Source organism: Amblyomma maculatum, chromosome 10 (assembly GCF_055883805.1).
Source record: "Amblyomma maculatum isolate TAMU_Amacu chromosome 10, ASM5588380v1, whole genome shotgun sequence".
NCBI lineage: Eukaryota > Metazoa > Arthropoda > Arachnida > Ixodida > Ixodidae > Amblyomma > Amblyomma maculatum.
In genome coordinates, this window is record NC_139353.1 from 33,976,371 (window position 1) to 34,047,855 (window position 71,485).

Consider the following 71,485-nt stretch of genomic DNA (forward strand, 5'->3'; position numbering starts at 1 on the left):
GGGGAGCGGCATTGGCCACACAAGTTTGCTTGGCGAGTTGTATAAAATTCCACTTACAATGGCAGTGATCAGTTGGAGCGGCGAACACAGGGCTGCAGCTTGAAGCGTGTATCTCATATTTCACCTCATTCTGCTTTACGAGGGTTCTCCCTGTGTTACGAGCCTGTACGAGCTCACTGTGGTTTCTTTACAAAAATTATTACTAACCACTAAAATGTGCAGACTTTTTTTTTTTTTTACATTCAGCTGTGCGGCGGAGAGACTAACTATCTAAGCTAGATTTAAAAAGGGATCTGTAATGGTTCCATAGAACAAGGGTGTTTGTGAGGAAAGAAACTTCACTTTTGGGCACAGTACTATAGTTAAATCACAGCTGTCGTGGAATTCTTTACGACAGGGAGGATAATTGGGAACAACAAGGATAAAGCCAATTGCATGAGATGATGACAGAGAAAATCGAACATAATCTTGTAAAATAGCTTGCCGTATTACTTCCAATTATGATTTCGGTGTTGCCTAATTCAAAGTCGCAAAAATGCGTAGCCACCGTATGTCGCGCGGAACACTGTTTTGTAACCACACTGATAGTGAAACAAACCAAACGAGCGTTAAAAGGTCACACTGCGAAGTGCTATACCACTCATGCCCATCCATGAACACGACATATTCTTTGGTTGGATAAAATGCACACAAACAGTACATGAATGAATTGTTTCAACTCAAGAAGCTCGTGGTTTTCGGAACTTTTGCTTTGGTTTTGATGCACTGAATGTGCACTGCAACCAGACTGGATCGTTATACTGGAGCAGAGATATTTAACACAAGAGTGTCAAAGCAAATGCTGCAGGTAACATAAGCAGAACTAGGTCATTTTATGTCTATTTGATTCTAAGTAGCATTTTTTTTCACATACAATAGCAAGGAGAGGGATTGCGCTTATGTTAGATGAATACAAAAAAAATATCCATTCTTTTTTTTTTTTTTTTCTTTTTACACATCATATACAAAGAAAGTGGGGATGGTGTGCTTGGAAGTGAAAAGGTACAGAGGTAGTCAAAAGTTCCCAGGCCGCAGGTCTTGCTCCTGCTCGGGATATTCTTGCACATGAAATCCCATTAAAGCTGTCAGTTATTAAGGAGGTTAGAATAATGCCTCTTCTACAGTCTGCAGGTATTTTCAGATTTGGGGCCGTCGCAGCTGCCTGACTATACGCCCAAGGCAGGCCCTGTGGCCTGGAAACTTTTGACTACCCCTATACATTTGGAGCCCAGCTTTATTTCACTGGTTTAAGAGCAACTCTCGAAGATTTCTGAGCACTTCGACTTGGCTACAGTGCTACACATTTCTTGGACTTCCCTGTATTCGTTTCTACAAATGGTGCTAAAATTTAACGAGAAAGATAGCTATAAAATAGGAAAAAACCAGCAAAGTAAATCTGAAACATGATCCCTACCAAAGTATGATGCCGCAATAAACCAACGAATGATATCTCGGATGATGTGACTAATCGCGTATGTGCTTTGAATGGTTTGACTGCCAGGCGCCTCATTTCTGATTCGTCACGTCTGCGGTGAGATTGAGATGTCCAGTTTTGTGCTACGAAACTAGTGAAGTGATCAGTCTCTCCTTATACCGTTCTGCAAACTGCCCGCGTAGCTGTTACAATGCTGCAAACCATTGTTTCCACAGGGTTTAGGAGCAAATTATTAACTTGACACACGCGGACACACTTCCGTGGGCTCCACTCACACTAGTAAGACAAAGCTTCACACTAACTTGACCTGGCCAGAACCCCACATTATATTTTGGATACATCTTCACATATTGTTTTAGGTGCCTTTAATTAAGATAAGCATGCGATAAAAAGAACTAATTTTCTGGTTCCTTCAAGTTTGTCTTCAAGGGAGTCTACTGCATTTACCTTAAATTGCCAAGAACAAGCATACAATTCTTTTCTAAAAAAAAAAAAAAAAAAAAGAGAAAAACGGAGCAAATAATAATGCGCGTGTAGCTCTCGGCATCAATCAGCCAAGGCCATTCATGGAAATTGCCCCTACGAGGGCAATAAAATGGGGAAATTTATATTTCTCTTGAGCAGAAACAAAATTTTGTTAAGCCGAAAAATTTGGCACAAAAAGGGCCAGAAAAATTGGGACAGCAGCTAAAGTTTCGGATAGGGAATGCCTGCTTACACAACAGTGATGCCAGCCATGGCTCTGAATTCACCTGCAAAAACTTACACAAAGTAGATGCCTTTGCTCGTACTTTTAAGAGTTAGCACACTCATCCAACAAAAAAATGAAAGGCACCTAAAGGTACAAGAACGAGTTAAAAACACCAACGAACCTGTCTTATGAACAAATGTTCAGTATGTTCAGTACCATGAAGGAGCACGTGACGAATGTTTACGAGAGAGCAACAGAGCACTCATGACTTCATTTGGGAACAACACATCACAATTACTTGTGGGGGGGGGGGGGGGGGGGGGGGGGGGGGGGGATGAACTTATGGGTGAACTTATCAGACAGCAGTTTACAAATAGCCAAATAATAATGCGGATGCAACCGACAAAAGCACAGCATGACTAGACATCATGACTATCCCTAACTAGAGTCATTTAAAGGGCAGCGTTTAAGAAATCCAAGTTTAAGAAAATTGTCGCAAGATAAAGAATATAAAATGCTGGTTGCTGACAGATAATCTGCACGCAACAAAAACATCACAAACTTCTTGCTATGTGTAGCTTGCCCAACATCTAAATAAAGGAATATTGGAACTAGATGGTTAAGGAATGCCTCAATTCACGCTAACAACGATTTGCTTTCAACTTTAAAACATACACTCAAACATAAGGCAACATATGTCACGAGCAGTCAGTCACTTCCTCTTGGCAGACTAAACATCAAAAACACACAAAAAAAGCACAGCTCTCCGCCAGCTACACTGTAGCCACCGTAGATGCATCAAACATACCCTGCATCTCAAGTAAAAATGCTTACACACAACTTTTGCTGAACACCACGAAGAAGAAGAAGAAGACTGGATAATGAACACGAGGACACGAAGTGTTGTCAAAGCGTTCCCGTACGCTCACGACTTCCCCCGCCGCAAAGTTGGTGACTCATCCGACAGAAGTGGAATCACGTGCTCCGCGACAGCGGAAGGTGCAGCACGTATGGCCTCGTCATAGCTCGGGGGAGCCTCCTGTTCATCAAGTGCGATCAGATAATGAACACTCTATTGCCGAACCTCACAATTTTTAATTATTACGAGGCCTGTAACAACGACATTTGAGAGAAAGCCGACAGAAGGCAAGACAAGCCAAGAGCAAGTCCAAGATAGCATAAAAAAATAGACCGCAGCTCAATGAGCACTAAGCCCACCTTTTTTATTTTCATTCTGATGCCATGTATAATACAACAGCAGCAACTGGAAAAGAAGTTTACTCCGAAATCCTTTTCAGCCATTTCAGGGGGTATAAAGCCTTCTTTTTCTCTTTTTGGCATAACAGTAAGCCTAATCCAAACTGCTCGATTCCAGGACAGGTTGATTAGCAACACTAAAAAATGTTTACCAAAATTCTTTAATCAGTACACTATACGTATCCTGATGCTAGAAACCATGATCAGTGTGCGCGACAGCAAACACTCTTGAGATAAAGAATGATATTTTACTGAGGTGTGGTCGCCTGCTAAACTACATTGTTATAGGCGGGGTTTCACGCAGCACCGTTCATAACTTTTGAGGCCAGTTTCTTCACAGCAAAGTGATTTTCTTGTTAAGTTCATGGATTTTTCATGCTGTTCAAGTTAGGCTGAGCCCGAAAAGTAGGTCAACATCTGTACTTAAATATGCACCAGAAACTATTAGAAGTAGAACTCAAATCAATCAAAGTGATTCTTTCAGTAAAATATTACTGAAAATGGCAAACTCGTACTAGAAAACGTTGTGCTATTCATCGGCAATTACCGTAAAAACCCGAATATAATACAGACCCACATATAATATGAGGTGCAATTTGGGGGTAGTAAAATGGGAAAAAAAAATTTTCATTCGCATATACAATGCGAGCGAGGGAAATTTTTGGAAAGCCTTTATTTTCACAGTATTTTGCGCTCTTCATTTCATGGGCAGTCGTCGTCTGTCCAACTTTCTTCAGAAAGTTCTTTGTCGGACATATCCTCCCATAAGAAATCGTCTTCCGTCCCATCGAGTGCATTGGAGATGCTGCATTTTTTAAAACAGCGGGAAACAAGCTCCTCAGGAATGCTGGCCCAAACATCCACGATCCAGCTACAAATGATTGCTGGAAAGGCCCGCTTCAGTCACCCGGAAGCAGTTACTTCGGGGTCTCCCGATCTCATCTACTCCTGGTAACACCGCTGCACAGCATCGTTAAATGGTTTGTTAATACAAACGTCTAGCGGCTGTAACTGGGACGTCATCCCTCCCGGAATGACGACGAGTTCAGTGCGCGATTTGCGCAGTAGCCTCTTTACCGAGTCGGCCAAGTGGCAGTGGAAGGCATCTAATACAAGCAGTGATCTGAACCCCAGCAGTGCTCCGAGCCGCCGGCACCACACAGACTTGACCCAGTCAAGTACTAATGTCTCGTCCATCCAACCTTTGTCCTGACACTGGACGACATCTTTCGGGAGCTTCTCACCTTTAGGCAGAGTTTTCCGTTTGAATACAACATAGGGTGGAAGCTTGTGGACATCCGCAGTGCAGGCCAGCATTATGGTAACCCGTGTCTTCTCTTTTCATGTCGATCGGACACAAACCTGCTTGCAGCCTCTTTCGTTCATTGTGAGCGCCGACGGCATGTCGAGGTATACGGGAGTTTGGTCAGCATTCCCAATTTGACCCAGCTGGAAATCGTGACCCTTCCGCAGCGATATGACATGTCGCTGGAACGCCACAAGCTGTTCCTCGTAGCTTGCGGGGAGTTTCTGAGAGATTGAAGTTCGCTGACGCAACGAAAGCCCTGCTCGACGAATAAAACGATGAGCCCAATTTTTGCTTGTTTTAAGGTCACTCCGCGGAATGCCTTTATCTGCGGCAATCTCCCTCACTTTAGATTGGAGCAGCTCGATGCTTACTGCCAGGTGTGCAGCACGCTGTTCTTGGATAAAGGCGGCAAAATCCTGCTCAATTTCGGGAAACACTGCGTTCATTCGTCTCCGAAAACTTTTCTTCTTGCCGCTGCATGCAAATAGGGCTTCTTCCTGTTTCCTCCAGCCCCGAATGCTGCCCTCAATGACGCCGAACTGCTGCCCGGCCGAAAAATTCCCAACGGTCTCGGCAGCGAGGCAGCTGAATACTGTCTTCGCGCTCCTGACACATTCAATGCGTTCACTTCCACCGCAATTCAACGTGAACAAAATGGCGGAGCAACAACAAACAAAAAATCAAGGCTACTGATGCCACCACTAGGTGATGCAACCTCCAAAAAAAGTATTGATGATGATAGTGCTGAGAAATAACGAAACCGGAACTGTGAATTTGAACCGAAAATTGTTTGGATCCATATATAATATGTACAAGGTAGAAATTTGATGCTACAGAATTTGGAAAAAAAGCTCTTATTATATTCGGGTTTTTATGATAAATGGTACCAATTCAGTGGCACACGATGAACTTATTTCAGACGAGTCACACTACAATACCATATAACAGGCTGTTCATTGCATAGCCAAGAATTGTTCCTTAAATATAGGCAGCTCCTTTTTTTTTTTTCAAGTGCGTGAGGCAATAAGGAACAAAATACAAGATGTGCAGGGTTCTTCAGCACTTCTGAAAGCAGTTGGTATTTTCCAAAGACACCGAGGGCCCCTCGGTGTATTGCTTAGCCTTTTTATGCTAATCATTCAACCGGGCTCTTGGTTTGGCTTTTCTTTTGTGCCATATGCTTAAGCCGGGCCCTTTCCAATCCTGTTGCTTATAACTTTATTTTATTTTGTTAAATTCAATTACTCCCCTCTGTGTAGTGATGGGCATACGTGAGGTAGATGAACATTAATAGGCATTCAATTTTTTTTTTTTTGTAAACTAGGACATTACAGCGTAGCTCTTGAAGAAAAAGCCAGGCCTAGAGTGACTCACCTCATCTGGCGCTGTCTGATAAGGCGGTGGCGGAGACAGGTCCCCACAGGGGGGCTGCTGCTGTTGCGGAACGACAACGCGAATCGACGGCGGCCGCGGCTGAGGCACACTGGGCACGGTGCGGACAGCCGCAGATGAAGACAACTGCGGCTGCGCTGCTGCAACCAAATCAATACACACATATGCATCAGCAAAAATGTGCAATACCATGATAATACTCTTCCTAGAGACAAGGCACACAGTAAACCAAACACAAATGCAATAAAAAAAAAGTGTACTCGTGCCACCTGAGACGGCCTGTACATCCTGCCCTCTGTCCACGAATGCGTCAATTAAACCTAGCTCAGTCATGCACTTAATTTTTTTTTTGCTGCTTGCTCTCCCGCGATGGCTTAGGAGCAGAGGTGTGAGAGGAAGGGAGCTAGATGTGCCACCGCCTCCCGACCAGCATGCATACTGTGTTCCTTATTGCTGTCTTTGGTGAGCAAATGACAGCCTTTTTCCATTGGCCACGTATGCCTTCCAATGCTCAGAGGCCGAATTCAAGTGAAAAACCAGTGATAGTGGTTGCCACGAGGCATGAGAAACAATATACAAAAAGTTGTGAGACTGTGCTTAAGTCTTCTTAACAGCGGAAATGGCGAAAAGCTAATTTACAGGACTGCTTTTCACTAACCGCGTCATCACTGTCATACCTAATATCATCGTCATCGTCACTATCGTTACTAGCATCACTATCAACTAAATGCACTGCCACTGTCACCACTACCATCATCATTATCACTGTCACTGACTGCATCGCCGTCGTCATCGCTACTATTATCCTTATGCCAGACAAGAAGTATTACGATCCGTTTTTCATAAGTCTGGAATGGCCTAGTGGTTTGCTTATTCAGCTGGAGCTCGGAGGAATAGCAGTTCGATTCCCAAATTTTTTTTTCCTACGAATAGAAAGGCTCCTGCCTTGGGAACTTTCAAGCTAGCAGCTCATTTCTGAGGACTTGCTTGCAACACGCAGTGCCGTTTGCTCTACACAGTGCAACGATTACATACGCAATTTTTGACCCTCTGGTCGAAAATATTTTCTTTTCCGGTGACTGAGACTTTGCCCCCAGAACGCTAGGCCGCAAAATGTTTTTGAAAAGAGTAATTAATGACGCAGTTACAGCCACCGCAATCACTCGATTCTGTCGTGTTTCTCTCCTCCCATTCCCTCGCAAAGGTTTTTCACTCTCCTGCCCGGTCGTCTAGCCTCCGCAAAAGCCAAATTCCCCTTCCTTCTCCGCATTTGGCGGCGGGAAGTGGGACGTGGTACTCTGCGTGCGCGAAAAAAAAAAAAACGAAAAAAAAAAAAAAAAAAAAAACGGGTGCGGGAATGTGCGCTGCTGCATTCAGTCCGAACGTGGCGAGGGAAGAGCACGCAGTGAGCGGTGGACACAATTAGTAGTGTACGCCCATCCTTCACCCGTCAGTTAATGAGACGAACCAATGGATGTCGTTTTCTACTCCAACATCAGCCTTGCGGCTCGTAGAGAACGGGGAAGCTGGTTTCCCGACGGGGAGGATGAGAGAGCTTTGATTTATATTTTTCCTGCTTTGCGGAGCATGTATCGCTATACCATTTTGCACAGACTATCTCCAGTACCTGATTGAAGCACTGGGCTCCTTTGCTTAAAAGGTCCTTCCTTGTACAGTGGGCCTTTAAGTCGTACAAGCTGTTTGTGGCAGATAACAAGGATCTGTTCTTGCCGATTCCCAAAGCAGAGAAAGCAGGAATCGGTGCTTTTATCATTAGACATGATCAAAGTGTGGATGACACTACAGGTTGGCAGGACCAGCTTGGTCCCTGGCTCCGGTGTCAGAAAATGCCCAGTCATTTTTGGCACCACAGCTCACAAATGAGAAAATTTAGAGTGAGCATCTCCAATTCATCATTAATTGTCTTGAACCTTGCTAATCATTTGATGAGACCGATGGTCGCAGCATGTTTAATTCTGGCCAATTCTAAGAGTACCAATGTGCAGTGCGATGAGAGCGCGCATTAAAAAACATCAAGCGGTGTAAATTGATCCGGAGCCTTTTACTGCAGCGTTCCTAACAATCCATGCATTGCTTTGTGATGATAAACCTCATAGTTAATAACTAATTAGGCCAAATGGATAGTCTGCAGTCAGTGCCAAGTGTAGCTGACCTTGGGTGGCAATGGTGGTCGGGTGGAAGGTGACTCCGCGCCACAGAGGCACGATGCGCCGCTGCTGCAGCCGATTCACCTCGCGCACGGTCCGATGAGGGGGCGGCAACTTGGCCTTGCGCCTGGCAACAGTAAACAAGGGCCACAAATTACGAAAACACTCCACAAGCGAGGACGCTGAAAGTTCCGCATGAAAGCATTTCAGTGGTTATCAGTGGTTCCTAAAGAAAAACCTATAGAACTTCTGGTGCTTCTCATGCTCCTAAAAATCCTGCTTTTCCCTGAATATTTGCCTGTTTTTAACCTTCTGTTTCACTTTCTAATTTTGCTCGGACAGCGTGACCAGAACCAACTAAGCTGTGTACACAGATTACCGAGTTGTACACAGAGCTTAATATACTTTTGCCTTTGGACTCAAGTGCAGCTTTTGAGAAACTTTCAATGTTTAACTTGTAGCAGTGATTTCACAAGACTAGTAGATTTCCGCTAGATCAAAGAGTTGTCAAAATTCAAAAACCTGCCATCACTGCTCAGTAGAGAGAAAGATGAAAACAAGGAATGATAGCAGTACTATGGTGTCCACAAAGCTTAACAGCAAAGGGCCCTGGAATCTCGGAGATAAGATGTATTTCTGATGATGACGCCCAAGTGCCCAGACAAACAGAGGAGAAAGACTCGAAGGTTTAAAACAGCAAAAAAATGGCTAAGGAAACTGATATTTCAACCACACACCACAGTGAGCACTGCTTAAGAGCACCTAATGTGCAGGTGGCCACAAAAATTTCTACAGCACAGCACACAAACCATAAAAAAGGAGATTTCTTTCTGTGTGAGAAAGATAGAAGGCCAAGAGGGGGGTACGCAGGCGTGTAGCCGGGAAGTGCGAGCTGCAATGCATGTGCCTTTGGGTGCACAATGTTCCCAATGAACCTTCCCACTAAAGACTGCATGCCGGGACTGTCAGAAAAATCAGCTTTCTTAGTGGTTTCCATTATCTATGAGTGACTAAACACTGTGATAGGTACAGGGCAGGTGCTCTAAGGTAATTAATCCTGAGGAATCCCTAGCCGCTTTCAGAAAGTGTTGATGGACACTGGTGTTCTGAATTATACCAATTACCACATATGGTCATGAAAAAAAAAAAAGAATTTGCAGAACACAGCACCTTAGAAGAATAGTCAAATTCAACTATTGACAACTTTTTACAATGGAACAGTTAACTACAACAAATTTATCTTATGACAATCCCGAAATGAAATGAGGAGAAGGTAAGGTGAGAGCTAGGACAGTTATAAAGAAACCTATAATTACCAAGAAAACCAAAAATCTCTCTGAAGAAATAAAGGGTTTCGCAAAACCAAGAACCCCTGATTTAAAGAAAAGTCAGTTTAGCATTTTCTTGGTGCCTTAGTTTTTCTCAGCCTTTCCTGCAACATCAGATGTCTGATTTCTCAAGTGAGTCAAGGTCATCAAGGGAAGAGATGTTCACTACCTCTAAAATTCAAGAACATCTTGTTCGTCAATCACATCATGCTCTCCTGTCAGTTACATAGTGCAAGCGATTTCTTTATTAATCCTCTCTTTTTTTTTTTTTCTGTAGAACTGGGGACAAATGTTTCAACCTTGACAATGTTTAAGCCATGCAGAAAAGAAAAACGTTAAGAGGGATAAACTTGTCTGCAGGTTGAAAGGAGAGTCAGAGTTGATGCAGCACCAGTTTGTTTGACAGCATTAATACCGGCCGCAAAAATAAGGCCTGAGGAAATAAATACAACTTAAAGGAAAATTAAGTGATATGCCATTTGTCTAGCATCACTTCTGTTACGCTGCCGTGTGAAGCAAGTGTTTTGCATTAGAAAATGTTCCCTGCAAGTTGTCAAAACTAGGGGTGTGCGAATATTAAAATTTTTGAATACGAATCGAATATGAATTGAACATGAATCGAATACGAATCTAATACCACATATCTGATCAGTGAAACAATAGAAAATTAAAAATAACAAACTGTATTCATCTTGCTTATTTCAGAATTCACATGGTATTTGCTAACAAATGTAAACTACACAGAAGTGTATACTCTACTGAAAGAGCTGGTATAAATGTTAGACAGGACTCTGTAACTTCGTTTGCTGTACAAGAAAGGCCAGCATGAAACTGGGTGGAGCTAGCTGTCATATCAGTGGTGAATACAGTAAACTCGCGTTAATTCAGCCTGCAAGAGACCAGAAAAAGTGTCAGAATGGGCCCGAAAAATTGTCCAAACCATTTGCAGCACAGTAATTTCATCTAGCGAACACCTGCGCAATAATTCTCTGTGTTTGAGAGCCATACGATCAGGCATTGTAGTGAAGCATGCAGTGTGACAAAACTGTGGTGTATTCAAACATTTTCGGTGCATTCAGTAATTTTCAAATATTCAAAAATTCCAAATATCAGTTTTTCGAACATGAATCGAATAACAAACACATTCGATTCGTATTCGAAATTTTGGATATTCGTGCACCCTTAGTCAAAACGTTGCTGCAGTGTATCCTACCAAGGTAAAGTACTAAATGTGGTCACCAAACGAAGGATACGCCTGCACTAACAGTGCATCAGTCAGAGACGAGACTGCTCAGCCAGCAAGGAGAGACTCACTGATATCCGAAGTATGCGACGATGATGACGACCACGAGTAACGGCACGGGTGAAACCTTGAGGAAGGTAACTGTGCCCCGGTCCTCAAAGAGAAAACGATCTGAAAGCACAATACGGATGCACACCATGAAAACATCACCAATAACTGTTGTTTGCCAAATCGCCAAAGGGGTGCCTGGGAAAATGAGCATAATGTGACTTGGCACCTTAAAGCTTTCTTAACCTCATCGTTCGCTACTGGCAAGATATCTGATTGCTTTCACTAGGAATATCTTCTGTGCATGGTTTTCAATAGACGTGAACAGATCTGACATCAGTTCAAGTTGGGTACGCTGGAGTAATTCTTTGGTTTTGGTCAACTGCTTAACCCTTTAATTACCAATTTATTTTCCGAAAAACGTACCAAAATCGACAATTTTTTTAAGTGACCTTAATTTTCTCCATGTAGTTATGATTCTGAAAATATATTACTTCGATGGTTTGTGGTTAAAATTAATGCTTAAAGTTAAAAAAAAACTTTTCCACAGTGCATGCGCATCGTGAAATGACTCTTTTGAGCCTTCAATTAGGCGCCCAAGGCGCAAAATGCGTTTTTTATGGTCGATAAACTCCCTCTAGTGTTCAAAATCGCATCCAATGCAATTGACGACCGTAACTTGTCTTTCGAGATGGCAGCACCGCAATATCGGGACGGACGAGTGTAACTCGTCATTGGTGATTTTGGTACGATCTGCCATGAGGAGTACAGCTCGGGATTGGCGGTTAAAGGGTTAAAGCTTGTGGGATTCGGGCTTGCTGCGGCTGCCCTTCGCGCGGCCGCCGCCCGCTTCCCAGTTCTCCCCGTTCCCTTTCTCCCGCCTGAGGCGGCGGAGAGGGGCTTGGATGACTTGTCACTGTCGTTCGTACCACAGCTCCGCCCTGGCGTCCCAGTGGCTGTTCTCATTGGCGCCTTTTGGCGGGAACACGGCACCGCTTCGACGGCCGCGCTTGCGCGACTGTCCGAGCGGAGCTCAGAGAGAGACCCCTCCGAGACATCGCAAGGTGCGTACGCTACTGTTCTTGTCTGCCGGCCTTTGTCCACGCAGACCAGCGTGTACTCGAGCTCGTCTGCTCCGGGTCGTACCTGAGAGCGAAGCTCGAGCCTGTCGATCGTGATCCAACGATCCGCGACAGGCGTACCTTGCGGTGGTTGCCCACTCTCTCTCAAAGGAACCCTTTGGTCACTGCGAGAGAGAGAGATCACAGCACGCCCTTGCGTGCTTGCGGCGCACACTCCGTGTCATTTCGTGCGCGCAGGGGAGCCTTGCTCCTCGCGCGCTCCCCGGAACACGGTGACGGAGTATGTGTGTGTATGTGCGTTTTGTACATATGGGTATGCGTGCGCGCGCATGTGTGTGTGTGTGTGTGTGTGTGTGTGTGTGTGTGTGTGTGTGTGTGTGTGTGTGTGTGTGTGTGTGTGTGTGTGTGTGTGTGCCGCTGGAGGATGGCATTTCAATAAACGTCTCCTTTGTGAACTTGGAGGTTTGTGTCCTTGCAGCAAAGTGCTCTCCTCCCTGTGGAGGTTGAGTGCGCGCTGCAGTGTTTCAGTGGTGCGCGTGGTGACGGCTGATCGGGGCTTTGGCTCGCGCGACGCTCGAATCCGCGGTGGTTGGTGGCCTATGCCCAAGTAGAAACCACAACTGGCGCCCAACGTGAATTGTTCCTGGCTCCATGAGTCGTTGGACAGCACATCGGCCGAGCCGGTCGCCTTGACGATCAAGCTCATGCGCCATGCCTGCCGCCCCTGCACGGCACTCGGCAAAGGCACTGAAACATGCTACATGGTTATTCGGACCACCCTGCGGTGCGACCGTTGACCATATGCCTCCGCTGTTTCAGCTTTACGCCGTTGCGGAAGCAATGTGCGCGACGCCGCCGCTGCCGGCATCCCCGCACAACAGCACCCGTACCCCGATAGCAGTCATTTCTGTTCAGGGAACGGCGAGGCGTCGGCCGGGGCTCCCTCTGGAAACCGCGCCGACAGGGCGCTCAGTTGGCTGATGCGGCTCCGTGAAATTGCGAGCTGGCTGGCGCGCTGTTCTCTCCTGGTACAGCATTTCGACTTTTCGGTGCAGTATCTACAGGGGAGAACGAACGTGGTAGCTGACGCGCTATCCCGTGCTCCACTTGCCCGCGGCGGCGTCTTTACGCCGGCAGGCGAAGGGGGGCGAAACAGCGGATGAGCCGCAGATCGGCACGGAGGGGACGCCCGCAGACGGGCTCCCCATTCCGCTATCCGGGTAAGCAGCGCTTCGCAAAGCAGGCGAGGGTGAAAGCTCTTTGTGAGCACATCTGAGACGCCGATGCCAGCGGAAGTTTTGCTGTGAACCTGCGGGGGTACGAAACCAGGCTCTCCTTTGGGATGACTGGGATCGTTTTCAGCCATGAAGAGCTACGACGGTCCAGCAAAATGACCAGTTTTGTAGCGATGTCAGCGACGGTCTCTGGGAGACGAAGCGCCGTTACGCTGCTTGTATTGCAGCGGGCGCAGCGCCGTTACGCTACTTGTATTGAGCGGGCGCAGGGGGGGGGGGGCACGAGCCAGCGTGTGTCGCGGCGTGCCCCGGGGATTCATATCTGCTGGGCCACGACGGGCTCGCGCTGAAATACATAGTCACGGATGATGAGTCCATGAACCATTTGAAGTGGCTATTCCCCAATGTCTGAGTGGCGCTCTGTTGCGTTTCTCTCACGACAAACCATTGGCTGGTCATCTGAGTGGCTCCAAGGTTTCCAGAAACTGTGTCAATCGGTGACTGCAGCCCGGCATGAAGCGCGACATTTCCGCTGTTGCCATTCCTGCCATGTCTGTCAAATGGGGAAGTCGAGGGGTGGGAAGCCACCGGGCATGACGAAACCAACTGACAGCGTGCGTCCGTGGCAGATGGCCACCTGTGATTTCATGGGGCATTTCCCCAGTAACAAGCAGGGGCTCATTGCTGGAGAATCCCCCTATGGGGAAAGCCAGTCGTGCCTACATCGCAGATCTGAAGGCCCATTCGTAACGGTCTGACGAGCTTGCGCTGGTGCCCATTGTCACCACAGGCAAGTGCCAAGGCACAACCGATGCGGTGGAACGCAGCCGTGCCCCGCACCGGTACAACGTGAGGCGACGTTCACCTGTGTGACTGATGCCGGATGACGGGCCTTTTCCGCAACCGAAGGCATACCGCCTCACCGAGCGAGCTTGCTCGTCGAACCCTACCCGGAAGCAAGGTTGGTCTCTCCCTTTTCTAGCTCGCTCAGTTCCAGCCTTTGTATTTTATTTTGTTTTTGGGTCTCTTCACATTTTTCGCTTTCTTCTGTTTTTGATATTGCTTCCTATCTTGTAAATATTTTACAGTGAGTGCCTTCTTTTGTACAGCGCGTAATCTCTCCTCTTTCTTCTTGAAACTGCGAGGGTTGCTCATTAGGCCGCCCCGACGCGCGGCTTTTTCGGTGTGTGTGGAAATGAAGTTGGGGCCGTTTGGGGACGGGGAGCATGGACGATGCCCCTTTCACCCAAGGCCGCCGCGGTTGCGAAGGTGCTCGGGACAGGTTCGCCGCTGAAGGTCGGCATCACCCTTTGTTTGGTGTGTGAGTGGCTGTGCGTGTGCGTGCCTGGGCGTGGAGGCGACGACGTCGCGCCATGTGTGTTTGCCGGCGTGTGCGAAGCGCGATGGAAAGGAAGCCCCGCGCGGTCTTCCCATGTGCGCCTTGGATCGCCACGGAGTCACGGACTTTCCACACCCGGGGCCCCTTCGGCGTGTTCGCTGTCCCTGCACCTAACCTGTGCCACCACCGACCGAGATCGTTTGCAGCCAAGGATGAACGTTGGCCACCCAGAAGTCAACGAGCGGTGAGTCACCGCAGGCTCCCTGAGCTGCACCGACGAACTTTGAACTTCTGTACATAGTTGTGTTTGTACATAGTTGTTCTGTACATGATTGTGTTCTGTACATAGTCGCTGTTACTTAGCCTCCGGAACTTTGTACATTATTCTTCATGTCATCTTGTTCATTTTTTTTGTGCGCCTTGCTAATGTTTGTCTTTCTTGAGTGTCTGTCTTTTCGAGATCTTTCTTGCTGGAACTGAAGTGTAGTTGACTTGTTGCGTGAGGATAGCATTCTTTTCTTCATGCTGGGGACCTGCCGCGTGCTTTCGCTGATGGGTAGGAGGGCAATTAAGGAGAGGAGGATGTGGGATTCGGGCTTGCTGCGGCTGCCCTTTGCGCGGCCGCCGCCCGCTTCCCAGTTCTCCCCGTTCCCTTTCTCCCGCCTGAGGCGGCGGAGAGGGGCTTGGACGACTTGTCACTGTCGTTCGTACCACAGCTCCGCCCTGGCGTCCCAGTGGCTGTTCTCATTGGCGCCTTTTGGCGGGAACACGGCACCGCTTCGACAGCCGTGCTTGCGCGACTGTCCGAGCGGAGCTCAGAGAGAGACCCCTCCGAGACATCGCAAGGTGCGTACGCTACTGTTCTTGTCTGCCGGCCTTTGTCCACGCAGACCAGCGTGTACTCGAGCTCGTCTGCTCCGGGTCGTACCTGAGAGCGAAGCTCGAGCCTGTCGATCGTGATCCAACGATCCGCGACAGGCGTACCTTGCGGTGGTTGCCCACTCTCTCTCAAAGGAACCCTTTGGTCACTGCGAGAGAGAGAGATCACAGCACGCCCTTGCGTGCTTGCGGCGCACACTCCGTGTCACTTCGTGCGCGCAGGGGAGCCTTGCTCCTCGCGCGCTCTCCGGAACACGGTGACGGAGTATGTGTGTGTATGTGCGTTTTGTACATATGGGTATGTGTGCGCGCGTGTGCGTGTGTGTGCGTGTGCGCGTGTGTGTGTGTGTGTGTGCCGCTGGAGGATGGCGTTTCAATAAACGTCTCCTTTGTGAACTTGCAGGTTTGTGTCCTTGCAGCAAAGTGCTCTCCTCCCTGTGGAGGTTGAGTGCGCGCTGCAGTGTTTCAGTGTGCGCGTGGTGACGGCTGATCGGGGCTTCGGCTCGCGCGACGCTCGAACCCGCGGTGGTTGGTGGCCTATGCCCACGTAGAAACCACAAGCTCAGGAAAGCCCAGCATTATATGAATGGGTCAGAGAAACATACAAAATTAAGCAGGTGTACAAATATGTCTGTGCTCCTGTATAATTCTTGTGCCTGTGTGCTTGTCTTATTGTCCGCCGATTTGAAATAATTTGGCAAAGAGAATCTGGTTTCAAACAACAGAAAGAAGTCGAGGCAATACGACAGGATACAATTACTGATAATCAGCCAATAGTGAATGCACTGCAGTTCTGAAAGTAGATGTGACTGACAATGCTTTGCATACCCTTTTTCGATAACATAGCCAACAGAAAAAAATGTTGCTGTGATGGTAAAGCATATATACTGGTCATTCCATTATGAGTTCAGTCATCCCTAAACACTGTGTACCACTAGGCAGTAAAAAAAAAAAAAAGACACAGTGTGGTGGACATCAGGGTCTGCCTGCTGCAGTGCAAAATGTTTTGCTAAAGAACAGCACTCAGACGGCCATAAAGGGAAACGGACACTCCTTAATGGGGCATGAAAAAGAATTGCAGCTTCAGATGCCACGGATGATGTAGTTGTTACAACATCCAGCACTGCATGAAAGAAAGTATTGCAGCAAGTCACAAGCTTACAAAACAAGGAATAAAGAAAATTACAGCCACTAACCTTCAGGACACGACAAGTGAACAATGCTAGCTGGCTCGCGAAACGATCAACGCAATGATGACGCCAAACATAACAGCTACGAAACTATCAATGATCACAAGTCACACTAAACTGCGGATGACTCAAAATCTGTGGCTGAAGGGAGATTCACTCTGTATGGAAGTCTAAATTAGGACCTCTGTTCCGAATCTGGTTACACAAGCAGGCCTTTGCTAGAAGGGAGAGGCCAGAGTAGAGTGGCTGAGGGCTTGGGCCAGCAGGTATTTTTCTGAACTAGGGCCTTCCTGTACCAGCTTGTCCTTGCACTTACCTTGGATGCACTGCCAGCGGGAGAAGAGGAGCTCGGCCTTGTATCCGGGGAGACGGCAGTCGCAGATGCCCCATGGAGTGCAGATGAACGCGTGAGATGAGCATGGACGGTCGGCATCACACTGCGGTTTAGCCGTGGTGCCTGAAACAGATATATACACACAGTCTAATAAAAAACAAAAATGCTACTAAAAAAGAAGCTTTCAAAAGATAGAAGAGACCAAAATATGAAACACAGGTGTCGCCATCTCTGGCCGATCTTGCAAGCATACTGCACGCATTAACAGAGTTGTAAGGACGCAGGTACCAGAAGCTGGGTTGCTTCACGATTCACTACAAACTACGACGAAGGAATCTTTTTCAGTATAGTCACTATAAGTTCAATATAGTGGTTGAAGTATGTTTGAATGCAATTTCTCAGCAATAAATGCACTTTCTGCTGCTGGCCACAGTTGAACTGTACAATCGATTTTTAGCTCCCAATGTGTGTGTATGTTCAGGCTTGGGCTGCCATAATGGACACTACAGGTTATTTTACACCGAATGGAACTCAATATGTAACCATTTGCATATCTTCATTTGAAAAGTTGCGCAGAGAAAGTTGAATTAATCCCATTAACAGAAGCCAAGCAGAATTATTTCGGCACAAAAATCACATTCAATGGCACTGCCTAGTATGAAAGCAAACTGCAAAAAGAAATTGTCATACAATTATAGTAGGTGCCATGACAGTAAGTCTTCTCACTGCATTCATCAATGGCATATTGCGATATTTTTTCTTTAATCAAGGATAAAGTCAACAACACATCAATGACAGCTGAGAAAAACTAGCAGTGAAGGGAGTAATGGAGTTTCGTTAAGGTTTGATCACCTTCAAGTTTGCAACATGTTTTCATTGTTTCACAATTGCAAGCAAATATAAGTACATAATTAACGGTAAACAAAAATCACTACCTGCATAGGCTATATGTATAATTTGGCAGTGAACAAAGAAGTCGGTGAAACCAAGCCCGTTTTGAAGTGGTAATTATGAGCATCCTGTACACATTTTGACGCATTCCGAACGTACCTGGGAAACACTTGGGACCCAATGGAGTCGAGACTTCATGGTTTCCTGGCTTGCAACGGCAGACCCCTACTTCGCAGCGTGACAGGTCGTCGGCTTTGGCACACTCAAACGAAGAATGGCAGGAGTCGTTCAGCTGACGTCCTGAAAAACACATATAGTGGCAGGCGAACTTAAGCAAACCTGCAAGATGAAATATATGAACATGTTTAACATGAAGTATTGATTTTTGACTCTAAAAAGCACTTGCAGATGTGAGAACAAAACTTAAAATGGCCCAAATGAACAGCTGGACACAAAGAATTACCGCTCGATCGTAAGCAGTCTTTAGTAGATAAGCGGTTTAAGCTTACAGCTAATGGGTGGATGCATTTTAGTTTTCGGGCTGCGCTCGGGGACGATCGAGGGTTTATCTTGTTTATCTGCCTTAATAGATCAATGCAAGGTGCATTAGTATAATCTATAAGCTTGCGTGCATCTCCGATTTGCCGCTACAGTTTTACTGGAAACTGGAGCAGTTGGACTGGACTTTTACAAGAGCGCAGCAGCAGCAGCAAAAGCCTGGACAATGTTTTTCTTTTTTTTTTTTTCTTTTCAATATACGTCACGAGGATAGCCGTCACATGATCTAACGATTGATGTACGCCGTTCAGCTGGCTCAGTTCTCGACCTAACGATTGATGTACGCCGTTCAGCTGGTTCAGTTCTCCGCGCATAGCTGCAGTGTACAGATGCAAAGCCCCCTTAGAACATAAGAGCGGTGGCGCGGTACCTCGGTTCATTGATTTAGGTCAACAATTTAGCTATGCTTGCGGTCTCTTCACGAAACGGGGTTAAGAGCTGACGATCCACAGGACGCGTACAACGAATGCAAAGAAGGAAAGAAAAGTGAAAGATAAAACAAAGGAAGAGGCGAATTTCCTGTGTGACACACTTACCCGGGTTGCACTTGATAATTTTGCTAGCGAAGTCTCTGTGCGTTCCGTTGACGCACACGCACACTCCGTCGGCGCATATGGCATGTCTGTCTTGTTTCTTGCACTTGTGTGTGTAGTCGCATTCGGGAAAATCACCTGCAAAGTATGCGGAGCGCATAGTAAACAATACGGAAAGCGCGTCGCCCGGAATCGCTAGGACTAACTGTCAGTGGAAAACCGAAACAAGCTACGCTCGGCGCTCAGATTTGCTTCTCCAAACAAAATGAGCAAAGAACTACGTACCGTAGGTGAATGCAATCAACGCTGGAAAACACACGAGTGTTACCTTAACGTATATTTTGTACATTTATTAGGTTTTCTACTACACATAGCTGCTACAACAGATACGTGCGGAAATCAGCTGTGCGGCCGTCGGGCTTCAGTTTCCAGTTTCGCATTCGCGCTAACGGAACTGAAGGAATTTCTTAAAATTGGTAAGTAGTTTAAACAAAAATGTATTAGTCTTAGCTGGTGCTTCACTTTCAACGGAAGTGCCGGTAACTGTCCAGGTACTACTACCTCTAAATCCCTGCGTTCTACGAGACCACTGCTCCACATGACGCAGCATCCACGGCGCAAAGCCCAACCTAGGAAAAACCCTGTACGCAAAACGAAATGGGTTTTGCTGTCCGCACATAATCGCTACTACTGAGATGATCTTGTGCTGAAGCTTAAATACCGAGCTCTTCACTCTTCTCGCAATTGCAGCAGCAAGGATGCAGCATCAATGTAAAGAAACACGTCTACCATTCAAATGAGTCTGTCGCTCGGTATGGTGCAAGGGAATGTTATTAGTCAATGTGATACTTAACTGATCTTTGGGAATACTAAAATAGTCGCATTATTGGACACCTCACGCCCATTTTTTTACGCCATAAACAGTTTATGTGGACGCATACACAGAGTAAAAAATAAAGAAAACAACTACATTACTGAAAAACAGTCTTCGCTCCAGATGTGCCAGAGGGGAGCGTCACTGAGTCTTCGAACTCTTCTGACTTGTGCTTCCGTTCATTGTACACCATACATGGAGAAACCACGATAAAACGAGTTGGAACCAATAATGAAACTGCTCCAACCACTTTTCAATCGTGATTTCGGAACTTACGATCTGGTAGTTTGTTTTTAACTGAAATACGTACTTAACCACTCACCTACTCTGACAAACTTGTCAAAGCACATTTTACTGCCAACTTTCGATAGCTCGAACTGGAGTGGGTACAGAATATTTCAGTCAACCAGATTTCAGTTTTTGGAGGTCCTGACGTTGACAGAAGAGAAGCAAAAGTTTGAATAAAATTAAATAGAACAGTTTGAATTCAGCAAACTTTATATAACGAAACGAATCCCTGCACATATAGGGTTCTGCACACGTGCGCATGCAGTGCACAAAAATGCCACTAGGCCTGCATGCTTCCTTCACTAGAAATGCAGAAAACTTTCACTTCAGTTTTCTTTTTATCAAAAGTGACGGGGGAGATTTCATGCAAAGCAGGACACAGCAACACTGTGATGGCCAAGAATGAAATTTTAATGAACACCGTCATGAACATACATCTCCTTGACTGCCTGCATGAATAAAAACAACGAAATAAGCACGCTGGACTATCTGAGACAGAGCAAGATAGAAGACATTTGTGGGAATGTATAACATTTGTGAAGACACAACAGAGCCATTATGCGTGCTTTGAGTCACACAGGGCATGATGCATGACGTGCACTCTTGTATGGTGGCACAGAGTCATCCCTTAGCAGAAAAAGCCAGGCACACTTTTTTTTCTTTTGTTGTTTTTTCAAACGCACGGTACACCGACTCACATGCACTAATGGCTATGCGTATTCTACAAAGTTCTGCGCAGCACAGCAAGACAACGAATTACAGCACAGTCGTGAACCACAGAAGCGGCCAATAAATGCAAAATCTCGAACAACTCGCACTTCTGTGTTAATTCACAAAGGATTTGATTCCTGCGCATGAAACAGGGCAAAGTTTGAATATGGAGACGACTTATTGCTCCTCCTGTCTGATCTAGTGTCATATGCAGGAAAACTCACCGAGAAGAACGAAGGAAACATCTGCAGAATAATGAACTGAATATAAAACATACATAAAACCTTAGAACACAAGTTCCTGCTATGTCAATCTTTTTACATAAAGTAGACGTCAGGCCCTATTCGACAGGCCTGCAGTTACTATGTCCAGGTACTCACTTCAGTACATAGATTAGGTTGTATTATACAATGCCTCTAGAGGGCCAATAAAAGGGAAGGTTATGCTTACAGCCTTAACAGAGAGGCAAGAACTCTAATCATAAACTCAGTGGCCTGACAAAGCTCACACTGTCTCTCTGCAAAGTGTGCAGAATAAGTTTACACTGGTAGCATTTGTTCTGTTATAGTGACAAAACGAGCTAGTATACACAAAGCTCTTAAAACATTAGTATGACCTATTAAGGCCAGTCACTAATCAACCGAAGTAAAACAAACAACCTGCTTACACTCACCGGTGAGTGCGGTTACCTAACGCCACAGCACAGTGGACACGCTTCAGTTAAAAAAAGATTAAAAAAAGAACATAATCATAAATGCACTAAGAGTAAACAATATCTTATCACAGATACACAAACTAAAAAAAAAGGGGGGGGGAGGGGGGCAAAAGTTTGCTGGCACTGTAGTTTCGACCTCAAAAGCACGTACGTGATGTCTGACAGAAAAAATACACCAAAGAGACCAAAATAAAACATGCCCGAAGGTCCTGGTGACAGACCTGGCTTCTACTGTATCCTAACAAGCAGTGTGGTTTCATTTTTATTAGTAAATTACCTCTACTCGACTAGGTTCATAATAAGAGTACATGTGTGGCCATTCAGTACTGAAATTATACGCTCGTTGCTCCACTTTCCACAGAGCATGCTAAAGAAATCTTGAGAGTACTTGAAGACCGCAGCGAAAGCAGACTTGAGCAGTACGTAGACGATGAGGCGATGTTCAATATTGGTGATAGTGTTGCAATCGTATGGCAAACAAGAGCATTAACGAGAAAACAGGCCGTTGTTTTGCTCGTTTGGCAAGGAGAAATGCAAAATGCTAACTGTAGAGGCAACAACCACTTTCCTGTCTGCGATGTCATTTTGTGTTACTTAAAGCAAAACATGACTGAAAGCTGCTAGAAGACATTTGACACGACCCATTGCATTATGGGCAGTCAGTAACATGGGTGAAATTATTTGTCGTCCTCTCGACAGTTCCAGGTGCACTCTAAGAACACTTCTGGAAAAAAAAAAAAAAGCAAAGAAAGGTTACAATGAGAGTTGTGATGATTCAGAAATTCATTCAATGTTTAGATTCCCCAACTGTCAAAGTACAGTTAACTTTTTCTTCTTTTTCTTGAATGGGGCATATTTTTCCCACATATTTTCAACGCCGGCTCAGATTACGAGATCCTGCATTGCTCAAGTTGTAAATCAAAGAAAATCGCACAATAAGCGGATAAAGAAAATAAAACATGGGCTAATAAGCAGGGTTAGTAGTCTGCCGCAATGATGAGGTGTCAGTGTTGTCAATAAATCTGCAGGAAACAAGAATTGCCTTTTTACGTTAATTACAAATAGATGACACTCTGCGTTAGTATGCAGAGAAGCAAATGCTAATCCATTACAAAGAAAAAGAAAAAAAAAAAAGAAAGCAACACTGCCTGAACATTAAATGTGCATGTTTTCATCCACACCAGCCGAAGATGACAGAGGTAAGCTTTTACGATTCTATGTATATAACTCGCCGAGTGCGAAATACTGTAGCACCAATGTAAAAAAAAGAATAACAAAAACTACTGCACTGTATGGTTCTTTATAGAGAGTAAGAACACCTCAGTGCATTTTTTGCAGTCTTCCACCCTTTTACCATTTTACATTTGAAAAGAAAAATGCAAAAATGAATTAAGAATTATACTTTTATCATGTGCTTTCAAAACATTCTCTGCATCCTTGCTTGGCTTAGAACCACAACAAGAGATAAGTCGCAAGAACCATAGAGACCTCAGTACACTTTCTGCAGACTGTAAAATGAATTTCAAAAAAAGTTAAACTATATTTTATGGCTCGAACAGCCAGCAAAAGCAGAGCCTGAACTAAGGGAAGCAAAACATGAGCCAGAATTGTGGAACAGCTTGTTTTCTTTTTTTCATTAGCTTTTCAGGGTGTGCCTTAGGATATCGCAAGAAGAACGGCAACGTCTTGGCAACCCCACAATTTGTGTGCGCGACCTCCCCGTTTGACGTCGAAAAACACGACCTCTCTGCCAATTAGCTCCTTCGCCTCTCAGTCTTCGTCTTCTTTCCGCTTCTCTCGTCATCGCCGTCGACCCTGCCCCTTTCTGTCACTCTCTTCAACTCGCATTCTCTTTATTTCTCCCACGTGTCCGCGATGAGAGTTGGCCAACCGAAAGATAGGTGACGATGTGAGTGTTCTCCGCGGTGGTGGGGAAATGGAACGAAAACGGGAGGTAGGGAGGGATGACTTGTCGCTGAGGAGATGGGCGCCTTCTTGTTTGTCTCAAGCACGTCGCGTTGGCTGTGCGCTAGTGTTGTTCCCTCCTCCGACCACTGCTTGCTGCTGCTGTTGCTGAGTCTGGGGAAGGGCACCAGGGATTGGTGGTCCTCTTACTGCCTCTTCATATGTTGGTGGCGGTTCCTGAAAGGCAACGAAGTTCACACAAGAATCAATTACCTAGAGCAGGAATTCTTGAACAGTGTTCCGCAGAACCCTTGGACACCCTTGGAGCAGTTTTCAAGCTCCATCTAAATTCCGATCTACCTCAACGAACACATTTGCTTTTACCTTTTATATCTCGAGAGTAATCATACAGTACCTATTTAAAACCGATTGTTTCACAAACACTAAAGCTAGTTGTCATCAATAATTGGCCGATTTTTTCAGTGTGACGGATGCGACTGCAATCATTATTTTATTCCATGTTGGGTAGGAAGGAACAGAGATTAAAGGCCTTACGCCTCATTTACATGTTTGAAACCAGCTAGCGTTTTTTCGGTTTCTAACACTGTGCTCTATGCTAACAGAATCACTATGCACCATTTAAAACAAAAAAGTACACCAGAAAAATTTGGTGTCCCTAAGGCAAAAGCTTTTCTTGGTTCAGCAGTGACATGCGCAGAAAATGACCGTCTGCGGAATGCGTGACCAAAGACAGATCCAAAACCAATCTAATACAAACCACATAACATGCCAAAAGAAACAGAATACCGAATCTGGTCATGATTACTTGGCTATAATGCCCTAATGACATTGCATATTGACAAGTCACATTAGTTATAGTTCAAATTCAAGCTATATCCAAGAATCCAATCCAGAATCCACATAACAAGCAAATAAAGCCAATCATTAATTGGCTACACCGTCTTAATAACAAATCATGACTTGCAACATTAGTCACAGCCCTAATACAAGTCATAGCCAACAATGCAATCTAGAATCTGCACAACAAGTACAAAAGTCAATGCAAGATGCAAGACAACCTATGCGCTTCCGCATTACCGCATGTAAGGAGACTTGAAGTGCATCCCTTGAATTTTTATCGCACGCCGATTATGTATACAATATATATAGGTAAAAAGGTGCAGAAATAATGTTTCAGGGTTTTAATACCTCAAGACCAGCGGCCCTCTTTCAAAAAGAACCAAGGAACCTAAACAAAATGTCGCTTTATTTGACCAACTGAATTCAATCAAACAATTAACCGGCCCTAATTCCACCTAAACAATGGCACCAGTTGCTTGCCAAGCACAATTCTGCACGCCTCGTGCGAGATGCACGTTTGCAGCTGGGAACCTACCTCTTCAGTCGGGTGGTAAGGTGGTGGCTCGGGTGGCAGACTGCATGCTGCTGCTGGTGGCAAAAGGTGGTCAAATGAGTCCCCCGTCCTCGCGTTCTGTCCACCTGAGAAACGCAACATACACACGTGTTAAGTTGACAAATGTTTGCGATAGCTGGCTGCCAAAGTACACTGCAAATTCCTCACCGTTGCTGGCATTAATTGTGCAGCGCTAGGTATACGCATGTACAACAGAACCGCATTGTAAACAGTTCTCAAGTTGTACGAATTGAACTGATAAGTTTTAACGAGCCAGTTTTGCTCCAACTTTTAAGAAACTCATGCAATGCTAACTCGGATGTCATCTCGAAATTGAGGCAGCATTCCCGTATTCCCAAATGTCACCTAACGATGCTGCTTGACACTATGTGAGAATTTTGACAGCTTATGTTTAGCGTGTAGCTCGTTAATCAAGTAGGTTAGCATAAAAACCCACATACGAGGTTTCCGCCCCGACTTCAGCCTGTCAGATTTCCACCTTGTTATTACGCAGATCCAAATAATTTCAAGTTCCAGTCGCATTATTATTCAACGCTATCAGTATCATGCTTCCAGGGAGAGGAGGCGCTCTATAGCGGTGGTGTCTTGTTTCTCACAACGCTGACATCATGATGCATGTGAACCGTGCATCAGCGATGACCGAAATCGAGACGGGTGCACGTTTGAGATGGAGATGGAAGATGACTGATGTATATATAAAATTTTGACTCGCACAAAAAAAAAAAAAAAAAAAAAAAACACAATGAGGCAACAATTTTTTTTTTTTTCATAATGAACTCTTTCCTAAAGTTGATGTCAACTTTTCTTGAAAAAAAATATGAGTTCACTATGTGAGTACCGTATTTAGTCTAAAGTAACGCGACCGTATTTAGTCGAAAGTAACGCGACCGCGAATGTAACACGAGCAGCGACTTTCCATACTGCCCAGTGGGAAAAAATAAAACCACGAATGTAACCCGAGATAAGCGCTTGTAAAAGTACCTTCAACAGGCATTATGGCCATTGCAGTATAATCGAAAACGCTCATTCGGAAACCCAGTCTTCCTTTTCACTCTCGTCCTTCGATACGATTCGGAAGCCTTTGCGGCCAGGCCCATCTTTAAAAATCGCTTCCCGCTGCATCCACCACCCACGTAAGGCAGATTAGTAACGTCTAACCATTGAGCTGCCGCAGAATTTCCGATTCTTTCTGCTATCACAATAGCCTTTATGAGGCGAGTGACGTACTGTGCACAGCACGCTGCCATCGTGCGAAACGCGATAACAACAGAAGTAACCTCGCTAATCCATTGCGAAAGATGCGACAAGTGCGGGATCAAGGGAACAATGTGATTCTGAGCTAACGAGAAAAAGCAACGTTTTGACTTTGGATGAATTGAGATTTGGTTGATTTGGCTTCCATGGTACCCATGTTGCCAACATAACATCGTCAAACCGTGGAAACCAAAACCGAGTGGTGGTGGATTCAATATGGCTGCACCCCGGCGCTGCTTTAGCCAACCGAATCGCAGTATTCGATTATAACGCGAGGGTAGACTTTGAGAGCCAAAAATCATTTTAAAAAAACTTGCATTACATTCGAGTAAATACAGTAAATATGTTATGCAAATAGGTTTTCTCAGCTGCTTCCCATTTCAGGATATGGTCAGCCACTAGGCCACAACTAGTCTTCACCTTGTCCCCTACTCCATTTCCAGTGACTGCCTTCAGGTCACTTTGCACCCCTATCTTGATTTTGCAATAAAATGGCTCGAACTGATGTTGGGTTTGTCGACACAAAAGCAACCAAGGCTACCATGCACTAAACCGGGGGTAAAATGTGCTATCACTATTTTGCTTAAGTATGGTCAAAATTTTATACTGATAAAAGATTTTTGGGTCACCTTCGCTACCTGTTGTACAGTCTGAATGCAGAGACAAAATAATGGCTAGCCAAAAGGGGGCAAATGGCTGCCACAAGAAAAAGCACCCAAGACAAAGTCAACGTGCATAAGAAAAAAAAAAAAAAAAGGATGCCCATAAAAGAAATGGACATCGAAACTTTGAACCAACGTAAAGTATAAAGTGACAAAGAAAACAAATGACATTGCCTGAAGTCATTTGTCACTCTATTCCAAATAGCCTCACCATGCCTAAATGTCTGCGCTAGACTTGTAAGCACCCACTGGTTACAGCTGAGCCTCAGAAATCTCGTCCGGTTAAGATTCAAAACAGCTGGTATAGAGCTATCAGCAGCAAGAATCACATCAACAATGGTGAACAAAGAGGTCTACTTATCTCTAAATGTCACTCTATTCACTAAATGCAAGCTACAAGTGGCCACGTACACAAGGAGTGTAAAAGCACCCAAGACAAAATCAGTGGCCTTGTTTTCATGAAGCCGAAATGCAGGGCACTCATTCGCCATGCCATGTCAGTGCATGTTTAAGAATTACAGGCAGCCAAAATTGTTTTGCACCCTTCACCACAACATTCCTCACAGCCTGAGCTGCTTTTGGACATTAAACCCCATCAACCAAACCAAACCTAACCAACACGCACACCAGGTTTTGCATCGCCTCCTCTAAGATTCAGACCACATTATCAACACGATGCCACATCCGGCAAAAGTGGCAGTGAGACCACTTACGCTGAGCCACCTCGCGGAGTGAGACGCCGCGGCGGAACGGGATAATGTACCGATGGGTGCGACTCCCAAACGGCCGATCATGCAGCCCCTGGCCCGAGTCGGGCTTCTGACGTCGCTTCCTGCAAGGCAGTGCACATAACATGACAGGGAAACATTAACAAAGGCATTGCAATACAGCACTACATTACTTATGTACTGTAAGGATCAGGAAACTGCTTGGAAACAGCCTCTGGCTTTAACGATTTCGATAATAGGCTGAATTTCTCAAAGTGAACTTGCAATTCTTATTATGAGAATTTCCAGGGAGGATGGCTTGGGATGGAGACTGCACCTTCAAACTCCATTGCCTTGATCTTGAACAGGCTTGACAACGAGCAAGAAAAGTGTTACACTGAGCTTTAACACGTGTGGCCCATTTCGGCTCCTCGACGGTGTTAGATTTTCTATCGAGGAAGGGGAGGAGTTGGCCGAAGGGCCTTCTCGAAGCAATTCGCCCAAGAAGAGCATCTCGAGCGCAATACTGCCACTTATTATTTCGTACGCGTGATAGCTCCTGGTACTTTTTAGCACATTTTTGTGGCTTGCGTTCGTACGTTGGCAGCAGATTATGCAATAACATGAAGCAGTTATGCAAGGCCGCAGCAATGCATGCTTTCGACCTTCGACAACTGCACAGTTTGGCCCGCTGCCAACAAACTGGTGAGATAGGATGAAGGCCAGACGTGAAAGTTAGCGTGGCGCGGCAAGAAATGCACCACTCTCGCAGACTGGTAGGCTTTAAACATGAAGGTGATGAACAAGATAAGAATGCACAACTACAGACAAGCCTGAGTTGGCATTGGCTTGCACAACTGCAGTGTTGCTAAAAACCGACAGTAAATTAGAAAAGAGACGACGTGTCGCTTATTTTAAGCACCAAGATGACAAAGCTGGGCCCGTGAAGCCCTTTGACGGGGATGCATTTTTCCTTTTGAACAGCACTGCTGTTTTCTTGCGCTTATGATCTTGGCATAGAGGTTCACCACCTTCCCCACGATTCTTGCTACCAATCTGGACATTAAGACGACACAACTCGTCTCAAAAGAATATCCTTTAAACTCGTGAGCACACCTTGTGCTCGCGCACAGTGACGTGTCTCCATCCGGCACGCAACTCTGCGAGGTTGATCTACATGAGGACCCATCCCAGGAACCACAGAAGCTGTGTCTCCTAACTTACATACCACTGCGTGCAACTGCTGGCACACGTGGGGTGCATTCATCAACATTGCTAGACGTCCACACATCGCAAAATCAGAAGGTATTTATTTTTATGTTTCGTTTCCCTTTTCTTATTCCGGCTCCCTATGTGAATTTTACAAATCCCATCTTTGCACATATGCTTTTAAGCTCTAACAAATTGCTTCTAATATAGCTACCACATTCACACCCGGAAACTTTCGCCTCATTTCTATATCCTTCACTTCACTTCAAAAATGTCAGAACAAAATAGCTACTTTCTTCACACTCAATTTGTCACTTAGTGAGTAAGTGGCAAGATCCACTCCTTTGTAGGGCTCCACAAACAGACTCTTGGGGTCGCATGCTTGAAGAGGAGTAGCAGTAACTCTGATAAACTGTGATTACGACACTTTTTCTCCGATCCATGTACATTCGAGAAGCGCATATAAAGCTGGCAGTACATACATGTATCCGAGGATAATGCAAGCGATGAGTATGGCTGCAGGTGAAATCCTGAACACGGACACCACGCCCCCGTGGACTGGTCTCTGCAGGCCCGAGGAGTCTGGAGGACAACACGGGGGTCACACAAGCGCATGCCCTGACAAAGGTCTACTGCACATAGCCTAACGCCACCATCGCACAACCAGATAAAGAGCACAAGAATGCTGAATTGGGTGAGTTGGTGCATTTGCATTTTAGGAAACGTAGCGCAAAGAAGACAAGGACAAAATGCGACCCCAGAGAGTTCCTACCGCTGGATAATTTGACACCAAGATCCCATCTGCCGAATACAGATCTGTGTGAATGCATTTACCGTGCTCTGGCATGCAGATAGTATTCCGTTTTGGACGATACGGACTGCAGATGGTAGAAAAAAATATTTTCACAATTCTATGACGATCACACCGCAATTCTGAGGTAACTAGCCTTCGTCTCTCGTCCATCATCATAACGACTGACCCAATGACTCCAACTGCAGGAAAACAACCTCTTCCATCTCTCTACAAAAGGAACTCCTTGACGCTTTTCAGACTCAAGGAACAGGCTACTCCAGATGCTCTGTGTCTATTGGCGCACAGATGAAGCATCACACTCAACCAGTGTTCCTGCTATAATTTTTTTTTTTTTTACCGTTGCATTCACTTTTCTAAGCATATGCGTTTTCTCACATTTAGCAATCGTTTTTTTTTTTTTAAGGCAAAAGACTTTTAATAGGCTCACGACTGTCCGGCCACGAGAAGCATGACACTTCTTCGTGAGATACCACGAGATTGTGACATCACGATCAGCCATGACTGGGGACATAGCTCCAGGTCATCATGGCTTGGCTTAGCTAGGTTGGTGGTACGATCAACACCTTTAGACACCACGCATGCGCACACTAGGGTTACTCTACAGGCTTCCTGTGGGAACCAAAGTTCAATGTTTGGTTTACCTGCAACCGCCCTTGCCTTTGTTGACCGTTGCACAGTTCAAAAACATCCATGCATTGAGGAGAAGCCAAGTCCTATACATCGTTTAGCAACAGATCGCGGCCAAATGTTTACAACAGACAGCCCCACCTGCCAGCATGGTGAGTAGTCTCTAGCGTGCACGATGTGCGGTGTCATTCATAGACGAAGAAAAAAACAAGTGCAAACGCAGGCTGATAATGATGAGAGCGAGTTTCACTGCAAAACATCAGGTGTAACACACCTGCTGCTACGCTTGATCCTAGACTGCTGGCATGAAATGAGAGCCAATTTGGCATTTTAAGGTTGAAGAACAATAAAAATTACTTTCAGGGAACAAGACAGTGCATCTGGTCAGTATGCGGCCACAAAGTGCACTGGAAAAAGGGACTGACCACCGTGGATGCCCTCAGGATCCGTGAAAGCAGCCCGTAGAACCCAGGAATTCCCCTGAATCCATTTTGAAGATCTCTGCTGTGTGCCAACGACCCAAACTAGCCGTTTTCAACTTCAGTGTATGAAATAACAACAAAATTTGGGTTGGCGTGCGGGGTGAGCGCTCCCTTTTCACAACACTGTGGCCATCTGGCATCGCCTGCTCCCTTCCAAGTGGCATGCGTCAATGCAGCCTACGGTAGACGACACTGACCTGCGCATCGCCAGCCCCAGGCCGTGAGTTCCGTGTGGTATCCCTGCCTGCAACGGCAGAATCTGCCGTCGCAAACAAGGTGGCGGTCGCGGATGAAGCAATCATAGTTGGTGTAGCAGAGCAGCAGGGGAGGGTTGCCTGCAAAGCGTCAAGCAGCACACCTCAGGACCATCCGCCAGTGCACGGCATCATCCCGACGTCTACTCCACATCATGATGAACATAGCACAGCTGAAAACGCTTGAGAAAGCAGAGGGGCGTAACAGCTGAAATAGTCTCTTGGAAGAAGGCAGCAGAGCAGGTAACACCAACACAAAGCATTTGTAGTAATTTTTGGAGCAGCAAAATCTTAGTTTTGGAGCAAAATCCATATTTGGAGCATATCAAACAAACAAATTTAGGAATCCAGCGAGTACATATTTTTGTAAATGAGCCTTTAGTAGAGCAAGGCATGCTATCTGAATTACAGCGAGATGATCGCCACAAAAATCACATACAGGTTAGCCTTTCTTTGCTAATAAGAAATTGTGCGTAACATGCGCGTGTCCTATACATAGACGACATAAAGACTACTTCGATGAAGCGTTTGCGGTGTTGACATCATTTCCATTCTACTATTATGGGCTTAAGGGGGGACACGGGTCTTTCGGACCAAAAAATCGCAAAAAAATCACTTATTAGAAAATGTGATTTGCGAAATCAGTAGCTCTTTATCTACCTATCTGCTAAGTTTTTAATCTCTAGGGTAGGTATTTTAGTGACAATGCCAATTTATATAATCGATGTCGCCCAAATTTGGGCCGAAAACGACCCCCGAAACAACCATTTTCCACAAGGCGTAGCTCCCATTTTGTGCGCAGCACCGTAGCCATCTTGGTCTCATTCGAAAGAGCCGCCTTTTGTCTCCAAATTGCCGCCTCTGCTGTTTACATTCGCCCATTGGTCGCATAAGAAATAGCAAAAAAGAAAACGTGGCATTTGCAATCCCATTGGCTTTCAGGGTGCACGTGACGATAAGGCATCACTGCATTGGTGGAGCTGGCTGACGGCGTCTGCTCAGCGCGCCCGAGCCGCGGGGAGACGGCGGAGACGTGACGCCGGCCACGCTTAGTTCCGAACCGCGAGGTGCGTTCACGGCAAGAATTTGTGAAAAAAGTGAAAAAAAAAAAAAGTTGAATAATCATCTCAAGTGATGCCCTGCCCCGGCAGTGCGCGCTCAGGCCGACGAAAGTCTTACGCTGAACGATCGTGTGTACGAGCCTGAAGTAGGCCTAGTGTGTTCCCCAGCACGGGAGACTGCTACTGCCAGCGGTCGCACCCGCCGCGACAGTGATATTGCAGGCCGCAGATGAGCAGAAAGATAAGCTCAAAACAGAAAAAGCTCGAGCTCGCGCCAGCTTCAGCAACGAAGTGGTAGACGGATTGTTTTCGTGACGATGACGGCAGCGCGGCGAACAGTCCGCTTGGCGAGGCGGAGTTCACGATCGTCAGATCTAAACAGTTTGCCGAGATTGGCAAAGCGTAAAACATACGGCGGCGATATTGGCATTTGAAAAAGTGAATGGGGATAAGAAATTGCCGTCAAACTTATTCTCCAATGCGTAAACTGCGGGACACGTCATCTTCGTAGAGCTCGCCGCGCGTTTGCGCCGATCGGACCTCGTTCATAGTCCTTAGTGAATGCACTTGCTTCCAGTGCAATGCAAAGCACTGGGAAGCAGCAAACAGCTCCAAATTACATTTCTTTTACGCAATAAATGTTCCTCACCGTGGTCTTGATGCAAGGACGTAGCAAAACAACGTACGTAAAAAAAAAAAAAAAAAAAGAAAAGAAAAGAAACGCTGCCAGCATGTGACTCGCGCAGCCGAAAAAGTGACAACTAAATGTGCTACAACTGCAAATCAAAATGAAAGAGGCGACACTTAGACATTGGAAAGCAAGGAGACTACATTCCTGGAGGTTTCTAGCAGTTTTAAATTGTAAATGTGTGCATTGCACCAGTGAATGTCTGTTACATAATCCCGTTTCTTTTTTGCTCTTTTCTCAAAACATGCATTGTCGACCACTTGCAGTTTTGCGGCCTTAATATCTCGGCACCTATTGCAGATAGAGTAATAATTACTTTTCGGCATGAAGCCAAATATGTGGAGCACACAATGTTGCAAGTAGATTTTTTAATTTCTAGTTCAAAATTTTTAAAATGGCTTTTTTTTGTGACCATTAGAGTGCAATATTTTTACCTTCGAACTTTGTTATGCAATAAAACAAGAAATAATTGCTTAATCAAAAAACTGCTTGCAACATAGTGTTCCTCATTCTTTCTAGTGTCCAGCAATGTGTTCATCTGAAGTTTTTCTTCAGTGGTCATTTTGTAATTGTTCTTATAAGAATTAGACTAATTGGTGTAATTATCTCATGAAATAATTGGATCACAAAAGAAATAATTGCAGTTTTGGAATCTGCACAAATAGCTACACAAACCCAACAAGTTGCATCAATTTTGATTGGTAAATAACGAAAATAGTTTTAAGAACAGTGTCCCCCCTAAATAGAATGCAACTAGTTGCTCGTTTCATTATCCGAAGCAGCCTGCCACTTGGCTCTCAGTTTGCTGTGCACTAATTTCATGCAATCCAGCGAGGCATGTTGGCGTGTTTTATTTCAAAACTAAAGAGGAGGCTGGCGGCATTCGGTACATCCAAACTTTGGCAGTGGAAGGTCGCACCCGAGTCTCAAAGGCAGTAAAGCTAAACATCGTATGTAAGGAACCTCCATGTAACGAATTCCTCAGAAGTTTTTCAATTTCCCAACATCACCCCCATTGAAGTGAGTGTATTTCAAAACTCCACGAGCATGTCGTGGCAGTTGACCTTGATGCAACGAACTCGCGGTGCCAACTGTCTCTTAGCTAGTTTTGAATTACTGGAAATTTGGCAAAACCCCACAAGTTTCAGGACGATAAAACACAAACTGACATGAGAGGAAAGTCTAAGATAGCAATGAGTGACCGTAGTTGATAGAACACACTGCGTTTCAGCGCCGAAGGCGCATCTACAAAGAAAACACAGCAGTCTCCGCTGTTTTCGCTTTCGGAATGTGGCACTACGGCAGCTCACACTTAAAACTACTGAAAAATAACAGAACGAAGAAGAAAGACTCGGGACCAGCAGTGTGTGTCCATCGCTGCCGAGCGGTTGCTCACGGGCTCCCGCGCGTCGGTAGCGGGAACAGCGAAGCGCGCCGGCGGCCGGCGAAGCGAGGCAAAGTCGGTTTCCTAGGGCAATGGCGGTGGGCGAGCGGAAACAGGCGTAAAGACGCACGTGCCTCCTCACATGGCGACGGCGCGAACGTGCGCGCTCTCATCAAGACCGATTCCTCCTCCAACGCCCTCTCCCCACTCCCTCGTAGACGCGTCGCGCGAGAGGCATCTGCGCCGCAAGGCCGCCGCAGTCGCGCTGTGCTCTTTCTCAGTACGATCGCGAAACATTTCACCGCTTCTATAACTTCTAAATAATTCTGATTTACTGAAACACTTTAAAGGTGGTTTCCCATATAATAAATTCTTAATCTGGTTATCGCTCTGCATTGCTCTTTTGGGTCTTCACGCCAAAACTGCAGAAATTTTACAATTTTGTTATAGCCAGGTTTAACTGTACAACTGCCCATGAGCCCGGTCGCAGGGCTGGAAGATAAGGCAGCGTGTGACTGCCCTTTACAAAATGGTCACGTGACCTCAGTAAACTTGCAAGTTCCCATTTGTACGTTGCCCAGGTCAGTACGTTATACACTGGCTCGTCCACTGTAACTAGATGTGCAGTTGGGGCCAATAAAGAAAGACGGAAGAACGAAACTGTCATTGCCTGTAGCAATGAGTAAAACGAGCTTGAGATCCTCTACGCTTTAAGCATACCTGGTACACAAGTGGAGTTGCCGCCTATGGACTCCTGGTAGTAGCCATCCTTGCAGCGACATGAGGAACCACGGCACGCCGACGCATTGCTGCCGGCCTCGCACTGACCATCTGACCGGCACGGATCGCCCAGTTTGCGGCCTGTGCGCAGAAGTACCAGCATCAGATGAGAAAAATAAAAATATACATGTGCTATCTTAAGGGCAAAAAACTGTTCACTTGAAAGCCGGGTGGAGGAGGGGTTCTACTGTGTTCTGCAACTTTATAGGAACAGTTTTGAAAAATTCTCCAGCCTCGACCGGGAGGCACGTTTGTGGCACGGTTTGAGGCATGGTTGTGTACCAACTAAGCGCCATAGTCACGCTTACTAGGCAACAAAAGCAACGCACAAGCTTTGTGCACGCTTTCACCCCCAAGTGAGTCTCCGGATGGGGCGTGCCGTTAAAATTTACACCAAAAAATTGTGAAATTAGTATAGTCACCTTAAACTTCAAGAATGGTACTTTGAAATTAGATATGGTATTTTGGAATGCGACATCTAGGAGAAACAACCAAAGAAAAAAAAGACAGCTTCTACAAGGTTTTCTCATAGTCGAGCCAACCATTAATTATAATCCCTGCGCCAAGCAAGCGATCATCAGACATGGTGGCTTACTGATCGCACAGAAGCAGTCACTGTACAGAATGATTACGTCTTCTAGTTTCCTTCAAATCAGTGAATAAAAATGGAGACTGGCATATCATGTAGTTAATGTACAGTATAAAACAGGCAAATAACAGTACTCGATGCATGAGGTGCCCTAAAGGATAGTAATATACACTAGAACCTCATCGATGCGTTACCGGTTCATACAATTTCCCATTTCATGTGCTCAAAATCACGGGCAGTAAAGCATCTAACTGTGGCGCTTATCCGCTACAGTTGCTTTCCTGCGATGCCTAGGTGCAAAGCATCAAAGTAAGCCAACGAGCCAACATACGAAGCATCCGCTGCTGCGGAAACATGGCTTCATGAGGAGAAACACGGTGGCTTCTTTGTGGTACCTTAGGGACATATGGGTGAACCATTTGATAACTACAAAATTTCACTTACATTCAAACAGGCTGGGCCTGGGGGACACAGCATGAACGAAAATGCAGTGGCTGTAAGCCACTCATGGCTTCTCCACATGTCACTGGTACAAGAGGGCGAAGAATCTCGAAACAACCAAGAAAGCGATCACAGCTCATCATTGCCTTTTACTAACCGGATTCGTTACTAAATCTCTTCCTTGCTGAGGACAATGCAAATACGGACTGAATTCTGCATGAGCTAAAAAAAGGAGCTGTGTATACTGGTTGTCTGTAAATGCTTATCTACACTGTTATGCAGTGAAAGTTTCAATCCCAACCTTTGTAGCTCAATCAGGAATGATTATCTATCGAACAGTAACTACACGGGTATAAATAAGCAGCATATTCGGTTCTGTTCCTTTTTCCTAGAAAATGCACACCGAAGATGCAATATCTGGAAACGAAAAAATTGCTGAGAACATGACTCTGGCTTCCTTTCCTATGCTACATCTTTTCTGTGTTGTTTCCGGGCACAATGGGAGAGAACCAACTCATGAAGCTGCCTATACCCTCACTTAGGTCTCTAAACTAGCAACAAACCATTTTATCTGTGCCAATATAACTAGCGCAAACAGGCACACTAGTTTAGGAACTGTTGCACAGGTTCCAGCACTCTGGGAGATGTGACCATGTCAGGGTGTGCTTCCCGTGCAATTGCATCCATTTTTGCTTGTTTCTTTTTTTTTTCGGGAGGGCCCCAACTATTTAGAGGGTTGGCCCAGGTCAACGAACTCTGAAACCCTTAATAGTGGGTTGTGGATCCAACTCTGTAATTTTGGTCTGCTCTTAAGTTTCGAGTTTTCACACAATGGTCATGCGAACTTGAAATATTTCTGCTACATGTTTCTGTCATTGAAGCCCGGTGTGACCGTCTTTGTCCATGCCAGTTTCACTTGGTGAGGTGATCTGACCTGACTAAAGAGTCAGAGGTAAGGTTCCACCACTCAGCTACTCATAACAAAATTGGTTTCCATTTTTTTTTTTTTAAAGACAACATATGGTGATGTTTGGCTGATGTTAGGGCCTTGGAACAAAGCCAGACCTCTACAGAGATCAGTGTAAACATGCAGGGTGCTCAAACATCATGACTACGCGACTACCACTCTGTGGTGCTCCATGATTGGTCCTTCGTGGTCACGTAACCTCGATGACGCCATCACTGTCACAGCCAATCAAGGATTTGGTGAGGCAGGAAATTAATCACATTCAAGCCAATGAAATTAACTGCACATAGAAAGCATGAAATACTGCGCGTGATGACAAAACATGCTCATCTCTACCCAGTGGAAGCCACCAATTAAATTTACTCGAGGGAAATCTACAAGCCCAGTCTTGGCACTCGTCTTCCGACTGTCAAAGAGTGAAGCCAACTGGTGAAGAAGCCCGGATTACACGCATCGAAAACCGCGGAGAAGCACATGATAGCAATCTGCTACAAGGCCAGTTCCTCCCGCTTGACAACACACGAGGGACCGTGTGGGCCAAAGAGGCATACGAAGAAGCCGCCACGCACCCGTCTTGCAGATGCCGCCATGTTCGTAGTAGCCTCGGCGGCAAACGCAGACGTGCTGGCTTCCACAGCGGCTGCGGTTGCGGTTGATGCACGACTCGTCTGACAGGCAGCGCTCCCCGACTGGCACCCCAACTGCACATCAAGTGGCACAACAGGGCATGTTCATGTTCATGGTTCAAGAGGGGACAAACAAGGAGGGCCCTACACCACACAAACAGAGGGGGGAATGAGCCCCTCTTCAGAGACAGCACAATACGTTGGCCCAATGTCGGTACTGTCCTGGTAGTGCACTGGTTCTATTTGGACCAGACCACCAACACAGTTCCAATGTTGGGCCGATGATTTATGCCGAGAGGGTTCTGGCTGCTGCGCGTACAAATTCTGAAGAGAGATGGCTCTGGTCCGCAGCAGAAAACACTTCAAGAACAAAAAGTGGGCAAACGCCTCTCAACAAAGGGGCTCCTGCAACCAGTGATGCCCGTGTGCATAGTCAAGACATCACAGAACACCCTTCATGTCCCTGTTGGTTTGACTTGGGTGCATAAAAGGCAGTGGACGGTGACAAAAAGGCGATTAACTGACTGAACGGCTCTATTCAAAGGGCATTCATGGTTTCATTCTCTGACTGCGTTCAGCTATATAGCTTCACATTCGCTCTTGTTCCTTGACATTTTTGTCAGCAAGGAAAACGATGTACTGCCAATGACGACGATGTTGGCAGGGAATTGCTTGGCTGCACAGCGCAATGAGCAAATCCCTGATGTTGTCAAAAAGGTGGAGTGCCTACTGCCTTCTTCAATTCCGATTCTTGATTTTTTTTTTTTTTGCGGTGTTTCATCCTCATTGTGCAGATGGCATTGCAACTACTGAGACTGCATTAAAATAAAAAGAACCTAATGATCAGACCAACTCTCAGGAAACGGTGAAGTGCATTTTGTTTACATAAACTGGGCAAGCTGGCATTACCAGTAGACACCTACCTGTGAAGAGAAAGTAGAAACAAGGCAGCAATTGACTAAGATGGTAAACATAATATTCTCTGCATTAGTGACCCGATGCCATATCGGTAAAACAAAATTGAACACATTACTTCACGTTTTAGTGTCTGCCCGTGTTTTGAGAAGTGAGCAGGCTTTCAGTCTCGTTAGCTAGTGCTTGGGTTGTACTTCGTTGCGGGATGCCGCACGTGCAGCAATGTCTTGCAGTTTTTTTGAAAAATAATGCATCCCAAACAAGTTCCAATGTGCCCACATTTTACTAAACTACACAGCAGAACCAGGCACAATTTTCTCAAAGGCACAGTCGGTCATTTAAAAAAAAAAGCCCAACACTAACACCATTAGTTATGGAACGACAACATGCGTGGAATAAAGTAGGATACAAGCTGACTGCCTATTCAGCAACAAAGGCACTGCAATGAATAGTGAATTGTATTACAAAATGGAGTCATCAAAATTGAAATATAGTTTAGAAGACAACAAACCAAACCAAGCTCGACCCACGCACATCACCGATTCTGCCACTTACCTCAGTATCCCAGGTCCCTGCCAACCCCAAGAAAACGTAAACTGCGGCCTTGGTAATTTGTGAAAAACACCCTTTCAAATATTGTGAATGCAAAAACAAGTGAGACAGAAAGATACTATTTTGCTCACCTATCTGCTTTCAGCGTTCACCCCCTTCACCTTCTTTTCAATGGTTCTCTTTTCTGTTTTTATTTTTTCTGCGTTAGCTTTGCAAAACGGCTCACCATGATTGACACTTTGCCACCTTATAACTCAGTTTCTTTTCTCCCTCAGCGTTTGCCAGATTGCTGGCTTTTCCTTCATTTTTTGTGCTACATTTACTTTTGGGTGAAGGCTGACTGTAGTTACAGCTTCGAATTGTACTCTTCTGGAGCTACCCTGATGCAAAGCAAGCAATAGACTTTACGCAGTGTAAAAGATATGTTTTTACAAGTCTTTGTAAGTGAGACAGCATGCCGTGATTAAAGTTGAATATCTCTTGTCAAGCCATGCTCGATGCTCCCCAGGACATGGCCCACCCCACTTTTTTGACACAAGGGTGAGCGATGATTCGGGATATTATGATAGGTGCTTATCAGCTGGCACTGACAGCGAGAGTACGCTCAGAACAATTGCTGCCTATTCGCAGTTAGATAATGTTGCACAGGAGTCTCATATTCTCACTTTTGGCGTTATCAGGTTTCTGTGCTTGAAAAAAGCACGCAGAAACTATTTATGGCGAAGATAAGATAATTAACTGAGATTCTTTAATCTCATGCAGCTTCATCTCTTGCCAGCACTTTTGGGCAACCTTTCAATTTCAATCATGCACCAAGCGACCCAGATCTCCACTCTTCCAAAGCCTACGTCTACCTAATTGAGCACTTTGTGAGAAAGAAAGCTCCACCACGAATGCTTGCTCGCTCCAACCTTTGCAAGCAACCAAACGCTTCCAAGTTCAGTCTTGCTCCACAAATGGCACCGACCTGAAATCTCCTTTCTACTAATGCTCTGTCACTAACGCGGAAAGTTGAGCTAGTTGGTACATATTTTTAAGGAATAACAGCGCGGAGACGAAGGACAAGGAAGAAGACAACACCTGCGCTGATGTTGTCTTCTTCCTTGTCCTTCGTCTCCGCACTGTTATTCCTTAAAAATAATGCTCTGTCATGTAATTATTGCAGAAATGCAGAACAAGTTACCTTTGCCTTAAAGTAGTATTGACATGCTTTGTCATTGTGCGTAAGACATTACTAATGTACTTGGAATACCATGTGACGTTTGCCTACGAGCGCTTAATAATTCATAATAAAATTTCTTTTCTCACCCACTTCGATTTCAGTTTCACAGCCAAGCGATGGCTGTGACATCATGCGAGGGATGAAAAAAAAAAACGCAATATAATTGTTCCTCTATCATTCGAATTGCCTACAATGCTAAAGCCAACCTGCCTAAAGGATAGGAATCACAAAAAGCGAAGAGGCAGCGATTATATCGCTGTTATTTTCATGCTGCACGTTACCTAAGCTCGGTTGTGACAACAGTCATCTCTCGGCCTTTGAAACTGAAACCGAAACTGGTGAGGGAAAAAAATTCAATTATGAATTATTCAGCAGGCGTAGGCAAAAACCACGTTGTGATCCATACACGTGAATGTCTTACGCTGTCATTAACAAGAAGAATAATGGTACCAAAATTTGGTGTCTATACTCCTTTAAATATTGCTTGAAATCTTACAGGCCTCCTAAACATGGTACAAGGAACCCACTCGCACAGCTTGAATGTTCCAGTTACGCGTGACGCCTCGGCCCTCCACTCTTTCCAGAGAAGAGCAAACAAGGCACAAAATACAAGACACCCCCCCCCCCCCCTACCAGCACTGCAGTCACGTGCCTTGTTTTGCATCAGGTCTGACTGGGGTTAAAGCAAGTATATCACCCAGGCATCGCAACCTAGTGTTCAACTGTTGGCAATTGAGTGGCCCGATGTTGGGCCAGGCATTACCACCACAACACCAATATTGGGCCAACTGTTTGTGCTGATTGGGCACTGGCAATGTAGAAAGAGGCAGCAGGTATCCCCCAACTGAGGGCTACCAGCAACTCACCGAAGACGCAGCTGAGGCTGGAGTTGACTAGCTCTTCGTGGTAGCCAATCTGACAGGCACAGCTGTGGTTGTGGCACGCATAGTGACTCGCTCGACGGCAGTCTGCGTCTGACTCACATGGGCTCCCTGTGGTTCCAGCTTGTTTACACGGCACGAGCAGAACAAAGAGAATGGACATATCAGCAAAGAAAGAACGTAGCAAAAGGAAATGACTACCATGACATGTTACTCTTCTGTTCATTTATATGCTTACAAAGGCACTTCGTCACATACAGCGATTTGAAATACAGCAAAGCATTTACAATACATTGACGTTTAACGAACCAAGACTTTGTCTGAATAAACCAGATGCTCGAATTAGGCAAGTAGGAGTTAAAGGGATATCCCATGTATGTCCCCATGTATATCCCCATTATATCCCCAGGATATCCTCACCTTTCTCATGTATATTGGGACATTTTGTGGTGCACTTTTTTCAGCAACTAATAAACCCAAATATTTACATCACTTTGCATTTTATCTTCTAGTAACTGAACCAAAATTATTTTATTATACAAAAAAGGCAGATTATTTGCTTTACTTTTATTTCCTAAAGACTAAGTTTGACCGAATTTTGTACATTCTTTGATTACATAATAAACAGTGTTCTTCGCATGCCCATATTTCTGGTAGAATAAATAGCCACATATATATATACAGTGTTCTGCAACTTTATCAAACCACCGTTTAAAAAACTCGCCCACCTTAACCGGAGGCTCATTTGCGCTGAAACTGCACACAAAGCTTTCGAGTTGACCCCTTCCTTACGATGTAAGTTTGACCATGGTGCTTACTTGGTTTGGCAGCACATGATGAGAAACCAGAACCGTCTGCAACGAGACTGAGGAGCAAAAAACGCCAGCGCAGTTTCTAGCAAAAGGCAGCTGTGGCGTCATCTGGCGTTGCTGGAGAAAAGCGCTGCGGTTCAAAAGCGCCGAGGCAAGCATGGCACGCTGCTGTAATAGTGCTAGACGGCGCCACTGCTGCCCTTCAGCGGAAAATTTACGTTTGCATTTTTAGCTCCTCAGTCTTGTCACAGACGGTTCTGGCCCCTCATCATGCGCAGCCAAACCAAGTAAGTACCATGGTCAAACTTACCTAGTAAAAAAAGGGGACAACAACGCCCAAGCTTCCTGCACAGTTTCAGCGCAAAGAGCCTCCAGTTGATGCGGGAGAATTTTTCAAATGGGGGTTTGATAAAGTTGCAGAACACCGTATACTGTATGCACAGAAAAAAAACAGCTTTATATCTACGGTCACTTCGAAAATGCTGGTACCAACATAACCAAAAATCCTGTATTGAGAAAACAGAGTTTAAAGTAAAAGTAAACAAAATATGGCAGCCCAAGACTGGATTGGAACAACTTTGATGGCTGCCAGAGGGCTTTTTCTTTCAGCTAACAAAGAAAATTTTGTTTTTTTTTTCTTTTATAGAAAAAAAAAAAAGAAACTTGAAAGCACACCATCAGGTCGCTTCTTCAGTTTGACATAAATTGATATAAATGATGTTCAGTACTTGAAAAGACGCAGAAAAGAATGCACTTTTAAAGAAAAAAGAACGACTTCTTTCAGATGTTTTGCATACCCTGTCTCATTGAAGAGTGCACAGTGCAATAAATATACTTTCAAGTGTTAGTCCTCTGTAAGTCAAAGACCTATATTAATGATACTGAATCAGCTACCATTGTGGCAAATTTCCTAAACTTGTTCCTTCACCCACTTTGTGGCCTCACTTAGTTACTATTTCCCTTTCTTCATATCTATTCTGGCATTCCGAGGTACTGGTTGTCATTTCATGCATTACACCGTACTTCGTGTTCACTTCTTCTTTTCTAATACAGCCAAAATATAATTAACTTGTACCTGCACTCCAATCCGTGCAGCTTTCCATCTCAATCTCATAACTCTGCACATGCAATTTCTCTTTCCATCACTTTCCACAATGTTATCGTTTATTAAGCCTCCATCGAAGTGCACAGGGATCAAAACTGCTACACTGCATTTGGCAAGAGGTCATACTGGAGTAAAGAAAAAAATTGTTAGAAGACCGAAGAGAACCACAAGCAATACTTGTGGGCAAACAAAAACTGGCCTATTGAGAACTACTGGCAATTTGACAAGTAAACTGGCAAAATGGGAATATGTTACCGAAGGGGGGAATTATTAGGTTGCGGAGCAGCCACTGGGGCATGCTGGGAGAAAATACAAGCGAGGACGCAGGTGCGAATGAATAGTTCGAACAGCCCTCCCGTTGAATAATGTGTTGCACCACTGCACTTAACACACCATAAAATGTCTTCCTGAAGTCAACTTCCTAAGTGTTGACAATGCTGACGGTTCAATATTACACCTGCACTGCATGCATAAAGTTCGATAGCCAAGTTTCATGCTTGGTGTGGTCAGAAAAAAAAGAGGTAGGTGCTTCGTGTATCATATTTCACTGCACGTTGATATGCTGATTTATGCCTTATGCACAGACGATCACAATAATAAGGCGGAAGCATGCAATGCACAATTTGAAAAAAAAAAAAAAAAAAACAAAGAACCAAACAAAACAATGCAGAAGGCCCACGGCCAAAAAAAACAGTACATTGTACCGGCAATAGCGCAACAGTCATCTTGTACTACTAGTAGTAATACTACTACTACTACATCTACGTCTTAAGCACACTGTTTTGTCAACGACTATCAGTTACTAACAAGCCCAGACATCCATTTTATCGTGAAGCAGCATTTTCCTAAAACAGATCAATGTTAGCTGTAATGCTTGCAGTCACAACTGGCTTCTTACTGATAAATGATTAGATATAGGTGCTGCTTTATTCCAATTTTCACAGTAGCCAGACATTTTTATTTAAACACCCCAGACCTGATACATACCGAACCACCCTGGAAGACGGTTTTTGCCGATAGCTTTTGCATCGTGAAAGCAATATTTTTTTCCCTAGTGAATTTACAACAGCAAAGCTACACCATGAAAGGTGTGTGACACAGAAGGTCGAAAAGGTACCAGGAAAAACTACGTTCTAAATCTCTACTGATCGCAGTTATCCATTACTTGTGAAATTATTCGCAGGGTCTATATATAATTTTATTAATCACAACGTATATCATTCGAAGCCGAAACTACTTGTATTCACGACGAATACGCGCAGGAAACAGCTGCGCCTAAACGTATGTCAATACACGAGTGCATAACACGCTAAAACATCGAGCTTGTTTGAGAAAGAGGTGGTATTACTGTCATTAAACAGCTAGCGAAAAATTTCAATAGGAAATGATACAGAGCGAAGACAGCGGCTTCGGCAATGCCAAAAATTTTTGCCGACGTCATAGACCCGTTAAAAAGCGAGTGGTATCATCGGAATTTTACACAACACTACTAATGAACGAGATACCACCTGTTTCTAATGTCTTGATAACACAAGTCACTTTCACAGGCAACGCATGTGCAACTGTTTTCTAAATACCTGGCACAGCGCGACTAATCAATTTTCGCTTTGTGTCGTCATCTTGAAAGGCGCTGTTTATTGTGCATTGTAAGACCCTCAGAACGCTTCTGCACACCAAAGCGAGGCTGCATACGATCTTTGTTAAAGACAAGCTCGGCAGAACACTGAAATTAAACATCTGTTCGCCTTCCACGGAGCAGACTAGGCGACAGACTGCTAACTTCCTCGTCGGGAACAATGCGTGACGGGCAACGGGGCAACTGTCGCGGCAGAATACAGATTCTTTTTGTCTGCGCATGACTTTACAGGACGTAGTATCCGTGTCGTCAAGCTCAGCTGCGACAGACGCGCAAGTTGACGCCAAGTAAACAGTCTTGGCCCAGCGATCGGGCGCCGCGATTAGCCCGAGGGCAACGGATTGCATCCCATAACGGCACGTCGCTTCGCGTCTGTAGTCCGTAGGATCTGACCTCGAAAGACAAACAACAAAATATCGCTTTAAGAGTCAGGTTAGCAGCTTCAGGTCTAAGTTAAGCGACACGACGCGCCGTGGGGTCACCCAGCTCTGCGCACAGCGACAAAGCAACTACGCGAAGACGAAGGCATCGCAACACGGCAACCTTTACGTGCTGCTGCTATCCCTAGTCGCGCAGCTAGATGCGCTTTTCGTCGGCTTACCTTGCGCCGATGATTCGAGAACATAGAGAATGAGGACGCTGTTGATGATCAAAAAATAAAATCTTGACATTTAAACGTTATAACAAGCGTTCCACTATCATAGTAACTTATGCTAATCGTAGGGAGCCCTCTTAATGCTGGGTCGATTCGTAATGTTAAAAAGGCAGAGCAGATTCGGCCAGCTTGCCGAGTGCGAAACTGCGGCTGCATGTCCCTGTCAAGACAATATCAATATTCTTGCCTCGACAAATCGTTACTTCTTTTTTCATTATTCCCTCTATACAAAGCTTCATTTTTAAGAATCCAGAACAATTATTTCACTTCTGTTCTTTTTTTGGCTATTCTGATTTGTTGCGGCCAAAGCAGCCAAAGTTATTAGCCACTGTTCAGTTCAGGTACAGTGAACTAGAATATTGGGTAGTGTGCTCACAGGCACCGCTCGAGGTGTCCCCGCCGGTGTCGACGGGGAGCGGCGGCGCGCGGTGGCGCTGCGCGCGTCTCCACGGTAGGTGCCTCGAAGCGCGCGCGCTCCACGGGTAAAAGCCAGTGCCGCGTTCGGCCGGCGTCGCAGTAGCCGCGCCGACAAATTGAAATATTACCGCGACATTTGCTTGAGTTTTGCTGAAATGGCTAAGCGGACCTTGAATTGAACTTTACATCTGCGCTGTGCAAATGTTCAAACAATGTTAATCAAAGAGCTTGGCTCGTTGGGACGTTCACGTAGTGTATGTCACTCCCCAAGCAAAAAAAAGTGTGTGGCAAAAGATAGGGCCGACCTTTCTCGCCGACCAAAAAGTGGCCGGCCGACCTTCGGCACCCGAATGAGGGCCGGCGTCGGGGATTGACACTGACCTAACGTTGGCCGATTTTAGGCAATCGACTACGGCCCAACCTTTTGGCCCGACGTGACCGACCACCTGCCGCACGTGGGCCTGCCGTCTGCCAGCGTTACTGAATGGTCGGCCGCTCGTCTGCCCTAGCATTTTGCTGACGAAAGACCATACGTCGGCCGGTTGCTTCCCGACGCCGGTTAGTGGCCGGCATCGCCCCTCGTGCAGGTATCATGCCATGCATTTAATATATCGTGGGCCATGCATATATAACGGGGTAGCACATACAAATGCATCAAGAAAAGCAGTAGCTTTTCTGATGTCATGAAGAAACAAAAGCTGCAGTATTTGGTGAAAAATTTATTTGTCAACAGCGTTCAGAAAAAGCTCGCGATTTGCTTTTTAATAAGCGTGGATATATGACTGCGCGTGTGCCACATATGGAAGATGGGCTTGAGGCTTGGTCTCCTTCTTTTGGCAGCCTGTCGATCACTTGATGTCTGCGACTGGTCGGATCTGCGGCAGGTTCCATCTTGGTCAGCTGTACGAAGACAAGTGTTTTAATGAAATATTTCCTTTTCGCCTAGACTTTTACATTGCAGGCAAATATAGGGTGAAAGGTAGAAAAAATAATGTCTGCTCACTGCCACCAACTGCACTATCACATCAATATATTTTATGCGCTTGACTTCATGCGACCCTACTGAAAACGCATTAGCGCAAAGCCGCAATAGGTAATCAGGATCCGTGAATCCGCGAGAAAGGCGCGATCACTTCGTTTTGCTGGAGTCATGATGTTGCAATTTGAAACCGTAGCGCAGTCAAACCTTATCCTCCCGAAGCGCGTTCTTGAATGCTAATGCTGCAATTTAATAATTCTAGCAAAACCAAGTGTCCGCGCTTGTCATAGAGCGCGTATGAGGGATTCCAACGCGGCTGAACAAACAGTTTCCGCGATATTTACATGAAACCTACAATAAGTTTATTCCGTAGAATACAGCTTAATTTTCTCAAACTAGATGGAACTTTTACAGCAAAAGCGACCGGATATTTAACGATAAGTCATCTGATTTATTTTCGTTATTTAACAACCGAGCATTATTTTAAAAATTCGGCTATTTAGACAGCCCAACTCTTAGAAGCTTATAGAACCCGTTGTAAATTTTTAAAGCTTGAAACAGGTTAGCTGAACACCTCATGAGCATGTAAGCACCAGGAAATAATCCGCACGATGAAAATACAACTGCTTGCCCAGAAAGCAAGCGCACAGAGCAAAATCAATGTGAAACGGCTCAGATCTGTGTGCATCACATATATGATTCCAAAATCCACAAAATGAACGCACTGGCTCACTTACCTTGCCAGCATACCGCATCACTCAATCATCAATTTTCACGTATAGACATCATTACAGCAGCAAAAAAAAAATAATAATAATAATAATAATAAACACGGCATAAACATTGTACTCAGCCCTGGCACGAGCTTGCTTGGCAGCAGCGATGATGCTTGTACAGCTTCTGATCGCTCCTATGGCGAGGGGTGCTGCAATATTTATATCAGTGATAGCATTTGACATTTAACTGGGTTGCATGCGTCCCATCGATGTGAGTCGGATAATCGAATTTTTCAAACAAAATCAGCGCTAATACCTGTCCGGCAAGTGCACCGCCATAAAGAAGTGAAAGGCCAGCGTTTTAGTGTAGAGGAGACCAAGGACTTCGGGCTTCGGCGAAACGAGCTTCCACTGTCGCAGCCAGTTTCCAGATCAGCTGATATCGCCTCCCTGCACGATCAGCGCAAGGCGCGCATACCAATTACAAAATATGCATTTACAGTAACAAGATGCGCATAAGTCTCAAAACAATACATAATTAGTTGCAGTTCATTATCGTATAGAAGAAAATCAGCGCTAATTTGACTTACCTGATGGGTATACATGTCAGTGCATGCACTTCGATATGAAGTGAAAGACGGGCGTTTTGGGGCAGAGGAGATCGGACCTCGGACTGCAGCGAAAAGAGCTAATTCCACCGCCACAGCATCGTTTCCAAGTCGGCTCAGCACGTCTTCCTGCGCAATCAGAGCGAAATGCGCACACATCGATTATAAAAAAAAAAAAAAAATGCACGTAGTAACAAGATGCGCATATATATACGCGCTCCAGAAACAGTTGCAGTATATTGTCGTATCGAACAAAATATGTGCTAATTGGACTTACCTGATCGGTATAGTGAGTGTCCCTCCATGTTAAAAGGCGAGCATTTTGGGGCAGGAGATACCGAAGGACCCAGACTGCAAAATGAGCCAATTCTGCCACCGCAGCCAGCCGCAGCCTTGTTTCCAAACGGCTCAGCAAGTCTTCCTGCGCGATCAGCGCCCACACCAATTATATATATATATATGAAGAAAGATGCAAGGGGTATATAACAAGACGAACATATGCTCCAAAACAATACATTATTATGTTCAGTATAATATCGAATCTAGCAAAAAGCTCCTCTGATCAAGACCGAAAGATCATGTACTTACGCATGTTTTGGTGAACTTCGGCACGAAGAATCTGTACAAGCGGCTGCAATCATCAGCTGCATATATGGGCTGTTCTTTTCAAACGCTGACTGCACCAGGAGGTTGAGACAGATTGAATTTGCGCGAAATAAAAGCGGACGATAAGATTAGGCAGTACGCATCGCGCCCACACGGAGGCTGGCCGTCGACTGAGTGACGCCGCGGCCGCGCATCTTAGCTCGCGCGGGATGTGTTTTCCCGCCATTTGGACATGTGACCTCAAGAAGGGAGGAGGGGGGGAGAGAAGCTGCAAAAAGCAGCGAGAATCTCCCTGTGTGCGGTGCATGCAATTCTTTTTTTTTTTTTTTTTTCGCGCTATCTCTCTCTGCTTCGGCATTCCTGTCGCCCCCCGCGGTAGGGTGCCTCGATGCCTTTCGCCTCCCCGTGGTTCTTTCCGCTTTGCCGCAAGGAAAAGAGATGGGCCGATGGGGGGCAGCGGGTCCCGCGCAGCGAGAAGCAGTTTTCTTTCTTTTTCACGTACTCCCCCATCCCCCCCCCCCCCCCCCTCCCTCGTCGTTCAAGAAGCGTCGAGGTAGTTTCTTTTCTTTTCTTTTCTTTTTTCTATGGCTTCTGTAGAACCCCCGTCTTGATACCAGCGGCTGTAGTTCTTTGCATGAAAAAAATATGGCTTGGAGTGAATGTATGTAATGTTCTTTTAACCGAATATCTTCCACATAAACCAAGTGTGGGGCAGTAGAACACCTGCAGCTTCATTTAGCCAAAATAGCAAGACCTGGCTACGTATATAGTGTTCAGTAACTTTATCGGAACCGTCTTGGAAACTTTTCCAAGACGGTTAAGTTGCAGAACACTGTATATTATGAGTGCTTTTGCAGAGATTACATAGTCCATGCGGATTTATACTTCCCAAAGCAGTACGTGGGTTATTTAGAGTCCCTCGGGCTGTCATATTAATCGCAAACCACATTTCCGTTTTCGCGTTTGGTTTCCATCATAATGCGGCTTCTGCAGCTCGACTAAAGCCCGTGACTTCGAGCTCAAGCTGGTAAATAACGATTGAATCACATAGTAACTGCTGCAAGTTTCTGACAAAAATATATTTTGTCCATTTGTTCTAGGGATGCATGAAAATCAGTAGAAGGTCGCAGGGCGAAGTGCACCGGATCCGGATGAAAGCTCATAAAAGCTCACCGCCTCTTTTCTTGACCCCGTACGAAATGTAAACTCACGGAGGCTGCGAAACGAATTTAAGGGCGTTTAGGATTGATAGGTTTCGATGGCACTGGCAAAAGTAATTGACGGTTAACATATAAACCTTAAAGGCACGTGATCTCTTCGGTTTACCGTGGGTTTGCTTAGAGTTATGTTATAGGTTAACTTTATGATGAGGTTGTTTAAATTCAGAGGTTACCATTTAACCATAAAAAAAAAATGGACAATTACATTCGTAGGTTCATAGCAGTTACCGCGCAAATCTTAGGCACTTAATACTAAGTATGCTTCAAACAGACAATCAGCGCCTACCAGTTCACAAATTCAAGCATAAGTTCATGACAACTCGCGATCAACCACAGAGTGTACCATACCCGCCGCGGCTCAATTAGCGCGCGGTTAAAGCGTTATTTCAAAATATGTATAAATAACAGTTAATTTCATCCTGTTGCGCAATGTATATTTCTATCAGCAGGCTCAAATGATATAGTGTCAATATATATCATGCACGCGGTATAACTCAATGTTGCATAAAAATAGCTGTTTCAATGATACGAATTTTCCACTTTTCTCCTGCTAAGCCGACTGCCTCATGGAATGTAGAGGGGAAACCTGCGGTATTGCAGGAGACTTTACTTTGATATGGACAATGTTATTTAATGATATATTATAGCAGCAGTGAATACGCGGCTGGGGAAAAGGGGATTCGAGGAACTTTATATATATTCTGGCATTTCATACCATATTTCTGCGTGTGAGGCTGACGTTGAAGAATTTAACAATGTAGACCGCCACTGGTGCAGGAACCGATCGATCCTCGTCATGTTGCGCGGGATTCTCAAAACGCAATCCCTTTGAATTTTCTCAAAAGAACCAAATGTTACTTTTTGCACAATGCTTGTGTTCGCAGGAAGTTACGTTCGACAGGCGAATCGTCCGGGCGATCGGCTCTTTGCGTGCCTTTCATTTTTATTTGAAAACTATCAGGACCACATTTGTGTTCTGGATAAACACAGTCGGCCTCGGCATATTGATATATAAGGACTAAAGCTTTCCTAATCCCCGTGTTTTAACTGAGGCGGGCAAATATTTGTGCCAAGCTGTTCCATTTATCCTCATGTCGGCAATATACCCGAGTTTCGTCTATCGAGAGTGCAGCATATATATGCGAAGCGTTACAGCTCATTTGGTCCAAAAGCCACCTCGCTAACCCGGTTTTCGCTTGAGTATCGTCGAGTTTTGTCTGAAATATTCGGAATGTGGTAGTAAATATGCAGATGCGGTCCAGGTTCCCACCGGGATCTGTGACAGATGCTGCGCCTTTACTTTCCTATAACCAATTTGCAATTAACTGCGGTTGTCCACCGAAATAGAGAGATAGAGAGAAGAATGAGAAGGCGTTGTATCCCGTCAAACGTTAAGGGGAAGCTTGAGCGTCCCCCTAATTTTTATTTCCTTCTTTCAATTATTATTAACTATTCCATCGTACCACTGTGTAAGGTCGTGGAACATGTGCGACTGCAGACGTGCGTAAGTGCGTGCGTGCGTACGTGCATGAGTCACAATAGTCACACTAGGGATAGATATTAACTCAATAATCTCGGACATCTTGTTCATCCTAAAGTTATAGCTAATTAACGTATGCGCGATACTTCTGATAAAGCCTAGTGCACACAGGTGCCAACTTTCCCACATCTGTGTTCCTTGATTGTTTATTGATCCAGCCTCCCAATGATACGACCCTGCATGGCTTAGCACGTGTTTTCTTGTGTATTCCTCTTGCAAAGTCAATCTACTTTGATTATATTTTCACTATAGCTAGGTGGTGGCGCCTATTTGGGTTCCGCCTTGTCTTCATTATGCCCTTTGTTGTGCGCTATTGGGTATCCGAGTTAGTGGATCACATAGGTTACGTTGGGCGGCCTTAACTTTTATACTGGCTTGGAAGTAGAAGGCAGATGTTTGTAGTGCATGGTCAGGGGAAGCAGGCGCACGTGTTCGCATAGTTAGAGGAGATGTTCGTAGACGGAGCATGGATAGCCATAGCAGTATCTAATCTCTGCGAAGCGCTCTGCTATTCTGCGCCCCTACACATATGTGCCAAAGGTATGCGAAGTGGGAGACGCCTGTTGCACCCAATCTCCCGCATGCTGTAAGAGACTTTCGGTGGCGCACTGAGTGTGGCGTATTCGATCCCCACCAAATTAAACAGGCTTTACAGCTGGCATATTGATCTGCACTGTATCAACTTTGGTCAGGTCGAGTCTCACACACGTGTCCTTAAGGACTGTGTCGCAGCTTGGACATTCCGCTGCCTAGCGCCGTGAGCTTTTTCGTCGCACAGTGGAAGGCCGCGCGAAGCGTTCGAACAACGTGTAGTGAAGTCCGTGGGATTGATCATTTGGCAGAATAGGAACGCGGTCGATCGTATTCTTTCGGTGACCCCGTTGTCTACTGTTCCCCATGCTAGTGCGTCTCACCTAGATATAGCCATCTGTTAGCTCTTGGAGAGCAAAGCTTTATCCGGAGGTTGTTGACGCGGCACATCAAACTCAGGAAGGTCACTTGTACATCGAAGTGATTTGAACTCGGTTCTTGTCTTGAAAGACGCAAGCCTGCGGCTCACGCGTATATGTGTGAGCACAAAGGATCGAGCAATCGACTGTCTGGAAATTTGTTAGGTGGTCAGAGCTCCCGAGGGAGTTCTGTTGCAGCTGCGCATTATTGATATACAACGTGTGACCAGAAACTCACTGCATTATATATTTCTTGCCGCTACCTTATATGTTCGGTACTGTTTGCTGTTTTACTGAAACATTATTTATTGTCCCAGTGTGCTTTGCTATTTCCATGTTTATCAATAAGATTTCTTTGGTTCCCTGCTAAGTAAATGGTTGAAGTTCACGCCTATGACGTCATGATCGTTTCTACTCTCTTATCCCGGTACTTTTCAAGCAGAAGTCTTAAGTTTCTGGACCTATGCAGCATTCCTTCCACATGCAGGGCTATTCTACAAGCGATCTCTCGGCTTAGTACGTACGACAGATAATTCGCTTTAATCCCTTCCGATACATGTTCACGCCTTAAAACTAAAAGTTATCCATATTATTAGTCTGAAGCCACAACAAAAACCCGAAATTGCGGCAGCTGCTTCAGGAAAGAATTCTTTTCAATTAGCTTCTTTTATTGCGCGTACCTCGTGTAGCTCTCAATAAATATTATTAATTTTCAATCACTCTGTATAACATAGGGGTCTCAAACTCATATTGATATGCAGGATGCGTTGAGAAAATATGTCTCTCGCGGACCAGGAGTGGACAGTAACAAGCAAGAAAATATAGAAGCCATAATTCAAAACAATCTGTAAAACAAAAGCGAAATACTAATAAAATAAATAAAAATCAACTGTATCGTTCCTATGAAACCACACTCCCATTATTGAGCAAAAAGAAAAATGGAAAAAACAAACAAACAGAAAAACAGAAAAAGCGGAGCATCTTCGATTTTTTTTTGTCCAAACGCGCCGGAGGAGCGCGTTACTTCAGGATGGCTTGGCGGAGTTACTGAAAGGATACAGCGGTTGAAAACTATTACAGTCACTTGTCCTGACAATATATAAATGCGAATGAAAAAGAGGTCTGGTTGTCCAGCGCCTAGTTATTGAAGGTAACAAAGTTGACTGTCTTGTAATTTTAACTAATAACGCGCAACTTTGGAAAACGCGCTCTCATTTCCAACATTTCGTTCGCACGTACAGCGTCCTCGCGCGCTCGAGATCGTCGCTTGGTCGCGCTCTACACTTCTGCAACGAACTTGAAAGCACGCACGCACCCACGAGCACAAGCTGCCGAGTCTTCCAAGAACTGTTGACAAGAAGCGGGGGAGGAGAGGGGGTTAGTTTCCGGTGTAGAATCGGACCGCTCGCTGCGAAAATGCGCCCCTCCGACTTCCGAAAAAAAAAAAAATGAAAAGAGCCGCCCGTCCCACCCCGGCAGGTCGTAAAAGAGGATGAATGGGCCACACGCAAAGAAACAAAACCAAATGACAAGGACGCTGGCCTGTTTTCTTGCGGCTCTTAGCTTTACCAGACTGTTTTGAGAAAAACAGTATGCGATTAATAACCTGGACAATAATCATTTTCCTTCGTTTTTTTTTCTTCATGTATTTGATCGTAAGACAACTTTGTTCGAAAAGAGCTCCTTCAAAAATAGTATACAAATACCACAAAACTGCATGTTCTCTTCAAAGTCGGCGTGTATACATTTCTTCTCTCGCCCAGTCAGGAACGCTCGCCACCAACTTTCGAGCTGCGGGGGTGACACAGTTGCCCCGCCCTTCCCATTTTCCCCCTCTTTTCCGCCCTTCCTTCGAAACGTCCGAGCGTGAGGTCGGTTTTGTTTCGTCCGAGTCTCCCTCCGTGTACGCATTTCTCTTCTCCTGCTGCGAAGTAGTGTTTTTAGAATTTGTCTCTGCTTGCCTGCTGGAGCGTTCGCCGCGGCCAAGGCTTGCCAGTGCCCTACGCATAATTTCTGCCCCCCCGTGTGCTTTTTCTCTTCTGTCCGCTTCTTTTATTTTACACAATAGCCTTCTCCTCCCTTACAATGCGAAGTTGCGTCTACTCAAGTGCCCAGCTGCCATATAGCGAATTTCAGTGAGTGATACGGGCTAAATGGGGTGTACGGGAGCTTGTGCGCCAAAAATATAACTGATGTTACATCACCTACAGCTGCGCTTCGTAATAAGCAAACAGTATAATGTATAATGACATGATCTACACATGAAATCGCGGTCACCTTGTGGCGTGCTGTTTATCAGAACTCGGTAAATAATTTTACTAACAGCTATAAGGTTCACTAAAAATGTGAGCGACAAGTTAAACAAACAATAGCATTAATTAATGTAACAAAACATTTACAATAAATAGCATGTATCATTTTGTTCCATACTAAGCGCAAATTACATAACATCGCGAAAAACCAAAGCCGAGTAACAGGCAAATTTAAAAAAAAAAAGTAGCAGTCATGCTCTTCATAACCTTTTTTCAATGTACCGCCTCAACAGTCGGGCCAACGCATTGCCGCACTCTTGCCATTAACCTGGCGCCGTGCCCGGCATTTAGTCCGGCCAAAAAGTCGGGCCAAAGCCCGCTGCGAACTACTTGCCGAAATGGCTAGCGGCTACCTCCGGGCCGACCGCTTGCCGTGGTTTACTAGCCGACTAAGTAGGCTCCCGACCATTTTCCGAACGTCGGCCACACGTAAATGGTCGGCCAAGGATGCTTGGGTCGTGCCTGCATTGTTTCGCTGGAAAGAAGTTATAATGCACTGCGTATTCGGGGGTTATACAACTCTTTCCATTAATGCTTAACGTCAATAGTAATAGCATGGGATTCATGCCAGGGATAAACGAGGAATGAAGGAGTGTCGGCCGCAACAACTGTTTATATTCACAAACACCCAAGCTGCAACAAAGGGACATGGAGATGACAGGTAGAATGCATGTAATTCTGACAAAGTAAAAAGGAAGATGCATTATTTACAATTCGCGTTTTTCGCAGAACAGGAGGCGCACCACAAGGTTTTCAAACAGCATGAACAGCTACGGCATACTTATTTGGAGAGGCAAAGTCACTGCTTTATGAAACATATTGTAACATATTGTTGAATTGCTGTAACCGCTGAACGAGGGCACCGAGAGAGCTGGATCAGGAACGCGGGCAACAGGAACGGGCGGACACTTCAACGTCCTCTACTTCGTCCCATTTCGATCCTTCTTCTTCTAGCTCTAATGCGCGTGTCAATATGACCAGATTTCTCACCGCTGCATATATTTATCTTCGCGCATTTTGCCGCTTATTTCCTTCACTTGCTCCAGCACTTCACAGCAGTTAGCAATGACTTAGTTTCAGGTGTTTCGCCCGTTCTCGTTTTTCTGCCTTTCTTTAATTAACCCGGCCCTTTCACATAGAAGTGCAGTCTAGTGACTAAATAAAACCTTATTACTTCTTCAGATGGGCCTTTTGCGTGAACGGGGCAACCAACTTCTTTATGCAGTCTATTTCTAACCACTTCCAAAATATCAAGAATACTTTCAGAATCTGTTCGTTTGGGGCAGATTCCTACTCTTCTGTTGTTACGGGTATATCGGGCCGACTTTGTTTTCTTGGGCCCATGAGTTACAACACCAGTGGGTTTCCTCTTTCTTTGTTGTCTTTATTTCGGTATCTTTTTTGAAAGATAGGGCTGCAGATTTGGCAGTAGCGTCGGTGCGGCATCGGGGGATATGCTGGCTTCCCACGATCCCTCGAGGGATAGGGACTTCTTCGTTCACAATATGAACATAGCCCCGTAGAACGAAACGAGGTTCGAAATGAAGCTCACAAATAGCACAGCTACACAGCTCTTATCCAGCCGCTTGTCCAATTGACGGAGGTTGATCTCCCACTGCTTCCTTAGAGCGTCATAGAAAACTCTGGGAGTGTTTAAAGATACGGTATGTGTTGTTTTTTAACTGCTCTTTCACATGGAGTTAATAGGATTTTGAAAAACATCGCTACAAGCGTCCTCTACATGCCACAGGAGAGTTTGGCTAGCAGTGTCTTTAGAACAGCCGGTTTGCCTTCTTTAAACAATCTTTTTAAACAAATTGTAGAACTAAAATATTTTTGGAGCAGTGCATACAGGCACATAAACACGAAACTGGTACCGTTGAGACACATGTTCCTCGTTATCTTAAACCGAGAGTCCGCATTCATTACGGTAAAGCAACAAGACGCTATTATGTTCCAGCCATCCTCAATGAACTACCGGACGACGTATTTTCTTTGACCACCCGCAAAACATTGAGAGTTGCTGTTCAAGCGTTAGAGAACATATAATATGTACTGATATTATCAGTGCATTTTTGATAGTGAGTTGTGCGAAATGTTTCTTTTTTTTTTATTTTTTTGCCTCTGATGGAGTTCTGATGTGGCGCGAAGATTGCAGCGGCTGCCGATTGTCGCCGCACAAGCCCGCTTGTGGCTTCGGCGCTTCTGTATGTGTATGTTGTTCTACCCTAAATAAAGATTGCTATTATTATTATTATTATTATTATTATTAGCAGTCTGTCCCAGTGAAGTAACCGGTTAGTACAGGCCACATGTCCGCTTACCCCATCATGTCCGCTTACCCAAGCACGAAGATGTTCTGATCTCCAGGCAGAACACGCATACACCGACGCACGTGGTGTAGTCAACACTCACTTTCGACGGGAGCTTAAACAAGAGCCTGAACTGGTCTTTACTGAACAAACACTTGAACTGACCTCCGATAAGCGCTAAAAAACATGCGCACAGCAGAGCAATAACGGAACTCAAAGACAAATTGAACCGGCTGACAGCGACGAGCGGAGCAAAATCCTACCGTGAAGTCTACCGTGACGCCACCTGGTGCCGGCGCCGCGAAACAGACGCCTGTCGACGTACGCGGGGCCTCCGCTCCCCGTAGAGCCGCCGCGGAGTGAGCACACTACCCAATATTCTAGTTCACTGTAGTTCAGGCGTTCAGTCGTGTCCGACTCTTCGTGACCCTATGGACCATGTCACGCCACGCTTTCCGGTCTCTCACTATCTTCTTAACATCACATAGCTTCATCTGCAATGCCTCGAGAATGCCATCTAACCATCGCGTTCGCTGCCTACCCCTTCTCCGGCGACCCTCAACCTTTCCCAACATCAAATCTTTCTCCAGCGACTCCTCTCTTCTCATCAGATGACCAAAGTAGCTGAGCTTTAACTTTAGAATTTGACCCTCCAATGAGCAGTCAGGGTTTATGGTCGACAATATCGACTGATTTGATCTTCTGGCAGTCCAAGGAACTCTTAAGAGTCTTCGCCAGCACCACAATTCAAACGCGTCAGTTCTTCGGCGGTCAGCCTTTTTCACAGTCCAACTCTCGCATCCATACATCACAACTGGAAAGACCATAGCACGGGTTATACGGATCTTGGTTGGCAGACTAATGTCTCTGCTCTTTACTAGGCGGTCAAGGCTAACCATTGCTCTCTTTCCCAGAAGCAGGCGTCTCCTAATTTCATGGCTGCAGTCTCATTCCGAGGTAATCTTGGCTCCCAAGAACAGAAAATCTGTCACAGCTTCCACTTCTTGTCCATTGATGCTCCAGGACTTGATAGGGCAAGACGCCATGATCTTCGTCTTTTTAATGTTCAGTTTAAGCCCAAACTTCTCACTCTCTTCTTGTACGCGCATCAAAAGTCTCTTGAGTTCCACTTCACTTTCTGCCATTAAAGTGGTATCATCCGCATATCTAAGGTTGTTGATACGTTTTCCAGCACTCTTCACTCCAGCTGATGACTCGTCCAGACCGGCCTTCCTCATGATGCACTCTGCATATAGGTTAAATAGGCAGGGCGACAGTATGCAGCCTTGCCTCACCCCTTTCTCAATCGGAAACCAATCAGTAAGACCATGCCCAGTTCTGACTGTGGCCTCTTGCCCTTCATAAAGGTTCCTGAGGAGACAGATGAGGTGAATTGGAACTCCCATCTCTTGGAGAGCTTGCCACAATCTGCTGTGATCTACGCAGTCAAACGCTTTCGCATAATCAATAAAGCAGAAGTAAATGGGTTTCTGGAACTCTCTTGCTTTTTCCATGATCCAGCGAAGGTTGGCAATTTGGTCTCTAGTTCCTCTGCTCTTGCGAAACCCAGCTTGCACGTCCGGAAGCTCCCGATCCACATACTGCTGCAGCCTACCTTGCAGGATTTTTAACATCACCTTGCTAGCATGCGAAATAAGCGCGATCGTGCGGTAGTTGGAACAATCTTTGGCACTGCCTTTCTTTGGAATGGGGATGTAAACTGACCTCCTCCAATCCTGTGGCCACTGCAGGGTTGTCCAAATCTTTTGACATAATGTATGCAGTGTGTTAACAGCGTCGTGGTTGAGGTTTTGAAGCAACTCAGCTGGAATACCATCAATTCCGCTAGCTTTGTTCTTAGCAAGGCTGGCTAAGGCCCATTCAACTTCACTCTTCAGGATGCCCGGCTCGAGATCAGTAATCACAACCGTCCTATGTTGGGTTTGCACATCCGGGTCCTTCTTGTACAGTTCTTCTGTGTATTCCTGCCACCTCTTCTTTATCTCTGAGGCTTCAGTGAGGTCCTTGCCTTGTTTGTCCTTTATCACGCCCAGCTTAGCACAGAAGCTTCCTTTGATATCTTTGATTGTCTTATACAGAGCTCTTGTGTTCCTTAATTGGCTGTTGTCCTCAACTGCTTGACACTGTATGTTCAAGAAGGCATTCTTATCTCTCCTTGCTATTTTCTGAAAATCCGCATTGAGAACCTTGTATCTTTCTCTTTCCCCCATACCTTTTGCCATCCTCCTTTCCTCAGCTATTTGCAAAGCCTCTTCAGATAACCAGTTTGCTTTTTTTGCATTTCTTTTGCTTTGGAACTAACTACCTTAGTAGCAACTTCTTGTATTATATCACGAACATCAGTCCACATCTCTTCGGGCTCTTTGTCTTCTAGATCTAATTCTTGAAATCGATTCCTCACTTCCACAGCATATTCTAATGGAATCTGATCCAGATCATACCTGAAAGGCCTTCTAGTTTTCTGCGTTTTCCTCAATCGAAGCTTAATTTTGGCAACAAGAAGCTGATGATCGGTGCCACAATCGGCCCCAGGCCTTGTTTTTACTGCTTGTATAGCGCTTCTCCATCTCTGTCGGCAAATAATATAATCGATCTGATTCCTGTACAGACCGTCCGGTGAAATCCATGTGTACAGGCGCCTCTTGTGCTGTTGAAAATGAGTATTCGCTATGGTCAGGTTGTTTTCTTGACAGAACTCTACTAGCCTCTGCCCAGCTTCATTTGGCTCACCAAGACCGAACTTGCCTGTAATTCCGGATATTTCTTCACTCCCGACCTTAGCATTCCAGTCTCCTATGAGAAAAACGACGTCTGATGATGGGGTGCGGTCTAAAAGGCATTGTAGCTCCGCATAAAATCTCTCAACGTCAGCTTCTTCAGCAGCAGTGGTCGGTGCATAGACTTGGATAACTGTTATGTTGAAAGGGTGACCTTGGATCCGAAGTGAAATCATTCGGTCGTTTTTGGGGTTGTACCCTAGCACTGCTTTGCCCATTCTTCTGTTTACTATGAGAGCGACCCCATTCCTTCTCTTGGATTCGTGCCCACAATAAAAGACATAATGGTCGCCGGAGTTAAATTCTCCCATTCCGGTCCACTTGAGCTCGCTGATACCCAAGATATCAATGTTCAATCTGTCCATTTCTCGCTTGACGATATCCAGTTTACCTTGCGTCATAGATCTTACATTCCATGTTGCTATGTGATATATCTCCTTGCAACATCGGACTTTCCGGTCGCTTCCCGACACATCCACAACTGAGCGTCCTTTTGGCTTTAGCCCAGCCGCTTCATTCGTCCTGGAGCTACTAGGAATCGCCCTTTGTTCATCCCCAGTAACATGTGGGACGCCTTCCAACCTGGGGGGCTCATCTTCCGGCGCCATATCGATAATGGTATTGTGACTGGCCATAGGGTTTTCTTGGCAGGAAATACTGGAGTGGGTTGCCACTACCTTCTCCAGTGAATCACATTTTGTCAGAACTCTCTGCCGTGACCTGTCTATCTTGGGTGGCCCTACACAGCAGAGCTCACGACTTCATCGAGTTTCGCAAGCCCCTCCGCCACGACAAGGCAGTGATCCATGAAGGGGGTTATTAGCCACAACGGGTACGTTACAATGTGACCGTGTTGATCGTGGTGCATGTGACGATTGCATAGTTTCAGATTCGCACACATTCGCAGTCGGAGGGTTCGCTTCCCGCGGTTGGCCTTATTAAGGTGAAAGCCTTGAATGGCTCATACTGTCGTGGACAAAGCCTGTCCCGCTTTTGCGGAGGCTGTCGCGGGGCGTTCCTTGGCGCGCGTTCAAGTGTGGGATTGCAGATGGCAGGAACGCTAGACAAGATTAGACTTCTGAGGCTTTCGCCTTTCACTACTTTAGTCGCTAAAGTTCCTCGTAATTTTTATCACCAAACAGACCTCAACTGCCCAAGCAGACGCATTAGAGAGTTGCCTCTGCCCGGATTACTGGTCTGGTTGCATGGAATCATTACTGGGTGCCAGGAGCAATCGAATGGCGACTGGGTCCAGTAGCGTGCCGAAGACTGGAGCTACGAAAGGTTCAACCATGCCGTCACTATAAGGAAGCTCTCACAGTTGGGCTGCGATATGGAAGTCGGAGGTTTTGTCAAAGACCTGTTTGGCATGACCTCGCTTGCAGTAACCAGAGGCAACATTCTGTCGTTAATGGAAGAGAGCAGCTCTATGTCGCAAAGCGGGCTAGCCAGAATCTCTGAACTCAAGATTGTCTACAAATTGAAGAGCGGAAACCCAGCGGACGGGGAGTGCATCCCTTTGGCTCGAGTTATCTTGGCATTAGCACCCTGGACGTGCTGGTTTATAAAAAATTGGTCTGGCTTAGCTTATGGTTAAGCCTAGGATGCGAAGCATACTAGCCTAAAAAATTAAACATTACCTGGCTATACCTGGTAAGCCATTCATAGACAAGACATTACCTCGCTATACCTGGTTAGCCATTTCATAGACAAGAACAACTCATGTGTTACTCTGCTTCTTCCTTTATTTTTCTCAAACCAATAAATACACCGTCTAGCTGCATACTGTGCACGTCGCTTGGCAAGCCGTACTGCTCGTTCTTCTCCCGTTTCCGTGGCTGTTTGTAACTTTCGCTTTGCGGTCTGGCGAGCCGCCCTCTCCCTGGCCGACATCTCGCTGCTCAACTGTCGTTGTTGTTGTTGTGGCTGTAGGAAGAAGGAAAAGAAAATGCACGGGCCTGCTACTGGCTCTGTAGCTGAGCCACCTCCGCTGCCTCGTGCAGATAGAAGAGAATATAGAGAAGAAAGAAAAGCAAGAGGGAAAGAAAGACGCGCGCCGCAACAACAGCCGTCGTCCACCACCAGCGGTGGTGTGTGCAATGACGGCCTACAACAGATAAAAATTCGGTGCCAAGCCAGCCCCCGCCGCAAGCAGCGGTGACCCACCTGCACCAGCCCCATCAGGGCATCAACGAGTGGGTCGCCTTTTATACAATTGCGTGACGTCAGTATCTCCTAGCGGTAGGAGCGGGAATAAGGCCGCCGGCGGAGGCTGCGCGTCCTCAAGAGAGCGCACGAGTTGAGCGCCAGCTTTCACAGCTGTTGTGACGTCATATCACGTGGTGCGCCGATGTAGGTCAAGTGGTAGCTACGCGGCCGCGAGCGGCGCAGCAAGGAAGAGCTCGGTTGTGCGGCTAGTATGCTTCACATAAAAATGCGCCGTGCCAACTTCCGGTGCCGCACTCCAGAAGGCTGCAAGAGAGCGAGGGCTACCCGATAACTATGATGCATCCGGCTTTCGGCAGCCTACTGGGCTTGGAATTGGACCCCATCGTAAGGGACCAACTCAAGAAGGCTCATTCGGTCTACCTGTATCATTTCACTCTGTTGATCAGCCCGGACCTGAAGACAGCACCTGCACGAATCGTCATCGAGAGCTTCTCATGAGACCTGGAAGCAGCCATGAGGGTTAAGTACTTAGATGGCCACAAAGTGTCATTGAGCATGTTGGTGGCGTTGTTCAGGGCGGGACAGACTCCGTCACAGTACGGAATTGACTTGGCTAGGACCTTTCTGGTCCACCGGGTAAAAAAGGGAGCATCAGTATTAATCCAATCCAATCCAATGGACGTACTGCACAAAGGTCAGGCTATAGTGCCTAGAAATATACCAGTATATTTCTAGGCACTATAGTCAGGCCACGCAAGCTATGCTGACAGCCGCAGCAGCCGTTGACAGGATCGCAGGACAGTGAATTCCTGCTAAATGTTCTGTTTTGAGACCGTTTGAACCACTTTCTCGTTGCTGTGGGAAGTTTTAAGTGCCTGTTACAGCAAATTTTTTTGATTTTGTGGTGAACTCAAGGGTAGTTTGCCATTTGTAGGAAGATAGTTTTGTCCACTTCATGAACTACAAAGCGAAGTTATAATTTTGTGAACTCAGAAAGAGTTTGCCATATGTGGATAGTTACTGTTGAGTTATGAATCTGAATAATGTGATTTTGGGACAGATGAGTTTTCCAGTTGTGGAAAGGCTTTACTTTATTCAGCTATAGTGCTGTATAACTGTTATGATTTTGTGAGACTATAGAAGACTGCCATTTGTGGAATGACTAGTTTATTCAAGCTTTAAAATGAATGTTGTGATTTTGTAGTGGACTCAAGAGCAGTTTGCCATTTGTGGGAAGCCTAGCGTTTATTCGACTGTTTAACTGTAATGCAAATGTTGTGATTTCTAGATTCACTCAAGCAGAGTTTGCCTTAATATTGTTACGTGGCAAGGTTAGTGCACGAAGGTTAGTCCAGGATGACGCAGTACACAAAGCACAGAATCACAGCAGCATTAACCTTCTTCTAGCACTGAACGTTGCTGCCACTTTGTCGTCTTCTGTGTCACTCCTCCTGATCGTTGTCTTCTTTTACGTCCAGCGATGCAGGGCATATATGTCACATTACCTCCCCCACGAAAAGCACAGTCCCGGTGCGCACTAGGACGAACTACTGGAGGGGTAGTACGGCTTCATTCTGGCGACATGAACAATCTCGGTGCGTGGCATAGAGGACTGTCGCGGCGGATGTACAGGGCCGAATTCGTATGTCACAGGAGTGACTGGCCGTAAAACACGGTAGGGTCCTGCGTAGCATGGCAAAAGCTTCTCGCACAGCCCAACTTTACGAGCGGGAGTCCAGAGCAAGACGAGAGAGCCCGGAGAGTAGTGGACATCCCGGTGGCGAGAATCATGGCGCCGTTTTTGAGAATTTTGGGAGGAGGCCAGTCGTCGGCGAGCAATAACACGGGCTGCGTCAGCTCGGGAGATGGCGTCACGAACGTAGGAACTGGCGGTAGCGGTGGGAGGCAATACGCTGTCAAAAGGAAGGGTAGGGTCGCGGCCGTACAGAAGATAAAACGGTGAGTAGCCCATTGTGTCGGGACGAGAGGAATTGTACGCGAACGTTACAAACGGCAAATTAATATCCCAGTCACGGTGATCATCCGAGACATACATCCGTGAGCGTGCGGTTGAGGCGTTCGGTGAGGCCGTTCGTTTGTGGATGGTAAGCGGTGGTAAAATAGTGCTTAATGGAGCAGTACCGAAGAATTTCATCCACCACTCGAGCAAGAAAGCAACGGCCACGGTCAGTGAGCAGCTAGCAAGGAGCACCATGGAGCAGGATGACGTCATGGAGAAGAAACGCAGCCACATCAGTTGCACAGCTGGTGGGTATCGCTCGGGTGACAGCGTAGCGCGTAGTATAATCCGTGGCCACTGCAATCCATTTATTCCCTGACGCAGAAAGTGGGAAAGGCCCGAGGAGGTCAAGGCCAACTCTGGAAAACGGGTCTACTGGGATGTCGATCGGCTGCAGGGAGCCAGCAGGCATAGCCGAGGGCTTCTTCCGTCGCTGACACCGGTCACAAAAAGCAACGTAACGACGAACAGAGCGATAGAGACCTGGCCAAAAGAAGCGGCGGTGGACGCTATCGTACGTACGAGATACGCCAAGATGACCCGCTGTGGGTGCGTCGTGCAGCTGTTGAAGAACGGTGGTACGCAGGTGTTCGGGGACTACGAGCAGAAGCTCGGCGCCATCTGGTCGCATATTCCGTCGGTATAAGGTGCCGTTGTTGAGCACAAACAGAGCAAGGGTAGCATCAAGGTGTTCAGTGCTGAGGCGATTGATTATGCTGCAAAGCTTCGGATCTAAGCGCTGCTCATGGGGAATGTTTGAAAGGCCAGAGATGGCCAATACATATGTGTCATCGTCGCACTCGCTCGCAGGTGGGGGATCTACCGGGTTGCGGGACAGGCAATCGGCGTCAGCGTGCAGCCGGCCAGACTTGTGGACGACAGAAAAAGTGTATTCCTGAAGGCGGAGGGCCCAACGACCTAGGCGACCAGTAGGGTCCTTCAGCGTAGAAAGCCAGCATAAGGCATGGTGGTCGGTGATGACGGAGAACGGGTGGCCAAACAAGTAAGGGCGAAACTTTGTAATGGCCCACACGAGGGCTAAGCACTCACGTTCTGTGATCGAGTAATTTCGTTCAGCCGCAGAAAGGAGGCGACTGGCATAAGCAATGACGCGAGTGCGACCCATCTGCTGCTGGGCGAGTATGGCACCAATACCGTGACCACTGGCGTCGGTGCGTACCTCCGTTGGTGCCGAAGGACTGAAGTGTGCCAGGACGGGCGGGTTGGTGAGGGCTGCAATGAGCGCAGAAAAGGCTTGGGATCGTTCTTGGTCCCAGCAAAATGGAGCGTCGTTCTTCAAAAGATTGGTGAGTGGACGAGCCGTCTCCGCAAAGTTAGGTACAAACCGCCGAAAATAGGAGCAAAGCTCAATAAAACTACGCACGCCACTGGTACAACGGGGTGTAGGAAATGCACTTACAGCACGTATTTTGTCTGGATCGGGTTGAAAGCCACGGGCGTCGACCACGTGACCGAGCACCTTGGGTTCACGTTGGCCGAGTGGTTTGGGCGCCCGTCTCGGCTGCGGGAGGTGGTCAGTTCGAAACCCACCGCCGGACACCCACCGGTAAAATGGGTACAAGCGTCCCCCGGCCCGGCGCCCGGCTCTCTCAGGGGTGTGCGTTTGGAAGAGGCTCTCCCAGGTAGCACAAAGTGGGCTATGAAGGGTGGGCCCCGGTGGGCCCGATGTAGGCAATGCAGGACAGCCCCGGTGGGCTCAATGTGGGTGCTGCAAGTGGGGCCGACGTAGGCCCGAAGCGGGCTGTCGACAAAGCCCCAATTGGCCCCACTAGGGGCCGATGCAGGCAGCCCTTGCGGGGCAGCCCACATTTTTCCGGCATTGTTAAAAGGGCACATCCCGCCAACTCCCCGCGATGGTCCTACTTTGGACCGATTTGGGCAGCCGCTTTGGAGGAACATTTTTTTTTATTTCAGTTAGCCCCTCAGAAAATGACATAGGACCAATGCGGGTTCTATAGCGCTAGCCACACTTGGGCTTGCCCACATTATTCTCATAGGGGTCCGACGTAGGAAATTGATGGAAAGCCCTAGTCTAAGTTTTCCAAATCAATATTTAGGCACATAATTAAGTAATTACATTATACTTGTCTGCACTTTCTAAACAGCCACAATATTAAATTTTACAATAATTCATAACATTCATCTAGCTGAAATGACTTCATGTACATCTTGTTCAGGCTATGGAGATGTGTGTTCTGAACAGTAATATTGTACCGCGAGTTGCAGGCTGTCCAAAGCAACCACATAAGAGGCAACAGTTAGCAATCAGTTTGTTTTAGTATATGTACCGCAATTTGCACGAGCGCGAGAACTAAAGCCATGTAAATTTCTAATCGACTAAACATGGCCACAACTGTTATACAAATCATCTATAACAGTAATTTAGGGCAACATCTAATGCAAATAAAAGTTGGAAACAACGATTACGCAATTGCACGCACGCCTTCTAGCCCCATTACGGCCGATGTGGGACCTACAGCGGTTTTGTGTGGGCAGCCCCAATTGGGCTGGGTGTTGGTTTTGAACCTAAAGCCCACTTGCTATTGCACGTGCCTTCAAATTCCCCACAAGGGACCAATTTTGGTATCATGCGGGCCCTCCCGCCTTCCAGCCCCATTACGGCCCATGTGGGATATAAAGCAGTTTTATGTGGGCAGCCCCAGTTGGGCTGGACGTTGTTTTTGAACCTAGAGCCCACCTGCTGTTGCACGGGCCTTCAAAGCCCCCACAAAGGACCGATTTTGGTACCATGCGGGCACGCCCGCCTTCCAGCCCCATTACAGCCTATGTGGGACCTAAAGCGGTTTAGCTAAGGCTGCCTCATTTGGGCTTCACGAGGGCTTGCCCAAATAGAGCCCTTATTCATATTTCACCTGCCCTCAAGTAACCTACAAGGGGCCGATTTGGGCAGCATGTGGGTATGTCCGTTTTCTTGCCCCACTACGGCCGATGTTGGTCCCACAAAGATTTAATGGGGGCGGCCTCACTTCGGATCTATGAGGGCTTTCCCATAAAAAGCCCACATTTAGGTTGGATTGCCCTCAAATATCCGGCAAGGGACCCTTGTGGTCTGGATGCAGGAATGTGCTCTGCATTAGCCCAAGAAACGCCGCTATGGGACCCATGCAGGAGGAGCAGGGGCAAGCCCAAATGGGGCTTGCCCACATTTGCCCCATCGGGGACCGATGCAGGTTTTATGATGGTTGCCCCAGCCCCACTTGCCTACATCGGACCTACTGGGGCCCCACGTTCTGTGCTACCTGGGCTGCTAACCCTGCTGTGCTCCTTAGAGGGCTTAAAGTTTCGAACAACTAATGACCTGCAAAGGTCTGGTTCTCATAGGTCGGGTAGGACTAAAAGAAAACAAACTGGGTGGGCAGCAGTCGCAAGGGGTTCCAGGACTAAAAAAAAGGGCCACATAATGGGCTGTTGCCGCGCAAGGCGGACTTATTGTTGTCCGATGGCGGAACGAATCACTGCCACATCGGCGCAACTATTTGGACCGTGACCCCCTTTTCCCAAGCATTTCACCCCAGAAGAGCAGAGCACCAGGCCGGAGGAAAGCTTGTACCCATTTTTAAAACCGGTGGGCAACCGGCGGCACCAGGGATTGAACCCGGTACCTCCCGAATGCGAGGCGGATGCTCTACCACAAGGCCACCGCTTCGGTAATGTTGCGGGCGCTTTACACAGGCCGAAAGGCATCACCTTGAATTGATACAGGCCATCGGGGGTGACGAAGGCGGTCTTCTCTCGGTCCCGTTCGTCGACTGCGATCTGCCAATAACCGGACCGAAGATCAATGGAAGAGAAATAGCTGGCACCGTGTAAGCAGTCGAGGGCATCATTTATCCTGGGGAGCGGGTAAACGTCTTTCTTTGTAAGTATTGTCCTTCTTTTTAACAAGCACGACAGGCGACGCCCAGGGACTGCTCGAAGGCTCTATAATGTTTTTTGCTAACATCTTGTCCACTTCATCTTGTATGACGCGTCGTTCAGAAATGGCGACTCGATAAGGTCTTCTGTGAATTGGGCGGGCGTCTCCGGTGTCGACACGACGTGTAACGAGGGACGTTTGTCCTAAGGGGCGGTCACCAAAATCGAAAATATCGCTGTACGAATTCAGAAGACTCGTAAGTGCTGTAGCACGGTCAGGGCGCAAATTAGATGCAACCATTCCTGATATGCGGGCCTCCAGAGATGGGGACGGTGCAGGTCGTGTCGACACTTTAGCAGTAGGGTCAGGCAAAAGAGCGGCAACTGTGACGTCAGACAGTGGGGTCAGTTCGGCGAGAGTAATGCCTCAGGAAGAACGTGCACAAAAAGGCCGAAGTTCAAGACTGGAATATAAGCGTTGTTATTTTCTACGTGCACGATGTTATGAGGGAGAGCGATTCTACGCTGCAGTGTCACGTCGGTTATGGGGCAAACAACGTAGTCACCATCAGGAACGGAGGGGAAAGGCGACATGAGCACATACACTGCAGCTTCTGGTGGCAGACGAGTAAATGTAGAGGAGCGGAGACGGAGCGTTGAGGTATCAGAGGCCTGTTTGTAAGGACGGAGTGGCAGATCCAGATGAAGCAGTCCAGAAGAACAGTCAATGAGCGCGGAATGTGCAGTTAAAAAGTCGAGTCCAAATATAACGTCGTGAGGGCAACTGGTGAGGACTGTAAATAGGACAGGGATATGGCGGTCGGCAATGGTAATTCTCGCAGTACACATACCGATCACAGTAGCTGTATTGCCATCAGCAACACGAACGGTAGATGAGGAAGCGGGTGTGAGGACTTTGTTGAGGCGTTGACGGAGCGAGGAACTGAGGACGGAAATATGGGCGCCAGCGTCAATAAGGGCAGAAACTGAGACTCCGTCCACAAAAATGTCAATGAGGTTACGTCTGGGTGCGAGGGTCAGTTCCGAGTTGACAGTCCGGGTCGGTAATGCAGCGTCGCTCCCGGGCGCTGCACTCGCTAGTTTCCCAAATGGGCGCCGGCGTATGATGGGGAGGAGTTGCGACGAGGTAGCGGTGAACGAGATTGACGAGACCGTGGAGATGGAGATCGGCTGGAGTGACGGACACTTGAGGCGGCTTCGGTGTGAGGTTCATCTGGGTGAGCAGGGAATTGTCCAGGTCCATCATATGCGCGGCGGAGCTGTTCAGGTTGGGCAGGGAAGCGTCGAGGTCCGTAATAGTACCGATGGTCAGCGTTGTAATAGGAACGAGGTGTGGGGAAGGTGCGACTGCGGCAATAACGGGAAGTGTGGCCGGCTCGACAGCAAATAAAACAAATCGGCCTGTCATCTGAGGTGTGCCACTCTGCAGGATTGCGATTAACGTAGCGACGTGAGGGAGCTTGGCTAGTGGTTGCAGCAGCCACTACAGGAACAGGATGCGATGGTGCCGAGGGCGGTACGGGGTTGGAGGAAACACTGACGTTGGCAAGTTCCTGTCGGACAACATCCTGTATCATGGCCACAGTGTCAGGCACTGGAGAGGGGAATGGTGCAGGAGCTAATGCCTCGAGTTCTCGCCTGACGATCCGAGTCATTGTTGCGGACTAAGAAGGCTGTTGCAGAGGAGCCAGATCATCGCAAGATGATGTGGCTGCCGTGTTCGAAAGGCGCTCAAAGCGATGTACCAGGCGTCGTTGTTTAGCCTGCTCGAATCTTCGGCAAACTTGAAGCACCGACTCGACGGTAGAGCAATCCATGCAGAAGAGGATGTTGAACGCGTCATCTGCGATGCCCTTGAGAATGTGCCCTACCTTTTCACTTTCCAGCATGGAGCTGTTCGCCTTGCGACACAACGCGAGCACGTCTTGAATGTAGGCCAGGTAGGACTCCATGGTGGATTGGGCGCGAGACGAAAGTTCGGTTTTGGCTGCGAGAGCCCGTCCAATGGGTTTTCCGAACAAGTCGTGAAGCTTCTGCTTGCAAATTTCCCAGGTCACCAGCTTGTGCTCGTGATTTTGAAACCATGTGCGAGCGGTTCCCGCCAAATAGAATATGAGATTGGCCAGCATGATGGTCGCGTCCCAATGATTGTTCCGGCTGCATCGCTCGTATTCATCCAGCCAGTCGTCAACATCTGTCTTGTCTTCGCCATTGAAGATGGGAGGGTGGTGGATTTTTGTGAGGACGAGTGGTTGCGCCGATGTTGTTGCGGTGGTAGGAGCTGCCTCAGAGGTCATAGTGGCCGTTGTTGACGTTGTGATCCCAGGTGGGTGGCGGCCGCTGCGCAAATCCAGCTTTCGGCTGCTTAAATGGATTTATGTGTGCACACGGGGATCTTTGATCACCTCCACCAAGATGTTACGTGGCAAGGTTAGTGCACGAAGGTTAGTCCAGGATGACGTAGTACACAAAGCACAGAATCACAGCAGCGTTAACCTTCTTCTAGCACTGAACGATGCTGCCACTTTGTCGTCTTCTGTGTCACTCCTTCTGATCGTTGTCTTCTTTTACGTCCAGCGATGCAGGGCATATATGTCACAATATCTTTATTTTCAACCTCACCATTGGTTTTGTTTCGTTCAGTGGTCTTGTAATGAAATCAGTCATGCTAAGCACATTGGCTTTGAATGCTGACCACATCGTACTTTCGTCCCTCCTATTGGTCCTATCTTGAAGGCAAAAATAAAAATGTTATTCAGTTGTTTCTGTCTTTTTAAGCAATGACTGCACAATGTATAGTCAGGTGTGCCAGCCAGGTGAGTCCGCTCTTCCACCTCTTCATCTCCTGAGCGCAACGTATCACTTCTCCCGGTCCAGTCAAAGCTCGTCCTCGAGCAACTAAATCAACCAGCAGGCCGGCGGAAACGTTTTAGGCGAGCGACCTGGGTCTTGCGGCACCACACCGATGACTTGGAGTAACTTTAGAAATAAAGATTGACGTCAGTGAGGAGGAGGCCAACAGCAAAAACGTGCAGAGAAATTGCTGGTAATGGCCTCGTCGGCGCAGTGGGGTCCAGAGTCAAACTTAGTCACCGGGAGCATATGTGACTGCGATGCGGCCGTCATCGTACAGTGGCTGAGTGCGACCTTGTGTGCTGAGGGTTCTCAGGTGACCAAGTCGGTGCGCTTCCTCTGCACGACATAGAATCTCCGAAACGGATGTATCAGGATGGATGCAAAATAGCAGAATCGTGTCGATAAAGGTGTTTGATGAGTGGGCGCAGAGAGAAAGAACGCCGAATACCCGGTGGTATCATGCTGGGCAGTTTTGCACCCGGAAGTGACAAAAGGTGGCACTGTGTCCGTTCTTATCGCGTCTTTCTTTCCCTCTTCCTTCTCTTTCTTCTCTAGATTATTTTTTTTTCTTTTTTTTTGTCCCGCCGGGGTGGTGCAGTGGTAAGACGCGCGACTACTGTGCCGGAGTACCCGGGTTCGAACCCGACCTCGGCGGCTGCATTTCGATGGAGGCGAAACGAAGAGGCGTCGTGTGCTGTGCGATGTCAGCGCACGTTAAAGATCCCCAGGGGGTCGAAATTACTCCGAAGCCCTCCACTACGGCTCCTCTTTCTCTCTTTCCACGTTCACTCCCATCTTACTCCCTTCCCTTAAGGCGCGGTTGCGGTGTCCACAGAAAAACAAGTGAGACAGTTACCGCGCC

At 46.3% G+C, this 71,485-nt stretch overlaps 2 protein-coding genes and 1 long non-coding RNA gene across 6 annotated transcripts; all 3 read right to left on the reverse strand.

Annotated features, from left to right (window-relative positions):
• Positions 1–2,485: 2,485 nt before the first annotated feature.
• LOC146176122 (uncharacterized) lies at positions 2,486–19,389 on the reverse strand. 3 transcript variants are annotated; one of them, XM_084582457.1, is made up of 8 exons: positions 19,237–19,389; positions 18,955–19,089; positions 18,020–18,160; positions 16,952–17,092; positions 10,934–11,033; positions 8,297–8,418; positions 6,106–6,260; positions 2,486–3,204 (listed from the first exon to the last, which is right to left on the reverse strand). In XM_084582457.1, exons 1-8 carry the CDS (start codon positions 19,298–19,300, stop codon positions 3,091–3,093), a joined length of 972 nt encoding a protein of 323 aa, XP_084438583.1. In that variant the 5' UTR covers positions 19,301–19,389; the 3' UTR covers positions 2,486–3,090. The 3 variants fall into 3 exon arrangements, with proteins under 3 accessions (XP_084438583.1, XP_084438582.1, XP_084438584.1); XM_084582456.1 differs by having other exon boundaries at positions 6,106–6,263; XM_084582458.1 differs by lacking the exons at positions 18,955–19,089; positions 19,237–19,389 and adding an exon at positions 18,789–18,921 and having other exon boundaries at positions 6,106–6,263.
• A 1,117-nt stretch (positions 19,390–20,506) lies between these two features.
• LOC146176123 (uncharacterized) lies at positions 20,507–45,324 on the reverse strand. Its single transcript, XM_084582459.1, has 9 exons — positions 45,149–45,324; positions 40,980–41,117; positions 37,368–37,499; positions 34,742–34,882; positions 30,832–30,969; positions 29,194–29,293; positions 27,509–27,627; positions 24,841–24,944; positions 20,507–23,681 (listed from the first exon to the last, which is right to left on the reverse strand). Exons 1-9 carry the CDS (start codon positions 45,216–45,218, stop codon positions 23,544–23,546), a joined length of 1,080 nt encoding a protein of 359 aa, XP_084438585.1. The 5' UTR covers positions 45,219–45,324; the 3' UTR covers positions 20,507–23,543.
• A 1,001-nt stretch (positions 45,325–46,325) lies between these two features.
• LOC146176124 (uncharacterized) lies at positions 46,326–49,028 on the reverse strand. 2 transcript variants are annotated; one of them, XR_014701496.1, is made up of 5 exons: positions 48,511–49,028; positions 48,200–48,339; positions 47,905–48,051; positions 47,631–47,764; positions 46,326–46,519 (listed from the first exon to the last, which is right to left on the reverse strand). It is a non-coding gene; the product is annotated as an uncharacterized LOC146176124 (long non-coding RNA). The 2 variants fall into 2 exon arrangements; XR_014701495.1 differs by having other exon boundaries at positions 48,200–48,343.
• Positions 49,029–71,485: the final 22,457 nt, after the last annotated feature.

Bases quoted from the DNA above. Each gene is read 5' to 3' on its own strand.
- LOC146176122 (XM_084582456.1), bottom strand. From the start codon at position 19,300: ATGTACAAAATATACGTTAAGGTAACACTCGTGTGTTTTCCAGCGTTG. The intron at 17,093-18,019 runs GTACGTTCGGAA...TATCTGTTTCAG, and splicing joins GGGTCCCAAGTGTTTCCCAG to GCACCACGGCTAAACCGCAG. The intron at 8,419-10,933 runs GTGAGTCTCTCC...TACTGTTGCCAG, and splicing joins GTCGCATACTTCGGATATCA to GCGCAAGGCCAAGTTGCCGC.
- LOC146176123 (XM_084582459.1), bottom strand. From the start codon at position 45,218: ATGTCAAGATTTTATTTTTTGATCATCAACAGCGTCCTCATTCTCTAT. The intron at 41,118-45,148 runs GTAAGCCGACGA...CGTGTAAACAAG, and splicing joins TCTCGAATCATCGGCGCAAG to CTGGAACCACAGGGAGCCCA. The intron at 24,945-27,508 runs GTAAGTGGTCTC...TGCGTTTCTCAG, and splicing joins ACTCCGCGAGGTGGCTCAGC to GTGGACAGAACGCGAGGACG.